The sequence below is a fragment of the Apodemus sylvaticus genome, chromosome 5 (assembly GCF_947179515.1).
Source record: "Apodemus sylvaticus chromosome 5, mApoSyl1.1, whole genome shotgun sequence".
Lineage (NCBI taxonomy): Eukaryota > Metazoa > Chordata > Mammalia > Rodentia > Muridae > Apodemus > Apodemus sylvaticus.
The window spans coordinates 68,089,443-68,161,531 of record NC_067476.1 but is presented as its reverse complement, the minus strand read 5'-3'; the positions used below and the strand labels follow the sequence as shown (position 1 = coordinate 68,161,531).

General features: G+C 35.9%; 2 protein-coding genes and 2 pseudogenes across 2 annotated transcripts; all 4 read right to left on the bottom strand.

The window, feature by feature from the left end:
* Nucleotides 1-14,001: 14,001 nt before the first annotated feature.
* On the bottom strand, nt 14,002-16,560 carry LOC127685584 (olfactory receptor 10AG1-like; annotated as a pseudogene).
* Nucleotides 16,561-23,010: 6,450 nt separating this feature from the next.
* On the bottom strand, nt 23,011-23,982 carry LOC127684809 (olfactory receptor 10AG1-like; annotated as a pseudogene).
* A 9,668-nt stretch (nt 23,983-33,650) lies between these two features.
* On the bottom strand, nt 33,651-34,607 carry LOC127685559 (olfactory receptor 10AG1-like). Its single transcript, XM_052182863.1, has one exon. It carries the CDS (start codon nt 34,605-34,607, stop codon nt 33,651-33,653), a length of 957 nt encoding a protein of 318 aa, XP_052038823.1.
* Nucleotides 34,608-56,267: 21,660 nt separating this feature from the next.
* On the bottom strand, nt 56,268-57,239 carry LOC127685558 (olfactory receptor 10AG1-like). The gene has a single exon (XM_052182862.1). The coding sequence runs from the start codon at nt 57,237-57,239 to the stop codon at nt 56,268-56,270; it is 972 nt and encodes a 323-aa protein (XP_052038822.1).
* Between the last annotated feature and the right edge of the window lie 14,850 nt (nt 57,240-72,089).

The window sequence follows — 72,089 nt, the reverse complement described above, 5'->3', positions numbered from 1 at the left end:
AAACTGATTCCCTCGGTAGTGCAAGTCCCATTATTTTATTTGGTTTTTCTTATGTTATATATAGGAGGCTACAGGTACCACAGATCAGAAATTCCTAAAATTTCTGAAAGAATGACAAAAAAAAAAAAGAAAGAAACCACAGCAAATATATTCCCTCAATGTTAAATCTATTTTTTCCAGTCAGAATAAGCAGTGACATTTTGCAGTTTTTATTTATTTATTTATTTACATATTCATTTGTGTTGGTGTTCGGGAATTCCCACACAAACCACTCAGACTCCCAGTTCAGCCATTTTTTTTTCCTGAAAATTCTTGAAATGAGTTAAAATTAAGTCAAGGGGTAAATGGCCAGCAGATGAAGTTTTAACCATTTCCACTTGGAATGTGAAACACAGAGCAACAATCAAGCAAATAAATGAAACTATGGATATAAACTGACTGGCATGAACAATCAGAACATCAAACATGACATCCTGTTTATATTAATACCAACAGGACTATCAACAGGACAAACATTAGAATTGAGGGAGTTGGGGGAGGATTGAAAACCAAGATTTCCCACCAAAAATATACAGCTATTCCACCAAAGGGATTCAGATATCCCACTCAAAATGGGTTTCAAAGATAGGCACAGTGCTGTGCATTGGGGTTCTCAGACCAGAGTCCCAGCTAAGCCCAAGTCCAAAAGTGTAGCCTGTACCCCATTCCCCAAGAGCAGAAGTCTCCTGACTCAAGAACATTGTTGTGTCCAGATACTCTTCTAGTCGAAATGTCTAGATCAAAACCAGAAGCAACAACAAATCAGGAATACAACTGCACAGGAACAGAAGAACTGACCTCCTCAGAGAGGGGGCAACTTGGTGGCATTCACTGTCAATAACTGAAAGATAAGGGTATTGAGAGAGAGTACAGTCTCAGTTAACCAGGGCTGGCTTATTGAATAAATGCACCAAAGTGAACGATCAGGGACATAGTTCAGACTGAGGAACCGAAAGCTACAACTTGGAGCCTTGTCCAGAATCTGTTTATATAGAGAAAAAACAAAAGAAAACTAAATAATCCCCTAAGCAGATACAAAGTGTGGTCATCCTTTTTTCCAAGGTTATTTAATAGTCTAGGGACCTCAAACTACCCTCTCTCTTTCTAGACTGATTCTGAGTGAAGGCCATGATTGACGAATTTCCAATAATAATAATAATAGCAGTAATAGTAGTAATAATAATAATTCTCAGAATATGATTCTATGAAATAGGATAAATGGTTAGCCTGACCATTCCCTGAGCCAAACTTTTTTCTGTGGCTAAAATCAAGCTGTTTCGTTTTTTTGTTTTTTGTTTTTTGTTTTTTGGTTTTTTTTTTTGTCAGCTATATGGGATGGCTGATATGCATGAAACAAAGGAGTAACAGCTAAACTAGCAGGCTTCATCAATTTGCCAAAACACTTTTGATTATTTTGGACTATTATGAATGCCATTTTTAGCTTTATTCTCAATATTCTAAATGTAAAATTTGAGTTAGTTTTCAGTTTAACAATGGTTTGTTCCTATAATTAACTTTTCTCTATGCTCTATATTTTATGTTTATAATTACTTGCTTAAGATTACATTCATAAATTAGTAAAAAATGAATGACTAAATATTCAAAATGTGTTCAAGTGAGTCAGGAATGTCATATATTGGTATTTAAATATTATTGCACTTTTAGATCTGGTAGGTTATACTATTTTAGTACAGCTGCCCACCAAGTATATATAAAAATTATAATATGGAAGTGATTTTATTTTAATATACAGACTATGAAAACAAATTTCATAATTTTAATGTGAAGCTTAAAGTTTTTGTCCTTAAAGAAGAAACCTACAGTGAAATAAATAATATTACACTTTTTCTGTGGTCAAGGGTCAGAAGCCTATCCTTAGTAATCTGCACAGATGGTCAGGGAATTGTACCTAAGGGTACACGATTCTATTTAGAACAATTGTGTATTATGGCAAAGCTTTGTACACCAGAGCTCATATTTCCCCTCATTTGTGCTTTCAACTAGCTCAATTCTTTAATTCTTCAGTAACATGCATTTTAGTGGGTTTTCTGCTTGCAAATGATACCAAATTCTCATTCATTTTCTTACTTTTTATATACCTCCATATGGAGAGAAACTTGTCAGGAATTTGACATTAGGCTAGGACACAGAAGTAAGCTTAGGCAGGAATCTGAATTTGGGCTTGAACAAAGAAGTAGGCCTCAGCCAAGAATTTGACTTTGGATCAGGACAGGGAAGTAGGCTTAGAAATCTTGGTTATCCTGATAAGCCCTAGAATCAGTGATTTTAGTTCCCTGTTTGTTCTTTAACTGAGAATTCACCTTATAATCTACCTGCCATTAAAAATGGTGTAAAAGCAGTTTGGGAAAAAGTAAACCTGCTTCAGCCTCAGAACTGGCTGGGGTCCTGCTATAGTGTTGTTAAATTGTCTTTATCTTTTTAATCCTCACCCCCTCCATGGCCCCTCCCTTCCCTCCACCCCATTGACTGACTGAACTGCCTTGGTCATCTCTAGAACTATAACTTCCCTTTAAACTCCTTTGTCTTATATTTCTTTCAACTCTAACTTCAGTATAAAATTTCCCAACATTTACAAACCTTTGCAAGTATTTCAATAAAAACAAATCAAAACACCCCTACATTCAAAAGTTATCACAAACTCTACTCAACCTACATTTATCTACTACTTATCCCTCTACCTACTCATTTATCAACCAGTTCACCTCTGTTAGTGATAGATACATCTTCCCTGACTGTGTATGACAATTGGGCAGCTGTGGAACTTAAAAATATCAGCAAAACCTCATCGTCTTATTCTCAATGTGTTAACAAATTTTCAAGTTCAGTGTTAATGTAGTGATAGAACTTAACATTACATTTAAAAGTTAGAATTAACTTTATAAAAATTTAATATGAAAGTGTCTAGGAAGATGGCTCAGCAGTTGAGAGCACTGACTACTCTTTGATATGACTTGAGTGGTATTGCTAATACCCACAAGGTGGTTCACAACCATCTATACATCTGATAGAGGGCTAATATCCAATATATACAAAGAACTCAAGAAGTTAGACCCCAGGGAAGCAAATAATCCTATTAAAAATGGGGTACAGATCTAAACAAAGAATTTTCACCTGAAGAAATTTGGATGGCCGAGAGGCACCTTAAGAAGTGCTCAACATCATTAGTCATTAGGGAAATGCAAATCAAAACAACCCTGAGATTTCACCTTACAACAGTCAGAATGGCTAAGGTCAAAAACTCAGGAGACAGCAGGTGTTGGCCAGGATGTGGAGAAAGAGGAACACTCCTCCACTGCTGGTGGGGCTATAAGATGGTACAACCACTTTTGAAATCAGTCTGGCGGTTCCTCAGAAAACTGGACATGACACTTCCAGAGGACCCTGCTATACCTCTCCTGGCCATATACCCAAAGGATTCCCCGGCATGCAATAAAGACACATGCTCCATTATGTTCATAGCAGCCTTATTTATAATAGCCAGAAGCTGGAAAGAACCCAGATGCCCCTCAAAGGAGGAATGGATACAGAAAATGTGGTATATTTACACAATGGAATACTACTTAGCAATTAGAAACAATGAATTCACAAAATTTTTAGGCAAGTGGTTTGATCTGGAAAATATCATCCTAAGTAAGGTAAACCTGTCACAAAAGAATATACATGGAATGTAATCTCTGATAAGTGGATATTAATTAGCCCAGAATCCCTGAATATCCAAGGCACAAATCGCATAACAAATGATTCCCATTAAGAAGTATGGAGAAGGTCCTGATCCTGGAAAGGATTGATCTAGCATTGGAGGGGAATATAAGGACAGAAAAAAAAAAAGGAGGGAGCTGATTGGAGAAGAGATGGAGAGAAAAAGGTTTATGGGACATAAGGGGAGGGGGGTCCAGGAAAGGGGAAATCATTTGGAATGTAAACAAAGAATATAGAAAATAAAAATATTTTAAAAAAAAGTCAGACAGTATTAAAAACAAAAGAATCTGATGCCCTCTTCTGGTATGCAAGTCTACATGCAGCAGAGCAGAAATACATAAATAATCAAAATAAAATAAATGAAAAATTAATAAAAATAATAGTTAAAAACTTTAGCATGGAAATGTAAACATACTTTAAGTGAAACTCTAACTGTACAGATAATTTTAGTAAAAGGGAACAGACCTAAACTGTTATTTCAAGATCATTTAAAGTAATCCACAAAGTTCTTGCGTCTTTATTGCAGTACACAAGGGATTTAAACACGTTTCCTTACCTATTTAACTCAGTCTAGAGCTATGCAATGGCAAAACCCTTCAGCCAGATTGTTTTCCTGAACAATATATTAAGTGGACTACACCTGCTTATTAGATATTCTGCTGAAAAAGTTCCATTGTCACAATATAAAAATAGTTCTGTACAAGGCAGTCCCTTTGATTTGCTTTTACTGTGTTTAATTTTGTGACAGGGAAGCAGAGCATTCCTTTACTGTTAACTTCATTGGATGGCATTTCAACCATTTCAATAAAACTGTATGTTTCCAATATAACTATGATATGTTTTATAAAACTAGATAAAAAACAATATAAGGTGTTTCCCTTTTTCTACTTCTACACATATGTTTCTGTTTGTTTTCTGTTTTAATGGGATTATCACTGTCATCAGGAAGAGAAAATCATCAATATATGTTTTATTCATATGTACAATTATCAAATAATTAATAATAATAAATAATAAATATTTTCAATAAGAAAAGCCATTCATTTTATTCATATATATTTCATTTTCTATTTTCAACTATAGGGTAAGTGGGAAAGATTGTAAATTTGCATATCTATCCAGAACATACTTATGGCATACTTTTATATACATATATACCCAGAAATCATTACTCAAAACTACATCAAAATAAATTACTAATTGATTTATGATAGTACCCAGAGATGATAATGTTTTTAGTGATTTTGATAATGTCTTCTGAGCAAGGCAGTGGTGGAGCATGCATGTAATCCCAGCACTTTGGAAGGCAGAGGCAGGCGGATTTCTGAGTTCAAGGCCAGTCTGGTCTACAGAGTGAGTTCCAGGACAGCCAGAGCTACACAGAGAAACCCTGTCTCGAAAAACCAAATCCAAAAAAACCAAAAAACAAACAAACAAACAAAAGATAATGTCTTCTACACCATTACCTTTCATACTTAGATGGCACTTTCGACATGGCTGCTTCTGTCTACAAACCAACCTTATCTTCATTGTTAAAACTTAAAGGTGCATACCATCAGTGTGTGTGTATTCTGTCCTGATCATATCTTTGGATGTGATCCCTTGCCAGAGCTGCCATGTTGCTAAGTCAAAATCCCTCTACACTTGGGTCCACTTGCCTAGAAAATCATTTTCAGGCCCTTATTTCTGAGGTAATGTCTATCTTCTTCTGCAGAAAGATGCAGAATCTATAGAATTTTGATAGCCTGTGTCTTTCTCTTGAGAAATTGAGTCTAACAATATGGTGAGATTTTAGTGACCATTATTAATGGAATTAACAATTCCTGGTACTTTGTTGTTGATGATGATGGTAAGGTGTGTGTGTTTGTGTGTGTGTGTGTGTATTCATTCTTTGTGTTTTGCTAGTGTGAGATTATATACTTCCTGAGTTTTCCTTGATGTAGTTAACTTCCTTGAGATGGACTATTTCTCCTAGTGCTTTCTATAAGGCTAGATTTACAATAAATATAGTTGCAATTTGACTCTGTCTTGATAATATCTATGGTAATTGAATGTTTTGCTGAGTATAGTAATCAGGATTGGCATCCTTGACCTCATCTAATCTGCAACACATATGTTCAGTCCCATCAGTATCTTTGAGTCTTCATTAAAAAGGTGTGAGTAATTCGAATAAGTCTACCTGTATATGTTCCTTGGTCCATTTACATACAGTCTTTATTATGCTATTTTGAGTCTGTATGTTTAGAGCTTTGATTACTAGGTGTCATGGATGCATCTTTTCCAGTTCAAATTCTGTAAGCTTCTTGTAAATTGTTCTTTTTTTTTAAACAATTATTCTTTAGTTTTCTTTTTACAGTCCAGTCATTATCCCTCTCTAGTTCTGCCCTCTGAAAATTTCTCACCCCATTCTCCTCCCTCACCTTCAAGAGGATATCTCCTTCACCACTCCACCAGACCTCCCCACTCCTTGAGGCCTCAAGTCTCCACAGCGTTAGGCACATCTTCTCTCATTCAAGTCATATAGGTCCAGGTTAGCTGAGACTGATGATCTTCTAATGGGTTGTCCTCCTCAGCTTTTTCCAGTTGTTTCCTAATTCAACCACAGGGGTCCCAGGAGTAAGTATATACATCTGACTCTTTCAGTTGCTTGTTGGGCCTCATGGAGGACAGCCTTGCTAGATTCCTATCTATAGCATACCATAGCATCAGTAATAGTGTCAGGCCTTCGAACCTCCCCTTAAATTGGATCCAAATTTGGCCCAGTCACTGAACCTCCTTTCCCTCAGTCTATTCTCCAGTTTTATTCCTGCAGTTCTTTTAGACAGGAACAATTGTAGGTCAAATTTTTGACTGTGAGATGGCAACCCCATCCCTACACTTGATACCCTGTCCTTCTACTGGAGGTGGATTCTACAAGTTCCCTCTCTCCACTGTTGGGCATTTCATCTAAAGTTCTACCCTTTGAGTCTTTGCTTCTCTTACCTCCCATCCAGGTCTCTGTTATATCTTAGAGAGTCCCCCTACCTCCCACCTCCCGAAGTTGCCTGTTTCCATTCTTTCTGCTGACTTTCATGGCTTCACTCCTGTTTCAACCCCCAATACCTGATCATATTCACCACTTTCCCTCCCCTTCCTCTCTCCAACACAGGTTCCTACCTCCCTCTTTCCCCTGTGATTGCTTTCTTTTCCATTCCAAGTGGGAATGAGACATTCTCACTTGGGCCCTTCAGTTGTTAACCTTCTTCAGTTCTGTGGATTGTATTCTGGACATTCTGTACGTTTTTTTTTTTTTTTTTTTTTTGGCTAATATTCATTTATTAGTGAGGACATACCATGCATGTCCTTTTGGGTCTGAGATACCTCACCCAGGTTGATATTTTCTATTTACATTCATTTACCTGCAAAACTTATAATGCCCTTGTACTTAATACCTGAATAGCATTCCATTGTTTAAATGAACCACATTTCTATATCCATTCTTCTGTTGTGGGACATCAGGGTTCTTTACAGCTTCTCGCTATGACAAATAAGACCCCTGTGAACAAAGTGAGGTGTGTGCCACTTTGGCTTATTGGGTAATCTTTTGATTATGTGCCTAAGAGGGGTATACCCATATCTTTAGGTAGATCAATTTCTACTTTTCTGAGGAACCTCCAGATTGGTTTTCAGAGTGATTGTACCAGTTTGGAATCCCACCAGCAATAGAGAAGTTCTCCGTTCTCTCCATATTCTAGACAACATGTGTTGCCATCTGTGCTGGCTGGTTTTGTGTGTCAGCTTGACACAGGCTTGAGTAATCACAGAGAAAGGAGCTTCAGTTGGGGAAGTGCCTCCATGAGATCCAGCTGTGGGCCATTTTCTCAATTAGTGATCAAGGGGGTAGGGCCCCTTGTGGGTGGTGCCATCTCTGGCCTGGTAGTCTTGGGTTCTATAAAATAGTAGGCTAAGCAAGCCAGGGGAAGCAAGTCAGTAAGGAACATTCCTTCTGCTTCCTGACCGGCTTCAGTTCCAGTCCTAACTCCCTTTAGTGATGAACAGCAGCATGGAAGTGTAAGCTTTCCTTCCCAACTTGTTTCTTGATCATGATGTTTGTGCAGGAATAGAAACCCTGAATAAGACTTCATCTAAGATTTTGATTTTAGCCATTTTGAATGGTATAAGGTAGGATTTCAAGGTCATTTTCACTTGCATTTAACTGATCACTAAGGACTTTGAACATTTCTTTAAGTGCTTCTCTGCCATTTGAGATGCCTCTATTAGAAGCCTTTTTTTTTTTTGGTTGTATTGTTTAGAATTTTGGAGGTTAGCTTCTTGAGTTCTTCATATATTTTGGATATTAGCCCTCTATCTGATGTGAGGTTAATGAAGATTTTTTTCCCAATGTGTAGGCTGTGGATTTGTCCTATTGACTGTGTCCTTTGCCTTGCAGAAACTTTTCAGTTTTATGAGGTCCCATTTATCAATTCTTCATCTTATAGCCTGAGCCATTGAAGTTCTGTTTAAGATATTTCCCCCAGTGCAAATGACTTATATGCTCTTGCTCACTTCCTCTTCTATTAGAATTTGTGTATCTGGTTTATGTTGAGGTCCCTGATCCACTTGGACTTGAGCTTTGTGCAAGGTAACAAATATGGATCTATTTTCTTTTTCTACATACTTTCTGCCAGTTATACCAGCACCTTTTATTTGTCCCTTCCCCCACAGCATTGAGCTAGCTGGCAGCCCCCACTCTTCCACTGGTGTTATCTCTGGCCCTTGTTCCTTGGAAACAATAAGGAGCTTTCACCTTGATGACCAAGACTGCCTCAGGGCAGTCTCACCTGGAGGCCAGCAGAGACCTGCCAGACTGGAAGCAGGGGACCCACTGAGAATTAGAGCCAAGGAGTTCTTGGCCTGCTCCTTGATGTTGGGGGGCAGGGTTGTTTCCTAAAGACTATGTGTCTTGGCAAAATAATATTAAAGTCAGTCTTGACTGGCAACTGTCGCCTCGACTCAATTTCTCTTTCACCCCCTTCCAGTTTACCCCCAGAATTCTCTTCCAGGTATTCTGGTTGGCATGTGGCCGTGGGCCGCTACATTTATTGAAGATGCTTTCTTTCCTATTTTTTTTAAGATTAATTTATTTATTATATGTAAGCACACTGTAGCTGTTTTCAGACATACCAGAGGAGGGCATTCAATCTCCTTACACATGGTTGTGAGTCAACATGTGGTTGCTGGGATTTGAACTCAGGATCTCTGTAAGATCACTCAGTGCTAGCCTTGTGGGAGTAATCCCAGCATTCTGGGAGGCAGAGGCGGGCAGATTTCTGAGTTTGAGGCCAGCCTGGTCTACCAAGTGAGTTCTAGGACAGCAAGGGCTATACAGAGAAAGCTGTCTCAAAAAAAAAAAAAAAAAAAAAAAAAAAAAAAAAAAAAAAAAAAACAACAAATCAAAAAAAAAAAAGAGCACTGAGTGCTCTTAATCACTGTGCCATCTCTCCAGCCCAAAGATGCTTTCTTTTGTTCATTGTATATTTTTGGCTTCTCTGTCAAAGATCAAATGTCTCTAAGTGTATGTGTTTATTTCTGGGTCTTCAATTAACCTGTCTGTCTCTGTACCAATAGCATGAAGGTTTTATAGTTTCCCTTCTTACATTGGAGTTTTCTACTTATTATCCTTTGTAGGGCTGGATTTATGGAAAGATATTGTGTAAATTTGGTTTTGTCATGGAATATCTTGGTTTTTCCATCTATGGTGATTGAGAGTTTTGCTGGGTATAGTAGTCTTGGCTGACCTTTGACATGTGATAAGAGACATGCAGATGCTGAGAGTCTTCATGAGATCTGCCCAGGATCTTCTAGCTCTCATGGTCTCTGTTGAGAAGTCTGGTGCAATTCTGATAGGTCTTCCTTTATATGTTACTTGGCCTTTTTCTCTTACTGTCTTTAATATACTTTCTTTGTTTAGTACATTTGGGGTTATGATTATTATGTGACTGGAAGTATTTCTGTTCTGGTGCAGTCTGTTTGCAGTTCTGTAGGTTTCTTGTATATTCATGGGCATCTCTCTCTTTAGGTTAGGGAAATTTTCTTCCATAATTTTTTTTAAAGATATTTGATGGCCCTTTAAATTGTAAATCTTCAGTCTCATCTATACCTATAATCCTTAGGTTTGGTCTTCTCATTGTCCTGGGTTTCCTGGATATTTTTGGGTTATAAGCTTTTTGCCTTTTGCATTTTCTTTGACTGTTGATTCAATGGTTTCTATGGTATCTTTGGCATCTGAGATTCTTTCTTCTCTCTCTTGTACTCTGTTGCTGATATTTGCATCTATGGCACCTGACTTCTTCCCAAGATTTTCTGTCTCCAAAGTTGTCTCAATTTGAGATTTATTAGTTGACTCTACTTCTATTTTTAGATCCTGGATGGTTTTGCTCAGTTCGATTACTTGTTTATGTTTTCCGGTAATTCTTTAAGTGATTTTTGTGTTTACTCTTTATTGGCCTCTATCTCTTGACCTATATTCTCCTGATTTTCTTTATTTGATTTTTGTGTTTCCATTGTAAGGGCTTCTTACTTATTCATGTTCCCCTGGATTTCTTTAAGAGATTTATTTATGTCCTTTTTGTGTTCCTCTAGCAACATCATGACCAGTGATTTTAAATCCAGATCTTGTTTTTCTGGTGTGTTGGTATATGCAGGACTTGCTGTTGTTGGAGAATTGGGTTCAGATGCTGCCATATTGCCTTGATTTCTGTTAGAATGTTCCTATGTTTGCCTTTTGCTATCTGGTTATCTCTGGCATTAGTTGGTCTTGTTGTCACTGGCTGGTGCTTGAACCTCCTGTAAGCCTGTAAGGCTATTTCTGCATGGCTAGATGACTGAGTTTCCCCTGGCACAGATTGCTGATGTGCTACCCTCCTCTTAGTTGCCCTTGGAGCCCTGATGTGTCTTGACCCAAACAATGCTATACTCTGGTTGTCTCTGTGAACCTGTGCTGCCAGTCTGCTCCATCAGGGAGCGAAGATGGCAGATGCTGCTGCGGGGACTTTTTCCAATTGCTAATCAATCTGCAGGTCAAAAGACCCCTGACAGGGTTGGCACACAGATGGCCTGCAGAGCTGGTCAGGCCCTGGGTACAGGCAAACACCTGACAGGCTGAAACCCAAGGATGTTAGCCTCGGGCTATGTCTGCTTACCTGGTGCTATCTGTTAGATCTATCTTGTGTCAGGGGACTATTATTTTTTACATGTTTGTGTCATGCATGTGGAAGTCAGATTTTAATTTTTTTAGAGGTGATTTTCTTTCACATTTATACAGTTTCTAGGAACTCAAGTCATGAAGCTTGCACAGAATGTATTTTTATCTGCTGGGTCATAACCATACTGGTTATTTTTTAAGTTATTATATTAGGGTTCTCTAGAGTCCCAGAACTTATAGAATATATCTATATATTAAGGGAATTTATTTTAATGATCTACAGTCTGTAGTCCAACTAACACAGCACTGGGAAACTTTGAATGGGAAGCCAAATAATCTAGTTGCTGCTCAGTTCATGGGCCTAGTTGTTTCATCTGGTCTTCTGTATAAGCTGACATGCAGAAAAATTAGGTTCCAACAAATGTGCTGACAAGTAATTGCAAGCACTCAAAGAACAGTGAGTCTTGCTTTTTCCGATGTCCTTATACAGACCTCCAGCAGAAAGCTTGGCTAAATTAAAGGTGTGTACTACCATACCTGGATCTTGAAGTTGCTTTGTCTCAGGCTGACACTGAATTCAGAGATCTCCTTGTCTCATTCTACTGGGATTAAAGGCATGTACTACATTGTCTGGGCCTAAGCTTTTCCTGATGGCTAATCCTCAAGATCTCTGTATCAACACACAGGTCAGAAACCTGTGTCTTCCAGCCTCAAAATCTGGATCAAAGGTGTGTTCTTCATTTCTGGATTGTAGTTCATTCCAAATATAGTCAAATTGGCAACCAGGCATAGTCATCTCAGTTATTATATGTGTATGCACATATGTTTGTGTGTGGTTATTTAAATATGAGTATCACAGTTAACAAAGGCAACAAGATCTTCCTGTGTATGTAATTAGAGGCAATTGTCAGCTATAGTACACAGTGGTCTATCTTAATCTCATGTGTCTAGAAGAATAATAAATGTTCTTAGTTGTTAGACTGTCTCTCCACAACAACAACAGCCACTGCTGGCCTGTCTTTTATCTTTTAGATGGTAGTCATTTCAAGTGGTAAAAAGCAACAGCACAATGTATTATAATATAGTTTTCTTTAATGACTAAAGTGATTAACAGTTTTCATGCATTTGTAAGACATCTTAATGTCATAAGCATATCTTCACATGACCTTCTCACAATTTTATTAGTTATTTGTAGTCTTAGTATTGAATTGTTGAGAGCTCTTTATCTTTAAAATGGGCTTTCAGCAGATGTAGGTTTGAAGTCAAAGCTGTTGGATAGCATTGTACATTGTTTGATCAAATTTCTGAGAGAATCATGTTGAAAGTACATGTCTCCCCAAGCAAAAGTATAGATGTCATCAGAGAAGGACTTTTTTCTGGAGGCTATCATGCACAATTATTTTATATCCTTGTTATATTTGTTGCTGCTTTCAGAGTACCATGTGACTTTACTGTTTTTTCAAAGAATTGTATTTATTATATGAGATTACTGCTTAATCAGTTTGCTCAATCAAAAATGATAACATAAATCCTATGTCTCATTTTCTATTCTCTTATCTAATTGTCTCTTAACAGTCTATACCTCCTTTATTCCTACTTTAAATGTTCTGATAATTACTTAGGATGCTTGAATTATGTTTTATTCATCAGTACAAGTATCCAATTTCACAAGTAACTATTTTACTCACATATTCTATGAAAAGGACTTGAGGTTTAAGGAACTTGAATGGGTTTATAAAATATTCTTGAGTGGCAGTCTGAATAATTTCAATGTGCTTCACTTTCTTTGTTTCAAACTGTCATAAATAGTTTGCAGATGATGTATACAGCACTGTATTTCAGATAAAATCAGTCATTTGTTAGTCAAATTATGTTTTGCTAATATTAATATATAGGTTCCAGAAGCTCAAACCTGTCAGGGCCACATGTGCCACAGGATAGTTATAAATGTGGTCTAAAAAGTCATAACATTAAGAATATGTGTGTTTGTGTGTGTGTTTGAATGTGTTGAATGAGTGTATGTGATACATCTCACATGTGCTGTACAAATGTGTACCTATAGAAGTGCATGTCTGTGCTCTCATAGACGCCATAGGAGAACTTGAGGTAACCTTCTGTATAGACCTCCACACTAAATTTTTAGGATAGTAGTCTTAACTTAATTGGATCTAGTCTAGACACAAACAAGGTTAAGCAACCCTCCTATAGTAATGAGACTACAGATGATTCTCTTATGCATATTTTAACATAGGTGATGGGTATTAAAACTAAGGTTATATAATTGCAAAGAAAGCTGTTTTACCGATTGAAAATTTTCATTAACTGCCATTTAAACTCTTTTATTTTTATGTACTTAATTATAAGATTCTGTAGTATGAACTTTGTAGAAAACATGTCTGTTGAAATGTCAGAAAGTTGGACACAATTGTTAGAAATTATATGTAATAAATCAAGATTTATCAAGATTTTCTGCACTGACAAAAAGCAGACAGGAGCACAAAAGCAGCTTTTTATCATATTGTTATAGCTACATGATATACAAACTAATTGTAGGTTTAAATATTTTTTCATTTTTATTTATACTGTGACATATATACTGTGACACATATTTGATACAGATATCAGGACTCAGAGAAACAATATATCAATGTTAATTATTTTATCATCTGATTTAGCAATTCTCTCAAAACACATTGATATTAAAGTACATTCCTTATGTATGTATATTGATAAATGAGAGAACATTGGGATGATTATTTGTTAAGCTTTAGATAAATAATATATCATGTTTCAAAATTTTGAATTCTGTTCAAAGTTTTCCCATAAAAACTGTTATTTACATCATATATAATTTACATTAAATGGGCTTTTTTATTATATTTTATTGAATACAGACAGATTAATATGTGCATTTAAAACAACAAATTTCAGGCTATTATTCAAAATAAAATAGTTCTTGAGAAACAAAAAAGGATTATATTTCAAAAACTGAATAAAAATTGACCTACTTAGGAACTGTATAAGAAGCAATTCAATCATTTGTTCCAGAGCTCCAAGCACTATTTCATAGGTAACAATTTTCTCAGTGCAGCAATCACCTCCTTGTTCCTTAGAGTGTATATCAGTGGATTAAACATGGGAGTCACAATTGTGTTGAACACAGAGAACAGTTTGTCAGTTCTTGGAGAATGAGTGGACTTTGGCCTCAAGTAGGTAACAGTTGCTGATCCAAAAAACAGAAATACCACAAGTAAGTGGGAAGAACAAGTTGAGAAGGTTTTGCCCGTCCTGTGGCAGTTGGCAACCTCAAGATAGTGGCAATCATTTTTCTGTAAGAGGCAAGTATCAGCATAAAAGGGAAAACTATAAAGAGCATAGCCACTAGGTAGACAGACAGCTCATGCATTGAAGTGTCCCCACAGGCCAGCTTGAGAATGGGCTGTAGGTCACAGAAGAAGTGCTCTATTTGGTTAGAACTGCAGAAATGTAGAGAGAATATCTGACAGGTTTGTCCTATCTGGACTGGGATGCCTCCAAGCCAGGAGCCTGCTGCCAGCTGAGTGCACTTTGTTGGGTTCATGACCAGAGGATAGGGCAGAGGGTTGCAGATGGCCACATAGCGGTCATAGGACATCACAGCCAACAGGAAACATTCAGTAGCTCACAACATAAGGAAGAAACACATCTGTGTGGCACAGCTGAGGACAGAAATGTTTCTGTCTTGAGTAGCAATGTTGAACAGAATCCTAGGAAGAGTGACTGATACATAACAGATTTCCAGAGTAGAAAAATTTGCCAGGAAAAAATACCTGGGCTTCTGCAGTGCGGGATTAATTCTAGTTATCACAATTATGAAGCTGTTTACAATCAAGATAATCAAGTAAATTATGGAGAACATCCCAAACAGAAACCCTTGAAGGTTGGGAAGATCTGAAAATCCCAGGAGGAGAAAGTCCATCATAGTGGAAGTATTTTCCTCATTCCAGAATAAAATAAATTTCATCTCTAGGAATGATTCAAGCAAAAGTGAAAAATATTTGCTTTTACCTGTATTTCTCTTCTCATGTATAATGTAGTGATAACACTTGTTTAAAATTTTCAGTGCTTAAAAAAAATTATGCCTTGTATATGCTCCAAATGTTTAAAACGGAAAGATTAATTTTTGCTAAAGCATACAAAACAATCATACATACTATTTTTTTTTTTTGGTTTTTGGTTTTTGGTTTTTGGTTTTTGGTTTTCGGTTTTTGGTTTTTTCAAGACAGGGTTTCTCTGTGTAGCCCTGGCTGTCCTGGACGTCACTCTGTAGACCAGGTCTCGAACTCAGAAATCTGCCTGCCTCTGCCTCCTGAGTGTTGGAATTAAAGGTGTGCTGCACCACTGCCCGGCCTTTCTTAAAGTTTTATTTATTTATTTATTTAGTTATTTATTTATTTAGTTATTTATTTATTTATTATATGTGTGTACACTGTAGCTCTTTTCAGACCCACCAGAAGAGGGCGTCAGATCTCATTACAGCTTCTTGCTCTGGCCCCTCTCGGAGGAGGTTTTATTTATTTAGTGTAAGTACACTGTAGCTGTCTTCAGATACACCAGAAGAGGGCATCAGATCTCATCACAGATTGTTGTAAGCCACCATGTGGTTCCTGGGATTTGAACTCAGGACTTCCAAAAGAGCAGTCAGTGCTCTTAACCGCTGAGCCATCTCTCCAGCCCCATACATATTTTCTAATTCACTAAGAGTTTTGTATTTTGTGGGTTATGGTCAAAGCCATAGTATATTAATTTTCTTCTCTCAATCCAAATTTACATATCCTACTTTAATAATTAAACTTTCTTTCAGACTGAATGTTTCTACTTTAGTTTGTACTTTCAGATCATTAATTAAACACTATCAAATCATCCTTGTTAAGAGGGGTCTCATTAGCATCTCTGGCCAAGAAATGGTTTATTCCTTGCATACTTCTATTATAGAAAACCAGCTTTTCCACAGCTCATCCTGAATGAATTCCAAGTATTTGCATTATCCCAGTTAACTTTCTTCTATACATTTATGTGGGGACAAAAATGATTAATAGGTGTGTTTCTTTTCATTATATTCTATCAGTTTCTGAATTTATAACTATTAAATTTTCTATCATTATAAAATTTGTTATGAATTGTCTGAAAATGGATAAAGCTTAACAGTTTTTTAAAAGGTTATCAATACATTCACCTTTTATCTTGAAATTAATATTTCAATTTTCCCAAAATTTTGCTTGTCTATTTCCCTATATTTATACTCTGTACTCCCATAAATGTATTTAACTTCATTTTATAGCACATGTATTTTTTTCTTCATAATGTGTGTGACTCTGAAGTCACTGTTGAGTATGTAAGAATTATACATTTCAACTTTTAAAATATTTCCATTATAATATTCTTTTCAATATTTCTTGACCAATTGCCACAGTTTCACTTATCTATAGACAAAGGGAGAAACTGGCAAACAAGAGGATTCAGACCACTAATCATGATTTTAGCAATGTTCATGTTTTTTTGTTGTTGTTGCTTTGTTTTTTGTTTTTGTTGTTGTTGTTGGGTTTTTTTTTGTTTGTTTGTTTTTGGTTTTTTGGTTTTTTGAGACAGGGTTTCTGACTAACCTGGAACTCACTCTGTAGACCAGACTGGCCTCAACTCAGAAATCCACCTGCCTTTGCCTCCCAAGTGCTGGGATTACAGGCTTGTGCCACCACTGCCTGGCCATGGTTTGTTTGCAAGAGTCCACAATCAAAACAATGATGCCAGGTGTTTAAATGAATATTGATCTTGCACAAACTTTCATTTCCCAATATTTTTATAATGCTCAAATGTTTAAAAGTATTTCTTTCCTATTTTCAAACTTTCATATTGATATTAAAGTACTATACAAAATAGGTACTATTTCAATAAAACTATAAATTACTTTCATGAAAAGATATAGACTCCAGAATGTAAAAATACTATAATTGAATATATAAAGTAAATAGAAAATTCCAGATAAAACCTAAAATTACTAAACTATTTGTATACTACAAGTTTAATTCTTTATATACATTACAAATGTTTAAACTTCTTTTTAACCTCCTTAATTAAATCTTGGACTTATCACAAAGTCAAAACTAGAAAAGAAAAAAAATGTTCTTTTAACTTATTTCATGTTATATTCTTAAGCAGTATGCATGTTGTATTTCATTGGATAAATATTACTCTCAAAGATTCCCATTCCAGAAGGCAGAAAAGTTAAAATGTTAAATCTCTTATGTAATACATTTTTAAATCTAGTCACATTTCCAAAATGCCTAAAGGGGATGAAGAATGAGCAAGTGTTTTATTTTTTCACTATCTGAACAACATGTGGTCTTTTATTTTTGTTCTGTTTTTTTTTTTTAGATGGGAATATTTCAATTTTTATTTGTAACATCATCGAAAATTTTATTTACATTTTAGCAATTGATCATTTAGAGCTGCATGTTAAAAAGTTGTTGAAACTATAGTGATCTGTCCTAATGACACTTAGTTTTCCTGTGATGCTTCCTTGAAGCACTGGTCTGACACACACTTGGCAAGGATTCTGCTTCTTGAGCTTCTGTGCCTATAATACTTAGTGCCTCTAAAATATTGTCCCTTATAGCTATTGTTTCTGACTGTTGTAAACCTTTGAAAAACACAATCAATACATTAAAAAAGAGAGCCACCAGTACCTTTGGAAATAAGCACTTTTGTTTTATTTGAGTACTTCATGCTTATTTATTTGACACATTCAACAGAATGATATTTTGCCTACAGTTACTTTAATCTTAACTAATGTATTTAACATGGAAGTGTACACAGGGCTTATTCTTCTCTGATAAAATTTATGAACAGAGGAGATAAAGGTTGAAAGTCATTTGAAGTTCCATGAATTTAAAAAAGGTTTTTTGCTCTACTATGTTCATAGCAGCCCTATTTATAATTGCCAGATGCTGGAAAGAACCCAGGTATCCCTCAACAGAAGAGTGGATGCAAAAAAATGTGGTATATCTACACAATGGAGTACTATTCAGCCATTAGAAACAATGAATTCATGAAATTCTTAGGCAAATGGATGGAGCTAGAGAACATCATACTAAGTGAGGTAACCCAGACTCAAAAGGTGAATCATGGTATGCACTCACTAATAAGTGGTTATTAACCTAGAAAACTGGAATACCCAAAACATAATCCACACATCAAATGAGATACAAGAAGAAAGGAGGAGTGGCCCCTGGTTCTGGAAAGACTCAGTGATACAGTATTCGGCAAAACCAGAACGGGAAGTAGGAAGGGGTGGGAGGGAGGAGAGGGGAAGAGAAGGGACTATCGGGGAGTGGGGGGGGGCTAGAAAAGGGGAAATCATTTGAAATGTAAATAAATTATATCGAATAAAAAAAAACAGAAAAAAAAGGTTTTTCTTTGAGCAAAAATCACTATTTTTGTAATAGTGATATGTGTAATATTTTGTAATATTTTGTGTATATGTGTAAATTAACATATACACATATACTAATAATTGTATAATATTTTTATATTCACTTACAGATTTAACAATTAACTACCAGGAACATCTTTGACTATAATAGGAGGCTGACATATTTTAATGATACTCATTATGTACCATGTTAAAATGTAGATTCTTTAAGAGCTATGAACTCCAACCTATATAAAACAAACAAGTTCATATATAACTGAAAAGAAGGCTTGTTAGATAAATAATACTTTTAAATGAATAAAATATGCTAGCATTGTGATACAAATTAACACATAATATTTTGTCCATATTCCTATTATTGTTCTTTATTGTATTTGATTATCCTAAAACATATTTAATAGTTTATTTTTTTCTCTAAAGCTTAAAATATCAGAACTTTAAAAAGAAATTTTGAACAATGTTTGTAATTAATAAAAATTATTTACAATATTTTTTCACTTATTTTAATATTTTCTCTCTAATGCTGATATTTAAAAAGAAGATTAAAGCTATGCATACATTAGTTATTTGGAAAATGTAGTTTGAATTTATCTGTGTAGTCCTGAAATCATAATCCTTAACTTTATTATTCAGCTTATATTAACAATAATGTTTTTTTTTAAGCTGTTGATAGATACTTCAATTAGTTGAAAGAAGCCAATAAGTATTTAGTGTGCTGTCAGAACACTCAGTGATGTTTAAGTAGGAAATGGTTTCTACTCTGGGAATAAGTTCTATCCCCATGCTACATTGTACTGGAAGAAACTTCATGTTTCCTCCCACTTAAGAATTTAATCATGTAAAATAGAAACCAAGGTAAATTCCTTGGGTTTTGCAAAAATTGTTTTATTTTTTAAGGTTGTGATTATTAAGAAAAGGGTTATTTTTTTGTCTTTTTTATTCAATATATTTTTATTTACATTTCAAATAATTTCCCCTTTTCTAGCCCCCCACTCCCCGAAAGTCCCATAAACCCCCTTCTCTTCCCCTGTTCTCCCACCCACCCCTTCCCACTTCCCTGTTCTGGTTTTGCCCTATACTGCTTCACTGAGTCTTTCCAGAACAAGGGACAACTCTTCCGTTCTTCTTGTACCTCTTTTGATGTGTGGATTATGTTTTGGGTATTCCAGTTTTCTAGGTTAGTATCCACTTATTAGTGAGTGCATACCATGATTCACCTTTTGAGTCTGGGTTACCTCACTTAGTATGATGTTCTCCAGCTCCATCCATTTGCCTAAGAATTTCATGAATTCATTGTTTCTAATGGCTGAATAGTACTCCACTGTGTAAATATACCACATTTTTCATCCACTCTTCTGTTGAGGGATACCTGGGTTCTTTCCAGCTTCTGGCAATTATAAATAGGGCTGCTATGAACACAAATGGGACCTCATAAAATTACAGTTTCTGTAAGGTAAAGGACACCATCAAAAGGACAAATCGGCAACCAACAATTTGGGAAAAGATCTTCACCAACCCTTCATCAAATTGAAGGCTAATATCCAATATAAATAAAGAACTCAAGAAGTTAGACTCCAGAAAACCAAATAACCCTATTAAAAAATGTAGTACAGAGTTAAACAAAGAATTTTCACCTGAAGAACTTTGGATGGCAGAGAAGCATCTTAAAAAATGCTCAACTTCATTAGTCATTAGGGAAATGCAAATCAAAACAACCCTGAGATTTCACCTTACACCAGTCAAAATGGCTAAGATTAAAAATTCAGTAGACAGCAGATGTTGGCGAGGATGTGGAGAAAGAGGAACACAGTCCTCCACTGCTGGTGGGGTTGCAATTTGGTACAACCACTCTGGAAATCAGTCTGGCAGTTCCTCAGAAAAATGGGCACCTCACTTCCAGAAGATCCTGCTATACCACTCCTGGGTATATACCCAGAGGATTCCCCAGCATGTAATAAGGATACATGCTCCACTATGTTCATAGCAGCCCTATTTATAATTGCCAGAAGAAAAGGGTTATTTATTTATTTTATGCATATGAGTATACAGTAGTTGTCTTCAGACATACCAGAAGAGGGCATCAGATCTCATTACAGATGATTGTAAGCCACGATGTGGTTGCTGGGAATTGTACTCAGTACCTCTGCAAGAACAGCCAGTGCTCTTAACTTCTGAGCCATACCTCCAGCCCAATATTTTCTTAGCATGTGTTGATCTTGGTAAGTGTTGAGACCTGCTCCTTTAAACATAACTGTAGCCATTTTGTATTCAGTCTCCATTTTTCTCAGAAGTACATTTAAGTTAAGCTTCTCAGACTCTACTTCCCAGAAATAATTATCCATAGCTGACACTAAAAGAAAATTACTAATAAGTGAAATAGCTACAGTTGGATCACCCTGTCATCTCAATTTTCTGAAATTTCCCTGTTTACCACCTGTCCATCATCCTTCTTACCTCACTCAGGGTCAATCAGCAAAGGTTAGCTATTAATAATACATTATCTAGTTAGCCAAAAAGATATTATACAACTTCACAGTGTACCTTTACACTTTTAACCATGATTTTTCCTATAGAAAGTCTCCTCTGAGGACAGACTGGTGTCACAATTAGGTTTTCTTTTGTGATGCTGGGCAATCAGTATTACTGTGTGCATTCAATAAGCCATTTGTGTTTAACTGAGATTGTTGTACTAATGGTGCGTAGCAAGTCCCAGACCCCAACAGTAAGATTCTCAACACTACAAATGCACACAAGAAAACCTTGGGCTATATTTATGAATTGAGTTGTTTGGAGAGCCATTTTTAAACAAAACAATGCACATACCTGCATGTTTTTGTTGATATTTTCCTCTAATATCTATTGCCCACACTTTCGATTTGTTTTCTGTTGATGTCATAGTGACAATGATCCAAAGCAACTTGCAGGAGGAAAAGTTTTGGAATGTTTTGTTTTGTTTTGTTTTGCTTGTTTTGTTTTTGTTCTGTTTGTCTTTTCTTTTTGTTTTTGTTTTTTTATGTGTGTGTGTCTGTCTCTCTGTGTATTTCTTTCTTTCTTTTTTGTTTTCTGGGTGACAGTATTAGTTCACCTAATACTCTGTCAATAAAGAAAGTTAGTATGGAGGTTTAAGCAGGAATCTAGAGAGAGGAAGTACTGCCCAAGGGTTTACTCCATCTGTCTTGATCAACTACTTATGTAAAGCCCAAGTCTGCCTGTCTAGGGATAACACTACTCATAGGCTGTGGGCCTCCTATAGCAAGCGGAAATTAAGAAAACATCTCATTGACATGCCCAAAGTCCAGTCCAAGACTCTGGAAAGAATTCCTTGATGAAAGTTGCAACTTTCCATGTGACTTTAGTTTCTGAGTAGTTTACAAAAACTAACCAGTTTATCCATATTCTAAAACAGAAACAAAGCAAACCAAACAAAATCACTAACTTAAAAGCTGGTAAAAGATAATTACTTTGTGATAGTATATCAGAATATCTGCTCAAATGTTCAGCACATCATTCCCAGTATGCATTATCCCTGCTGCCGGAAGTTTGGGATTAGAACTCTCAGTTCAGGGCTGGAGAGATTCTCAGCAGTTAAGAGCACTGACTGCTCTTCCAGAGGTCCTGAGTTCAAATCTCAGCAGCAACATGGTGGCTTACAACCATCTGTAATGGGATCTGGTACCAACTTCTGGTGTGTGTGAAGACAGATAAAGTGTGTTTACGTATAATAAATAAATCTTAAAAAAAGAACTGTCAGTTCTTCTGGTAGCCACCCTTTGCTTTGCAACTACAGACTCCAACAACCCCTGGTAGTAAATCAAATTGAATGTTTTTTCATTTATAAAATTATGCACTTTGGAAGGAGAATATTACACAAAAATATATGTATTAAAATGGAATAGCTGTTTATTTGATAGTGAATACATAACATTGCCTTAGCATATACAAATTAAATCTTATTTGGAAATCATTACTGTTATAAAATCAGATATCTTATAATTAAATAGAGTTCTATAATGTTAATACAATAAAATACAAAGTGATATATATCCATACAGTTAAATATTCATTATCATATGATGTGCTTCTTACTTGGAAATAGCTATGAAAATTACAAAAGTATACAAAAGCATAAAACATATTATATAACAATACAACTAGAAAACACAATGAGCAGAAAGCTGCTTTAGCCTAATATGACTGATGGAAATTTCAAGATTATGAGACAATTATACACTAGGAAAAGATTATTAGCATAAAAGGAACCAAGGCAAATAAACAGAACCAAAAATATTATCCAAATATTCACAAAAATGTTCACACAACAATGATTAGCATTAGATAGGATATCACAGGAGAAGTGTCTGATTAGATAGGAATTATAAAAAGAAAAAAGGAAAAAGAAAACATTTTCAATTCTGCCCTATGTAAATGAAAAATCTGCTGAACTCAGAGAACACCATTACCTGGAAGCATAGACTAGATGCTAGTTAAATGAGATTAGCAAATAGGTCTACAGATGACCACTTACAAGTAGATAAGAAGTAGCATTCCATAACAGGCAAGAGAATAGTGCCCCTGTGTCACATGAAGTTTATAGATAACTTTAGACTTTAGGGCACACATGCTGACATTGTTTTTTACATAACAGTTTTCTCAGGGCACCAATCACATCGTTGTTTCTGAAGCTGTATATCAGGGGGTTGAACATAGGAGTCACAATGGTGTAGAATAGAGAGAAGACTTTGTCAGTTCCTGGAGAATGGGTTGACTTTGGCCTTGAGTATGTAATAGAAGCTGATCCAAAAAACAGAAACACCACAAGCAAATGGGAAGAACATGTTGAGAAGGCTTTTGTCTGTCCTGTAGCTGTTGGCAACCTCAGGATGGTGGCAATAATTTTGGTATATGAGGCAAGAATCAACATAAAAGGGACTGCAGCAAACAGGAAGGCCACTAAATAGACAGACAGCTCATTAACTGAAGTGTCTCCACAGGCCAGCTTGAGAATGGGTGGTATGTCACAGAAGAAGTGGTTGATTTGGTTAGAATTGCAAAAATGTAGAGAGAATATCTGACAAGTTTGTCCTATCTGGACTGGAATACCTCCAAGCCAGGAGCCTGCTGCCAGCTGAGTCCACTTTGTTGGATTCATGACCAGAGGATAGTGCAGAGGATTGCAGATGGCCACATAGCGGTCATAGGACATCACCGCCAGAAGAAACACTCAGTGGCTCCCAGCATAAGAAAGAAGTATGTTTGCATGGCACAGCTGAGGACAGAAATGTGTCTATCTTGAGTAGCAATGTTGAACAGAATCCTAGGAAGAGTGACTGATACATAACAGATTTCCAGAGTAGAAAAATTTGCTAAGAAAAAAATACATGGGCTTCTGTAGTGCAGGATCAATTCTAGTTATCACAGTAATGAAGCTATTTCCAATTAGGATAATCAAGTAAATTATGAGCAACATTCCAAATAGAAAACCCTGGAGATTGGGAATTTCATAAAATCCCAGAAGGATAAATTGGGTAACTGTGGAGGCATTGAGCTTTGCCCTGAGCTGTGTGTGTTCCATGCTTTGAGTTGACTCAGTCAGAATTGCTAGTCACGTTACTGCATTTGGTTTTCTTATCTTACATATAAGCTACAGGTACCTCTCTTCAGAACTTTTTAACATTTCTAAAAGAATAAAAACAAATACAAGTATTTTCGTTATGTTCTCAAATGTTGTCAAGGGTATTTCATGCCAGTCAGAGTATGCTGTGAAAAGTTTTATTTTCTTTAAATCATTATGTTCAAGGATCAGAAGCTATGTCCCCTTTCTCATCTGCACACATGGTGAAGGAGATATACCTAAGGGTGACATCTCTCTATCCTGAAAATACATCCATTGTAGCAAAATCTGGGCCATCAGAGCTCTCTCCATGCCCCTCTAAGCTCTCCATATGCCTCCTTATTGTGCTTACTCATCTACTTCACTTGTTCCATTCTTCATTGTATGGATTTTTGTTGGGTTTTATGATAAGGAATACTGGCAAGTTCTCACTCATTTTTCTTATGCTTTATATAACTCTATAATTATAACTTCCATTTTAATCTCCTTTACCCCATAGTTTTTCCTTTTTAATAATGATTATAAAACTTCCCAAAATTTAGAAACTTTCAAAAGTATTTCATAAATAACAAACAAAAACACATCTTTATCCAAGAATTATCAAATAATCTACTCATTTTACCCATTTTCTTCCATGTGTATATCTTCAACCTACACATTTACCTCTGTTCTGTAGTAGATACATTTTCTTTAGTTGAGTAACATTTCAATAATATGTTGAATTTACAATGACCATCTGCTCTATGAGAAAAACCTGACTGTCTTATACTCAATATTCAAAGTAATTAAGTTCAGTGATATTCACTTAAGGAGTAATCAGCAACGTCACCTCAAAGAAGAGTTTGGCTTTCAACCAAGTTTTGACAGTGTTATGTGTTGTTGGTGTTCAAAAATTTAGTGTCAAAACATAGATGAAAATTGGGTATGTGGAGGGTTTGAGACTAACTTGGATATTCTAAAAATATTTGATAAGAATAGGAATGGTAAGTAAAAAATTATTTTCTCCCTGTACTATTTCATATATAAAAATAGTGGTAAAGTAGTAATAGAGCTTGATTCTAATTCTAAAATTTACATATCCCTTAATAAAAGTTTAATATGAAAATGTGAAATTACTATAACAGAAACTCAAAAGTTACAAATACTTTTAATATAAATGGCAGATCTATAGTGTCATCTCAAGTTCATAAAACATTCCAAAAGTTTCTCCTTTCTTGATTACACTACATAATGTATTTAAACATGTTTCTTCACCTATTTGACTCAGTGTAGAAATAAATTCCCAGGTATTGACAAATGCTTCAACAAGTTCATTTTCCTTAAGAACAGGGGGTATTATGTAGACTGCATCTGCTTGTTTAATGATGTGCTAAAAGGATAAATAATATAAAATATGCCTTTTAACTTGGTTTTACTATATTTAGTTAAGGAGTAGGACAGCAGTGACATTCTATATTGTGGTCTCAATTGCTTTGCATTTAAAACAAATTTCAATGTATGTATGTTTCTAAATAGAACTATGATATCTTTTTTCAAAGCACTTAGATAAAAATGATATTAGTAGATGTTTTGCTTTCTGAACTTCTACAGAAATCTTTTTCTGTCTCAATGGGAAGTATCAACATTCAGAAGAGAAAGTCATAATATATGTTGTATTTAAAATATGATTTTTTAAAATAACTAATAAATGGTATAAATAAATAAAAATTACAAAAAAGCCATCCATTTTACTCACATTTATTTAGTTTTCCCTTTTAAACTACAGGTTTGTCATGAACAATTGTAAATTTACATGTTATAGAAAACAATCTTCTGCCTTTCATTGTTGTAAACTGTTTAGCATCTAAATCCCTGGCCTTGTGCATGCTAGGCAAGTGTTCCATCAATGTATTACACAATCACTTTCTGCATAGTAAGCATCTTTTCCCATGAAGAATTATCAAATATTTTAGTATTTCTCCTGATTTTCTTTTGGAAAACTTTATAACAATTAATTTTTATAAAAAAATTATTAATTGTTACTAAGAAATAGATATAACAAAAATATATGTGGAAATTATATAAATATAATTTCATAAATGAAATAAAAATAAATTGAAAACCTCTTTTCTGCTGCAGTAAAATGTAGTCATTTTGGCTATTTATGGTTATTTATTTATGGTTATTTAAATCACATATACTATGAAACAAAGAAGTTCTTGAATGTCAATACTACAATATCAAATACTGTAATATCCAAATATATATAATGCATACAGAAAGCCTGCAGAGAAAATACATAAAATAAAATCAAAGTAGGAAATTAAATGTAGATTTGAATATATAAATGTCCTGATTGGAAAAAAAATAAACTCCAGTGGAAAATATGCTAATATGTCCCTAATACTTTTAAAATCTTTTATCAGAGATGTTAATTTTTCATATTTTTCTATTGCCTCTTCTATTTTATCAGAAATATGTTCCATGTAAATCTTCAATTTGCTTCCCTTTTCAATAAAAAAATATGCTTTTCAAAAATAAAAGAGATGTTAATTTTTTACAATCATGAGCCCTTTTGATAATTATAAGCAATAGGCACATTTCAGTGATGTTCATTCAACATTTTGATCACTTATTTTCATAGTTAGATTTTTATGAGATATTAAATGTAGATCTTATATTTGTAAAATATTAAATAGATAAGATAAAATTATTATTCTCAATATAATTAATAATGAAAATTCAATTATTAATTGACTGGTGGTAGCACATAAAATGTAAGCTTTTTTAATGAACTTAAGAATGCATTCTGCTCCATTACATTTAATACTTAACAGGATTTCATATTTTGTTCTCAACTAACCTAATAAAATTATCCTACAGCTAACATAAAACACCACAGGGAAATACAAATTTGATATATATCCAAAGTCAAATTATGTTAAACATGATCCTTACCTACCTTTATAAACTGGCAGAATATAGATGACAGGTAAGTGGGAATTTCTAAGCCTAAGTATTAAGATTTACTTAGTTTTACGAATTTACAGGTTCGTCACATTATAACATATTTCACAGTGTGCTGTTTAAGTAGGATACTGTCTCTGCTCTGGGAATAAATTCTTTCCCAAGTCACTTTTTTAACTAAAGGGAATATGTTTCTTCATGAATCAAGAAGCTGAACAAAGCAAAATAAAAGAAAACAACAAAGAAGATGTACTTGAGTACGCTACTGCATTTTATAGTCTAAATAGGTTTTTTTTCTATTTTGTGATTATGAGATGATAAGAATCGTTGCAACACTGGGATCTCGGATATGGCAAGCTGAGGCAAAAGAATTGTTAGCTTGAAGCCCCCTAGGGCTTCATAGTAAGACTTTGCCTCTAAGCAAACCTAAATGAATAAAAAAGATGAGAGAATGACTTCACTTTTTAAAAACTAATTAGATTTAAAACATCAGAAATTGGTAACCATTTCATTTAATTTTATGCATTTATTTGGAAGGCTGAGCTTTTATTTTTATTTTTTTATGCAGGCTGGATGGATGGGAATATAGATGTGTCAGGTTTCAGAACTGTTTTAACTTGCTTTTTGTTGCCTCCCAGACTTTGAGATAAGTGTCAAGCACCAATGCACCTCACTGAACCCATATCGTGTTGCATGCCTTCAGTCTCAGCCCTGGGGAGGCAGAGAGAGGCAGATTTCTGAGTTTGAGGCCAGCCTGGTCTACCGAGTGAATTCCAGGACAGCCAGGGCTATACAGAGAAACTCTGTCTCAAAAAACGAAACCAAACAAAACCAAAAAAAAATAAAAAAAAATTCAGGCTTATAATACAGTCTACTAGATAACACTAAATGTACAATAGATCCTTGTGTCATTGGAAAAGAATGAAATTGTTAATATGTGCACTTGTTCTAAATCCTCAGGATTTAGACATCCACCTTATTATTCCAAAAGTTCTAGGAGGAAAAGAAAGGAAAGGCTCACCTTTCTTTTTTTGTGCGGGAAAACTGGTGACATTATGCAGAATTCCCAGGAATAAATATTCATCTAAAACGTTGATACATAATGGCAGTAGTGAACATTAGAATAACAACTGTCATTTCTACCTTTACTATATATAGACATCTAAGACTTCTAATTTATTAATCAGCAATTGTACTTATCCTTCCCAACCCAGTATTCCCTTTACTTTCAGCTTTTGCTTTTTTCTCAAGGGACTCTTTATTTTTTTAATTGAAAAAGCAGGTAAAAAATTCATGATAAAATTGAAGATTTACATGAAAAATATCTCTGTTAGTTTATATCTTCTTATTGGGGAATTGAGTCCATTGATGTTAAGAGATATTAAGGAATAGTGATTGTTGCTTCCTGTTATTTTTGTTTGTGTGGTTACCTTCTTTCGGGTTTATTGGAAGAAGATTATTCTTTTGCTTTTTCTAGGGTGAAGTTTCCCTCCTTATGTTGGCGTTTTCCACCTACTCTCCTTTGTAGAGTAAGATTTGTGGAAAGATATTATATAAATATGCTTTTATCATGGAATATCTTGGTTTCTCCATCTACGGTGATTGAGAGTTTTGTTGGGTATAGTAGTCTGGGTTGGCATTTGTGTTCTCTTAGGGTCTGTAAGAGATCTGGCCAGGATCTGCTAATTTTCATCATTTCTGGGGAGACTTCTGGTGTAATTCTGATAGGTCTGCCTTTATAAGTTACTTGCCCTTTTTCCCTTGCTGCTTTTAATATTCTTTCTTTGATTAGTGCATTTGTTGTTTTGATTATTATGTACCGGGGGGGGGGGATTTCTGTTGTGGTCCAGTCTATTTGGAGTTCTGTAGGCTTCTTGTATGTTCATTGGCTTCTCTTTCTTTAGATTAGGGAATTTTCTTCTATAATTTTGCTGAAGATATTTACTGGCCCTTTAAGTTGTAAATCTTCATTCTCTTCTACCTATAATCCTTAGGTTTGGTCTTCTCATTGTGTCCTGGATTTCCTGGATGTTTTGGGTTATAAGTTTTTTTGCATTTAGCATTTTCTCTGACTGTTGAGTCAATGTTTTCTATGGTATCTTTAGCACGTGTGATTCTTTCTTCTATCTCTTGTATTCTGCTGTTGATGCTTGCATCTGTGACTCCTGATTGCTTTCTAAGGTTTTCTACCTCCAGAGTTGTCTCCCTTTGTGATTTCTTTATTGTTTCTAGTTCCATTTTTAGATCTTAGATGGTTTTGTTCAAATCCTTCACCTGTTTGCTTGTGTTTTTCTGTAATTTTTTAAGGGATTTTTGTGTTTTCTCTTTGAGTGTTTCTACCAGTTGACCCATGTTCTCCTGTGTTTCTTTAAAGGAGTTATTTATGTCCTTCTTGAAGTCCTGTATCAGCATCCTGAGATGCAATTTTAAATCCAACTCTTGCTTTTCTGGTGTGTTGGGTTTTCCAGGACATATTGTAGTAGGAGAACTGAGTTCTGTTATTGCCAAGTAGTTTTGAATTCTATTGGTAGGGTTCTTGCACTTGCCTTTTGCCATCCTGTTATCTCTGGTGTTAGTTCGTCTTGCTGTGTTTGGCTGGAGCTTGTCCCTCCTATGGGCCTGTAAGCCTCTGTCTGTACTCCTGGGAGATCAACTGTCTTCTGGCAGGGTCTGTGCACAGAAGGGTCCCTTATGTAAATGGCACCTGGAAGGCTCCTGTCCTATTGGCTCCACTGATTATATGCCCTGTGCACTCCTAGCTGTTCCCCTCCAGAGAGTTATTGGAGAGAAGCTGGAGATCTTGCCTTTGTACTCAGAAGTGGAGGCACTGCTGGGAGATCACTCTCTCTTTGTTGGCTGTGCACAGAAAGCTGTGGCTCCATCTGCCTTCCTGGTGCAAATGTGATGGGAAGACTCCTGCCCCAGCTGCTCCACTGATCACATGCCTGTGTTATCCTAGCAGTTCCCCTCTAGAGAGATCTCACCTCCATGCTCAGAAGTGGAGGCACTGCTGGGAGATGACTCTTTCTTGGCAACCTTGCACGGAAGGTTGTGGAGCTTCCTGGCTCCCTGGTACAAAGGGTGGACAGAAGTCTCCTGTTCCCAAGGGCCTCTTAAGACAGACCATAAAGGGCCCTCCAGAAGTGTCAGCCCAGTTTTCTGAGGAACCGCCAGACTGATTTCCAGAGTGGTTGTACTAGCTTGCAATCCCACCAGCAGTGGAGGAGTGTTCCTCTTTCTCCACATCCTTGCCAGTATTTGCTGTCTCCTGAGTTTTTAATCTTAGCCATTCTGACTGGTGTGAGGTGAAATCTCAGGGTTGCTTTGATTTGCATTTTCCTAATGATTAATGATGTTGAACATATGTTAGGGTGCTTCTCAGCCATTTGAAATTCTTCAGGTGAAAATTCTTTGTTTAGCTCCGTACCCCATTTTTTTTTTTTTTTTTTTTTTTTTTTTTTTTGGTTTGGATTTGTTTTTTCAAGACAAAGTTTCTCTGCATAGGCCTGGCTATCCTGGAACTCACTCTGTAGACCAGTCTGGCCTCAAACAAAGAAATGTGCATGCCTCTGACTCCCAGAGTGCTGGGATTACAGGCGTGCACCACCACCACCCGGTCTCTGTACCCCATTTTTTAATAGGGTTATTTGGCTCTCTGGAGTCTAACTTCTTGAGTCCATTATATATATTAGATATTAGCCCACTGTTGGATGTAAGGTTGGTGAAGATCTTTTCCCAATTTGTTGTTTGCCATTTTGTCCAATTGACAGTGTCCTTTGCCTTACAGAAACTTTGTAATTTTATGAGGTCCCAATTGTCAATTCTTGATCTTAGGGCATAAGCTACTGCTGTTCTGTTCACGAACTTTTCCCCTGTGCCCATGTCCTCAAGGGTCTTCCCCCTGTTATACCATTACTGGGCATATACCCAGAGGATTCCCCAGCATGCCATAAGGACACATGCTCCACTATGTTCATAGCAGCCTTATTTATAATAGCCAGAAGCTGGAAAGAACCCAGATATCCCTCAATGGAGGAATGGATACAGAAAATGTGGTATATTTACACAATGGAATACTACTCAGCAATTAAAAACAATGAATTCATGAAATTTTTAGGCAAATGGTTGGAACTGGAAAATATCATCCCAAGTGAGGTAACTCAATCACAAAAGAATGCACATGGAATGCAGTCACTGATAAGTGGATATTAGCCCAGAAGCACTGAATACTCAAGACACAATTAACATATCAAATGATTCCCAAGAAGAAGGAAGGAGAGGGCCCTGGTCCTGGATAGGCTTGATGCAGCATTGTAGGGGAGTACCAGGACAGAGAAATGGGAGGAGATGATTGGGCAATGGGTGGAAGGAAGAGGGCTTATGGGACTTATGGGGAGGGGGGAACTGTTAAATGGAAAATCATTTGGAATGTAAACAAAGAATGTAGAAAAATTTATATAATAAACAGTATTAAACTTAAAAAAGATAGATCATAAAGTTATATACCTAATTTCTGTAGATTCATAACTGCTCCAATTCAAATACATGTTTGTGTCAAAATATGGTGGAGAAGAACACTAGAACAATACACAATAATCTATAAGGTTAATGCAGATGAAAATTTTTAGAAAAGAGAAATGGAATATGTACTTTAGACACATGAGCCATCATGTTGTTTGAAGTAACTCAAATAACAGTTTTAATATTTTTACTTTAGTGATTAATTAATATTTTATAGGATACTAAATAATTATTATTTGTAGAGGAATTTTAATGCAGCAACAGGAAGCTACTGTGGTGAGGGACTATATACTTTTAATCTCTCTGTCTAGAATACAGCTAAACTCATAGAGAACTATTAAGGTAAGGTTAGTTAGTAGAAGGAAGCAGTCATGTTTCAAAGTAGTGTTTAATTGAAGAACAGACAAAGTCGTGAATCAGAGATATATTTGACAGAATGAGTCAGAAATACAATATGCCCAACCCTGATGAGGCCAACCTATGAAACAAAAGCTAATAAAGAGAAATGAAGGCAGAGAGACTCAGTCAGTTGAGTTCTCTGTAATGGAGTTCAGTTCAGTCAGTTGATAGTCAGTCCTGAAATTGTACAAGTAAGTTTATATGAACTGAACAACTTGCACATATGTATACGTATTTGATATATATGAATTAGAATAATAGGCATATATAGGAATGGTTGGAGGGAGGAAAGCAGCAAGTGCTTAGAAGGGAACATGATCTAAATGTATTCTAATTTCAAATAAAAATATTTAAAATGATTGTTACTGATATCTCCATTTACAATGAATGTAGATTTACTAATTGCTTTAAAGCTTTTTCAAAGATTTATTTATTTATTATACATAAGTACACTGTACCTGTCTTTAGATACACCAGAAGATGTGCTGGTTCTCATTACGGATGGTGGTGAGCCACTATGTGGTTGCTGGGATTTTAACTCAGGACCTCTGGAAGAGTAGTCAGTGCTCTTAACTGCTGAGCCATCTCACCAGCCCCATATTAATTGCTTTTATTTAAACCATATGTAATAATGGACAGAAGAAACAAACTCATGTAGCCATTTTAATATCTGACAAATAGAGTTCAAACCAAAATTAATCTGAAATTATATACTATATAATATATGTTAATCAAAGAGAAATGCACACAAATATCTTTTAACTCTAACCATCCATGCAAGAATAACGGGTCACCCTGATTTACTACATTCACTACAGGTACAATTACATAATGACCATATTACAGCAAGAGTAGTGATCTCAATACTCCACATTTGCCAAGATGCAGATCACCCAGACCAAACTTAAACAGGGAAATGCTGGAAACAAGTGATATCATAAACCAAGTATACTTAAATAATAATTATAGAACATTTACCTAAACACCAAAGAAAAAACTTCCTCACAGCACACCATGACATCATGGGGCTTTTTCTGAAACAGTGTGTATGTGTATCTCTCTGTTTCTCTGTTTCTCCATTTCTCTGTCTCTCTGTCTCTCCCTGTCTCTATATCTCTTTTTCTCTCTCCCCCTCTCCTTCTCCCTCCTTCCCTCCCTCCCTCAACCTCTCTCTCTCTCTCTCTCTCTCTCTCTCTCTCTCTCTCTCTCTCTCTCTCTCTCTCTCTCTCTCTCTCTCTCTGTGGTTGTGTGTGTGTGTTTGTGAATTTGTGAGAACATGTATCCTCTAGCATATGTCTGGAAATCAGAGGACTAATTGAAAGGGTTTGTCATAATGTTTTGGGGGATAAGATACAAATCAACAGATTTGACAGCAAGAGTCTTTATACATGAAATAATCTTAGAGACACAAGAGATCCAATTGAAACTAATTTTACTATGTAATTAAAATCAATCATTCTAACTAAATGTGGAAATGAAATATATATGATTTTCAGTAGTATATCAGAATGTGTTACAATAGTCAACTGTATCAACTATTTTGTTTTGAGAATGATGTTTCACAATAAATAATGTTACATAAAATTGAAGTATTTTTAATTTGCTAATATATATTACTTAACATTACTAAGAGAGATATGTCTCTCAACATCACATATAAATTTTATTTTCTTGTAATTACATATAGAAACAGGTAAGATGCATAATTAGAGATATTTCTGCAAACTTCGACAATAAAAGGTATATCTCTAATATAAGTCATATTATATTTTCACAAATTGTTTGCATAGGAATTTTTTCAGTGCTATTGTGACATCCTTATTTCTTAGAGTATATACCACGGGATTAAACATAGGAGTCACAACAGTATAGAAAAGAGAAAGCACTTTATCTGTCTCACCTGAATGACTAGTATTGGACCTGAAATATGTAATCATAGCTGATCCAAAAAATAACAACACAACTGTAAGATGAGAAGAACAAGTCGAGAAGGCTTTGGCTCGACTTTTGGCTGATGACAGCTTCAGGACTGTAGAGATGATTTTACTATAGGAAAATACTATTAACAGGAATGGAAGTGAGACAAATAAGAGAGCACCTAGGAAAACCATCATCTCATTGATAAAGATATTCCCACAGGCCAGGTGAAGAATTGGGGGAATGTCACAGAAGAAGTGGTTGATTTGGTGGGAACCACAAAATGACAAAGAAAAGATCTGTGATGTCTGCCCTATCTGTACTGGGATTCCACTAATCCAGGAGCCAATCACCAATTGAGAACACACCTTTTGGTTCATAACTAGAGGATAGTGCAGGGGGTTACAGATGGCAACATAACGGTCATAGGCCATCACAGCCAGTAAGAAGCACTCTGTGGCCCCTAGGATAAGAGTACAGCACATTTGTGTAGCACAGGCAATGAAAGAGATGGTCCTTTTCTGTGTCCCAAGGTTGAAGACCATTCTGGGAAGAGTAATTGATACATAACATATCTCTAAAAAGGAAAAGTTACCAAGAAAAAAGTACATAGGGGTCTGAAGGGCAGAGTCTATCTTTGTGATTAGTACAATGGTGCCGTTACCTAATAGGATGAAGGAATACATGGCAATCAACAGTCCAAAGAGAAACCACTGAAGATCAGGAACATCTGAAAATCCAAGAAGAACAAATTCCTTCAGATTGGTTAGATTTCCTTCTTGTGGTTTCTGTTGATGGTTCATCTGTGAAGCAGATTCAGTCAACATGGGTTTTTACTTTCTGTTTAGTGTAAGAGGCTTTTATTCTAATATGCATTCAACCTGATTAATTTTAAGTATCTGATAAATTTTGTCTACTAAAAACATACTGCTGATTACAAATTTTACTGCTGGTGATATTAGCCCAAGTGTATCATTGCTGTATAGGTTTTCTAAAATGCTTTCTAAAATTAGTGTTAACCTGCCTCAGTCTACAGATCAGGGAATACTCTAAACTATGTTCCACACAGCAGAAACCTTGTAACCATTAGAAACCACTTCTGATACACATACCAACAGAATCTTTAAATATCTCTGATATCATTTGTTATTATTAGTTATTATCCTGATAATATTTTCATTGGGCTTGGAGAGTTGGATCAGCAGTTAAAAACACTGACTATTTTTATAAAAGATAGAGGTTTTTATTATCAGCATCCACATGACAACTTACAACTTGTCTGTAACTCCAATTCAGACTGATTTGGGAATATATATTTGCTTGACAATTCTTGTACACATCAAAGAGAATTTAACAAAAGTTTAAAAACATCACTTTTTACTTAAAATATTTATGGTATCATGAAAACTATATCATTGATATTTTCTAAACTTAAAATTGAAAACATTTATTGAAAATATAAAATATAATTGTCCTCACTGTAATCCACGAGTTATTTCCATATAATAACCATTGGCCAAAAAATAGTTTTCATCAACATAATCTCACTGGGCATACAAAGCACTCAAACACAGAAACTATGCCCAGGAAAATAGGGCTAACACAAATTCAACCGCATTTTGAAAGGTTCTTTGTCCCATAAAGTTTGTCAGGGCATTATTTTTTCACATTGAAAGTGTTTTGCATATTCATGATGATTTCTGAATTTTGAAAGGTTCTTTGTCCCATAAAGTTTGTCAGGGCATTATTTTTTCACATTGAAAGTGTTTTGCATATTCATGATGATTTCTAGTTTTATGGTTTTAGGGAAATTTTTTTAAACATTTTTATGCATCAGTTTATTTATTCTATTATGATAAAATGGAAGATTTACATGGAAAATATTTCTGATAAAATGACAAATATATAGAAAACATGTTAAAATTGACAATTTTCATGGAAAATTAAAGAGTAAAGTGGTAGATATAAAATATTGCTAAATTAATTGATAATTGAAGAAAAAACATTTTATGATAAAATTAAGGATTTATGTGGAAAATATTTCTGATAAAATTGAAAAAATATATAGAAAAACACGTTAAATTGAGTATTTCATGGAAAATTTTACAGATAAATGTCAGGAGCCATAATGGGACAAGCTAATAGACTAGCAGGTGATCATCCTGAAATGCCTGTTTCGGATTATTATAATCTGCGACAGTTGAGCCCCCATTCAGCAAGACTGTGGGGAACTAATTTTAGGAAGGATTCCTGCTCTTTATAAGCTTTTCTTGTTATTATTATACATTTATAATAATCAATAAGTAACAGCACACCCCTTTGGAGCAGATCTCTACAGATCCACGAAGTCTTATAGTGATGCTATGTAGACAAATCGATGACTTTAGTTTTAATGATGATCCTATAGGAATTCCTAAAATCATATTTATGATTATTAAGCTCTTTTATAACAGGACTGCTACTAGGTCCTTTTCTATAGTCAAACTGTAATGAGAACTCTGCCAGTCTCCCAAGTGTCACAAGTTAATTTCTCTTAGATGCCAACCAGATTTTCTCGTACTCAGAGCCCATTCCAAGAGGTTATAAAACAATTAACCAAAGGTCATAAAAAGGGAACTAATGATTTATTATAGGTGCTAGGATAGAAGATAAAATATTGACTGTGTTTATCTATACAAAATTTCACTTATAACTTAGATATGGTTTTAAACTTTCTATGAACCTGTAGAGAAGACAAGTGATAGATGTTACTCTCTAGATAATTACTCCTAATGGATATGCACATAAACATTCTCTGTTGTAAACTTCTATTTCAATTTATGCTTTGATTTTTGTGTGAACTTGTGATGAACATTGTAACATGTGATCATGCATTCTGAAAGATGTATAAGTACTGAAGACAAGAGAGAAAGGGCACTACTACTACTACTACTACTACCACTACTACTACTACTTTTCTCTCTCTTCTCTCATGCGTGTCTTTTTTCTCCTCCTTCTCTCTCCTGCTCTCTCTCTCTCTCTCATTTTTTACCTTTCTCCAATTAGAAGAACTTTTCCCTTTCCCCACTTAGGATCCTTCTGCTTTTCCTCTTAGAAGCTTTATATAGGAAACTTTTTACAACTTAGTAATAAACTCATTAACCACTTCTTTAAGTGTCATTTTTTTTTCTCCCTGCAAAGACTTCTGACTAGCAAGCTGAAAGTTAGAACCCAGCAGTTCCTGCTGAGATAGAACAAAGACCAGACTGCTTAATCCTCTGCTGTTAGGCTACAGGTGTTAATCACCTAAGCCAGCAGTCTTTTACCCTCAGAAAGAGCAAGAAAGTTTCTAGGACATTTTAGAAGTTATCATCAAAAAACCCAGGATAGCTAAAACTATTCTCAGCAACAAAAGAAAATCTGGGGGAATCAGTATCCCTGACCTCAAGCAATACTACAGAGCAATAGTGTTAAAAACTGCATGGTATTGGTACAGTGACAGGCAGGAGGATCAATGGAACAGGATTGAAGATCCAGAAATGAACCCACACACCTATGGCCACTTGATCCTCGACAAAGAGGCTCAAAACATCCAATGGAAAAAAGATAGCCTTTTCAACAAATGGTGCTGGTTCAACTGGAGGTCAGCATGCAGAAGAATGCGAATTGATCCATCCTTGTCTCCTTGTACTAAGCTCAAATCCAAATGGACCAAGGACCTCCACATAAAGCCAGACACTCTGAAGCTAATAGAAAAGAAACTGGGGAAGACCCTTGAGGACATCTGTACAGGGAGAAAGTTTCTGAACAGAACACCAATAGCGAATGCTCTAAGAGCAAGAATTGACAAATGGGACCTCATAAAATTACAAAGTTTCTGTAAGGCAAAGGACACCATCAAGAGGACAAATCGGCAACCAACAAATTGGGAAAAGATGTTCACCAATCCTACATCAGATAGAGGGCTAATATCCAATATATATAAAGAACTCAAGAAGTTAGACTCCAGAAAACCAAACAACCCTATTAAAAAATGGGGTACAGAGTTAAACAAAGAATTCTCACCTGAAGAACTTCGGATGGCAGAGAAGCATCTTAAAAAATGCTCAACTTCATTAGTCATTAGGTAAATGCAAATCAAAACAACCCTAAGATTTCATCTTACACCAGTTAGAATGGCTAAGATTAAAAATTCAGGAGACAGCAGGTGTTGGAGAGGGTGTGGAGAAAGAGGAACACTCCTCCACTGCTGGTGGGGTTGCAAATTAGTACAACCACACTGGAAAGCAGTCTGGCGGTTCCTCCGAAAACTGGGCACCTCACTTCCAGAAGATCCTGCTATACCACTCCTGGGCATATACCCAGAAGACTCCCCACCATGTAATAAGGATACATGCTCTACTATGTTCATAGCAGCCCTATTTATAATTGCCAGATGCTGGAAAGAACCCAGGTATCCCTCAACAGAAGAGTGGTTGCAAAAAATGTGGTATATCTACACAATGGAGTACTATTCAGCCATTAGAAACAATGAATTCATGAAATTCTTAGGCAAATGGATGGAGCTAGAGAATATCATACTAAGTGAGGTAACCCAGACTCAAAAGGTGAATCATGGTATGCACTCACTAATAAGTGGATATTAACCTAGAAAACTGGAATACCCAAAACATAATCCACACATCAAATGAGGTACAAGAAGAAAGGAGGAGTGGCACCTGGTTCTGGAAAGACTCAGTGAAACAGTATTCAGCAAAACCAGAACGGGGAAGTGGGAAGGGGTGGGTGGGAGGACAGGGGAAGAGAAGGGGGCTTACGGGACTTTCGGGGAGTGGGGGGGCTAGAAAAGGGAAATCATTTGAAATGTAAATAAATTATATCGAATAAAAAAATTAAAAAAAAAAAGAAGTTATCATCAGCATTTTAGTACAGTTAAAAAGCTCTGAGACTCTCAGATTTCAAAGCTATCATCACCAGAGTCCTACTCCGTGCCTCCACAACTACCTTCCCCAGGCCGGGAGGCTCCAGGCCTTTGGCAGATAAAATTGTAAACATAAAAAACATTTTTAATTAATTGAAAGTTGAATTAAAAACATTATGTGATAAAATTAGAGATTTACATGAAAAATATTTCTGATAAAACAGAAGAAATATATAAAAAACATATTAACATTGAAGATTACCATGGAAAATAACACAGATTAAATGGTCGATATAAAAAATTACTAAATTAATTGAAAGAGGAATTATAATCATTTTCTGATAAAATTGAAGGTTTACATGAAAAATATTTCTGTTAGTCTTTGTCTTATCATTGGAGAAATGAGTCCATTGATGTTAAGAGATATTAAGGAACATTGATTGGTGCTTCCTGCTATTTTTGATGTTATCTTTGTTTGTGTGGTTACCTTCTTTTGGGTTTGTTGGAAAAAGATTATTCTCTTGCTTTTTCTAGGGTGTAGTTTCCCTCCCTGTGTTGGCATTTTCCATTTATTATCCTTTTCAGGGTTGCATTTGTGGAAAGATATTGTGTAAATTTGGTTTTATCATGAAATATCTTGGTTTCTCCATCTATAGTGACTGAAAGTTTTGCTAGGTATAGTAGTCTGGGCTGGCATTTGTGTTCTCTTAGGGTCTGTCTGTATGAGATCTGCCCAGGATCTTCTAGCTTACATCCTTTCTGGTGAGAAGTTGGATGTAATTCTGATAGGTCTACCTTTATAAGTTACTTGACTTTTTTAATTTGGGAGATTTCTCTAAGTATATGTATCTCTATGAAAGATGATTGTGCTTTTCTTTGGATATTTTTCTTCTGTTTCTTTGTTTTGGCTTCATCTGGTCTGTTTGCTTATATTAATATTTTTTTAGATACTTGTTGCTTTCTAGAGAGAAAGAAAGGAGTACGGATATATGTGAGATTTCTGTGAGGGGCAACAGCAGTTAGAATATATAGCATTATCAAAAAGTAATTTCAATTAAAAAAGAAAAATGGAGGACCTTTGCCTTACAGAAACTTTGTAGTTTTATGAGGTCCCATTTGTCAATTCTTGATCTTAGAGCATAAGCTATTGGTGTTCTGTTGAAGAAATTTTCCCCTGTGCCCATGTCCTTAAGGATCTTCCCCAGTTTCTTTTCTACTAGTGTCAGAGGTTCTTGATCCACTTGGACTTGAACTTAGTACAAGAATATAAGAATGGATTAATTTGCATTCTTTTGCATACTGACCTCCAATTGAACCAGCATCATTTGTTGAAAAGGCTATCTTTTTTCCACTGGATGTTTTCAGCTCCTTTATCAAAGATCAAGTGGCCATAATTCTGTGGGTTCATTTCCAGATCTTCAATTCTATTCCATTGATCTTCTTGCCTGTCACTCTATCAATACCATGCAGTTTTTAACACTGTTGCTCTGTAGTATTGCTTGAGGTCCAGGACACTGATTCCCCCAGAAGTTCTTTTACTGTTTAGAATAGTTTTAGCTATCCTGGGTTTTTTGTTATTCCAGATGAATTTGAGAATTGCTCTTTCTAAGTCTATGAAGAATTGAGTTGGGATTTTGATGGGGATTGCATTGAATCTGTATATTGCTTTTGGCAAGATGGCCATTTTTTACTATATTAATCCTGCAAATCCAAGAGCAAGGAAGATTTTTCCATCTTCTGAGGTCTTCTTCAATTTCTTTCTTCAAAGACTTGAAGTTCCTGTCATAGAGACCTTTCACTTGTTTGGTTAGAGTCACACCAAGATACTTTATATCGTTTGTGGCTATTGTGAAGGGTGTCATTTCTATAATTTCTTTCTCAGCCTGTTTATCCTTTGAGAATAGGAAGGCTACTGATTTGCTTGAGTTAATTTTATAACCAGTCACTTTGCTGAAGTTGTTTATCAGCTGTAGAAGTACTCTGGTGGAGATTTTTGGGTCACTTAACTATATTACCATATCATCTGCAAATAGTGATAGTTGACTACTTCCTTTCCAATTTGTATCCCTTTGACTGCCTTGTGTTGTCGAATTGCTCTAGTTAGAACTTCAAGTAATATATTGAATAAATATGGAGAGAGAAGGCAACCTTGTCTAGTCCCTGGACAAAACGGCAACCAACAAATTGGGAAAAGAACTTTACTAACACTACATCTGAGAGGGCTTATCTATGATATACAAAGAACTCAAGAAGGTAGACTCCAGAGAGCCAAATATCCCCCTTAAAAATGGGGTACAGAGCTAAAGAAAGAATTTTCATCTGAGGAATATTGAATGGCTGAGAAGCACCTAAAGAAATGTTAGGAATACTTTTATGCCTACAATTATTACATCTATATAAATTTATCCATGACAATCTTCAAATCTAACATGTTTAAAATTTTTAACACCTAAAATTTTCTACAATTTTATCAGAAATATTTTCCCCGTAAATCTTCAATTTTATCATAAAATGTTTCTATTTCATATTTCAATTAATTTAGCAACATTTTACATGTCTACCAATTTACTCTTTAATTTTCCATGAAAATTGTCAATTTCAACATGTTTTTCTATGTATCTCTTCTATTTTATCTGAAATACTTTACATGTAAATCTTTAATTTTATCATAAGTGTTTTTACTTCACTTTTCAATAAAAAATAAATAAAAAAGAAAAATGATAAAAATTGTAAGACTGTGTATACCAAGGCATAGTGTATTTCAAACATGCATGCTATTATTTATTTGTTTCTTCAAAGATTTTATTATAATTTTATGATTAAAATTTTCTGTTTTTTTTTTTTTTTTAGTTTGAGAACTACAACATATTATACTTATTTTTTCCAAGGATTCCTAGTTTTATGTTTAAAATTTTCAATGTTTTTCTCATACTTTATTTGAGAACTACAACATATTTATTTCAAGGTTTCATTTTGTTTTATAACTTAAAATTTGCAGATATTTCCCTAGTTTTCAGTTCATAATTATAAGCAATTTAAAAATGACAGAAAAAAATGAAAAACATGGCTAAAATATGTATCTTTCTGAATTATATTAGGCAGGGATTTTAGGACATTTCATTTATTTAAATCAGATTAGGAATCCATTTCTTATCTGAATGTGAATAGGAGGCCAATGGAGGAAAAGCAGGGCATTGGGTAGAGGGCAAGGGGCAGACTCACTTAAACTCTGAGGACTCTGTGAACCATCACAACTTATTACTTAACCTGTAACCAAAAATTTAGTTAAGCATTTTATCTTTACTTTTTAAAAAAATTTTTTATGGTAGAAAAATTTGAAAATATAGTAATTTTGAATAGAGCTTTATGGTTGTTCCTTATAGTAAATTTTCTTCATTAGTCTATAGTTTTATTCCAACGTCTTCATAAATGCAAAGAGGAGAGAGAATACGGCAGATGGTGGGATGGGGGTTTTGTGGATGGGTAACCAGGAAGTGAGATGTCATTTGAGATATAAATGAATGGAATGATTAATAAAACAAAATAACATAAAATAAAACAAAAGGAAATAAAATAAAAAATCTTTGATCATTTTTGTTTGTGAGAGCTAAATAAAGCAATACTAAAATATCATTTAGTTACTCAAAGTGATTCTTGTCATGTGTTTCCACTTACCTAAACTTCTAGATATTTTGTATCACTGGGTTTTTATCTTCCAGCAATGTATCACATTACATATTAAAATTTTATCTAATGACTTTATTGATTTGTTTTATTGAAAATAGTTTTCCTTCAAACATTTTATTCTGACTTAGGACTTTAGTATGTTCAGAGAAAGTATTTTTATATAAAGACAAAGAGTTCCTATCCATGGTGAAGAATTAATTGGTACCTTTTTAATCCTGAAGAGGATGCTTTGTAAGATATTTCATTCGAGATGATCTCTGACTTTTCATGTGTACCTTTTGCCTTTCATCTCTTCAACACCATGCTTTGGACCTTGTCCAGAAAAAAAAAGTGTAGTAGCAGAATTAACAATATAGGACAAAGTCCTGCTAAAATGCTATATAGTTGAAATATTTTTAATTTTCTTCTACTGTGTAGCATGCATTGCAATGTAGCATAATTTATGAAGCTAATGACTTAATAATTCTAAAATTACTTAAGATTATTGTGTGAATCATACATTTTAATACAGACAACCAAACCAAACCAAAACATGTTGGAGATAGTCAGGGCACACAGGTTTTTTAAATGTTATCTATATTTGTTTTCAAATATGACTTTTGATTCTTTTACATTTTGAAATTGACTTAGTCCAAATGATTTAATCAAAAATTAGTCTAGAAGATATTCTACGAATCTCTCCCTTTGCTTGACATTTATTTTGGAAGTGATTGTCATTTCCCTATAATGATAAAATCTTAAACAAGACCATAAAGCCTTTCAGAAGGTGAAATACCCAGGGATATGTTTTTACATTTTTTTCTTTCTTTTACCTCTCCTTAATGTGGCTCAAATATTAGGATTACACCTGAGAACCTTTTGGTGAAATTATCTTTATGGTTAACTATGGTGTTTATCATAGAAATCTTTTGGGGGCATGGTTTAAACTTTTAATAATAAATTGTGCCAGTAGAAGCTTTCAAAGACACTGATATATCAATAAATAATAGTCAAACTGAGTTTCTGAAGAAGAACCTACCACACAAAACTATGTCAGAGCACTGTAAATAACAAAGTCTTACTACAAAATAGTGAGAATACTGTAAGTCACACAAAAAAAGCACAGCAGACTTCAGAATATGCCATTCATACAAATGTAAAGCAGGTCAAGGGAATGTTTCTTAGACATAGATAAATTTGTTAGTGTTTCTGCCTAGATATATACTAAGTAACGGATACACTGTGCTAAGAACCTCAAATATGTGGCATAGTATAATGAAAATGTATCACACAAATCTTAAGTAATCTGTAAGACAAGGCTATGACTATTTTCTTACTTTATTTTGATTTTTCTTCAATTAATGATCCACTGCTTCATTTGTTCCTAATTATTATGATTTGAAATAATGTGGCTCTGGTTAAAGAAAAATTTTCACTTTCCAAAGAAAAATTTTCACTTTCAAGCAGAAGATGATAAGATGGAAATAAAAAACAATAAAATCATTTAACTTCATGTTTTTAAGTCTCACTGATTAATATAGTATATTCCTATAATATATTTCCTGACTTTTTAAACTACAGTTTAAAGTTGTGTAATTCAAAATCTATTTACTAAAATGACATTCAGACCACCGATATATCTCTACTCCAGAGGAAAAGAAGCTATAAACAGTATAAATTGCTCAGTGTGCTCTACTCAAGTAGCATTCTTATTTGTAGTAAATGCTTAATTTCTCATTGGTTTACAATAATAAAAATGATGCCACATTATTTCTATTTTAAGCCTCTCTTTTCAAAATAAATCCAAAGACTTAAAAGAATTTCTAACAGTATTCTAAGTCATCCAAAGGTCAGAAGTTCCATTTTCAGAGTGTATTTTGCTATGCATAAGGAGTATAAATGCTTTAATGAATTTAAATTACTACATTGAACTTAAAATAATTTTTATTATTTTAAAACATTCTTGTTACTAAAATCTTTCTTTTAAAAATAATTATTCTTTTAATTATTCAGTTTTTTAAGTCTATCCTATTGGTTGTTTAGTTCTTAGCCTCCTATTAAAATATAATTAAACTGAACAAAGGAATTTGCCACTTCTTTATGTATCATTGAAATTGGCTATTTTAAAGTTTTCTCTAAAATTACACTTAATAAAATTATCAGTATGGTTTTCTCTATTTTGAGGTATTTCAACATCTTTGCTTACTATAACAAACACAATATAAATGATATTTATGTAATTAAACATTTGTTAATCTTTAAATTAGTTTATTTCCTACAATAGATAGAATATTAAATGTAGAATTACAAAGTATGGAATGACTTGATATTAATCTACAATGATATCAGTATAAAATAACTCATATTTACCTTTCTTACAAAATTAATTTTGACTATTCGTTACCATATTTTAGACATTTTATTTATTTTAAGTGGAACTATTTGTATCATCAAAGGTTTGTAATCTTCTGTTAAGCAATTTTGTTTCCAAAGACTATAAAGTAAATGTAGCTCTGTTCTCCACTAGCTATCTGTATATAGATATAAATTTCTACATCAAGGAATGTCTTTTATATTTACCTATTTGCCTATTTTAATTTTCCCAGATTGTATTTACTCAACCTTGACCAATAAGTTGGCCCCAGTGGAATTGAAAACACAGTGTGGTTTATTTCCTAAACACTGACAGTTTACTGAGTAACACTAGGAGAGATAGTCGAAAACTGACACCTTGACATTAATTATCTATTTTGGCAAATTAACAACTGTGATATTCTCTGTTATGAAGGCACTAAGTTTTGTCTTGGTTAACAGTACACTGACTCTGTAAGCATGTATTTTATTTCTTTCTCCAGTCAGTATACTATAATGGATTCTGTGTCTTGTATTCACAGGAAGTCTGTGCTATGGTTTTTAAAAACAACAACAAACTTTGTTTAGGGGACATGAAAATGCAGACTAAGTCCAGATGCAATAATAAGTCAATGAAGAAAAAGACTGTAGATCCAAGCTTCTGAGTTTCCTGAGAATGACAATCACTTCTAACCTTTTAGGTGGCTTAAGAATCTCCCTCAATGAATAGAGGAAACAATATAGTCAACGTATATTGCAAGAAAAATAATTAAATAAAAATTAAAATTAATTTATAAAAGGATTTCGCTGGGGAAAAATTATTATGACTCTAATATAATACTGATTAATATTATTCATTAACTACTGACTTTAATAATTCTGATGATTATCAGAAAATGATTCCTGATAATACCTCTTATGTCTTAGTACTGAGAGCAAACAATATTTGGTAAAGTTCATTAGAAGTGGAGAAGACATGAAAAAAACATGGAAAGGGTGAGAGGAGCAAGCAGTGAGGCCTCATGTGGGACCAGGGGAGGCATTGCTCCGGGTGAGAGTGAGACGCCAACCAAGAATAAACTCCTTTAGATGCACATCCAAACCTTAGCTAGGTGAAGGCTGAGATGAAAGCTTAGGTAAGGACCTAACCCTTCAAAATAATGGACAGAGACCTTCTGATGATAGAAAAGGGAATATCCCAAAAGCCACACAAATATAAATGAAAATTATATGAAACACAGTAAGACAAATTCATAACATATTGGAATTTTAAACAAAATAATTCAGAAAACTGAATAATTTTAAGGAAAGAAATTAGATGTCATTAATAATTCAAATTGCGGTAAACTTCATCTTAAATTATGTATAGTAGTCTTTAAAATGTAGAATTAAATTACCTAATATTTTATTTTTTAAATGTTTACTAATCTAGCTATACCTAAATTTTATAAAACAAAAAAAAACTTAAACTATATTATAAAATAAAATAATTATGCATAAAAAAACAAGTTTCACATTATGCAAAACACTGTTAATAAATATAAAAACACTTAAATTCACATCTCAAATAAAGAACTACTTCCCCTTAGCAATAGATCTTTTATTTTTAATTTTTTATTAGATATATTCCTTATTTACATTTCTGTAAATAGATCTTTACATATAAAAGCAAAGTCTAAAATGAAACTAACATTTTTTTTTTAAACACAGAAAGGAAGGGGAAGAAATCCTGTAAGTGTTGGGACAGATACCTAACAGTATTAATTATATAAATCAGAAAATTTAAGGACTTATCAATAACCTAAAACTTCTCATATTATTTCTATAAATGTCACATGAGGATACAAAGCTATTATGATTGAACCTAACTGAGTCAGTGATGAATCTGTACATAAATGAGAGTCTTCTCAATATCAAGAGAGTTTTTCTCTAATTTTATAAAGTGAGACATCATATAGTTGGCTGTCTATGACAATTTTTTTTTTATTATTCGATATAATTTATTTACATTTCAAATGATTTCCCCTTTTCTAGCCCGCCCACTCCCCGAAAGTCCCGCAAGCCCCCTTCTCTTCCCCTGTCCTCCCACCCACCCCTTCCCACTTCCCCGTTCTGGTTTTGCTGAATACTGTTTCACTGAGTCTTTCCAGAACCAGGGGCCACTCCTCCTTTCTTCTTGGACCTCATTTGATGTGTGGATTATGTTTTGGGTATTCCAGTTTTCTAGGTTAATATCCACTTATTAGTGAGTGCATACCATGATTCACCTTTTGAGTCTGGGTTACCTCACTTAGTATGATATTCTCTAGCTCCATCCATTTGCCTAAGAATTTCATGAATTCATTGTTTCTAATGGCTGAATAGTACTCCATTGTGTAGATATACCACATTTTTTGCATCCACTCTTCTGTTGAGGGATACCTGGGTTCTTTCCAGCATCTGGCAATTACAAATAGGGCTGCTATGAACATAGTAGAACATGTATCCTTATTACATGGTGGGGAGTCTTCTGGGTATATGCCCAGGAGTGGTATAGCAGGATCTTCTGGAAGTAAGGTGCCCAGTTTTCGGAGGAACCGCCAGACTGATTTCCAGAGTGGTTGTACCAATTTGCAACCCCACCAGCAGTGGAGGAGTATTCCTCTTTCTCCACACCCTCTCCAACACCTGCTGTCTCCTGAATTTTTAATCTTAGCATGAGGATACAAAGCTATTATGATTGAACCTAACTGAGTCAGTGATGAATCTGTACATAAATGAGAGTCTTCTCAATATCAAGAGAGTTTTTCTCTAATTTTATAAAGTGAGACATCATATAGTTGGCTGTCTATGACAATTTTTTAAATATATTTTATCTTGCCGTCTCTTATAAACCATCAGAGTAGCATGCCCTTCAATAGAAAACAGTTTTTTGAAAATTCTAGTTTTTTAGTATTATTTGCTTGGAGCCATTTTTATTAAAGTTGTTATTACATCTTTTAAAAAGTAATTTCCCAACACATTAGTTTACTTAGCTTCAATGCGCAATAGTAGATGGCAACAAAATAATCAACTGCATTTTTTTTCTATACTAAGAGCAAGGATTTATATTTCTACTATCTATATTATATCTATATATTTATATTTATACTATGTATTTAGCTGTTTATACAATCCTAGACATTTGTCTTTTAAACTGTAAATATGCACACAATGGGATTGTAGAGCTTCATAATGTTTAGTTTGTTTTCCTGTAGAAAGTTTATTCATCTTATACTTTTATGTTACTTTTAATTTTTACAGATCAACCATTGTCGCTCTGCCAGTTGCCCCTCGCACAGTTTGTCATCCCATTCATTGCTCCTCCCCAAGTCTCCAAGAGGATGTTCCCACATGCCCTGCTAGGCCTCCCCACTCTGAGGGAGCGCCAGCCTCTCATTTTTTAATTGGTTATTTATTTGCATTTCAGATGTTATCCACCTCCCAGTCTCTTCTCTACAAACCACCTATCCCATCCCCCTCCTGCAAGCTACTATGAGGGTGCTTCCCCATCCATCGACCCACTCCTGCCTCACTGCCCAAGCATTACCCTATGCTGGGGCATCTAGCATCCACAGGACCAAGGGCCTCCCTTCCCATTGATGCCAGATAAGGTACATATGCATCTGGAGTCATGTGTATTCTTTGGTTAGTGGTTTAGTTCCTTGGTGCTCTTAGGGGTTTTGGTGGTTGATATCGTTGTTCATCCTATGGAGTTGCAAACCCCTTCAGCTCCTTCAGTCCCGGCCTTAATTCCTCCATTGGTGTCCCTATGCTCAGTCAGATGTTTGGTTGCAGGCATCCACATCTGTATTGTTCAGGCTCTGGCAGAGCCTCTCCGGAGACAGCTACATCAGACTCCTGTCAACAAGCACTTCTTGGCATCGGCAGCAGTATCTGGGTTTGGTGTCTGCATATGGGATGGATCCCTAGGTGTGGCGGTCTCTGGATGGCCTTGACTTCAGCCTCTGCTCTACTCCTTGTCCCTGTATTTCCTTTACACAGGAGCAATTCTGCGTTCAAATTTTTGAGACGAGTAGGTGGTTCCATCCCTCAACCAGGGGCCAGGCCTAACCTCTGGATATGGTCTCTACAGGTTATCTCTCCCCTTTGTTGGATATTTCAGCTAGTTATCCTTCTTGGGTCTTGAAAGCCTCTTGCTTTCCTGAAATCTAGGATTTTCTGATGGCTAACCCCAGTTCCCCATCCCCCATTGTCATATACTTCTGTTCAATTTCCTGACCCTCTGTACATCTCACCTGTTTCCTCCCACATTTGATTCTGCCCCCCTTTCCCCCTCCCCCTCCTCCTTTCCTTCTAATTCCCTCTACCCTCTACCTCCTGTGATTATTTTATCCCCCCTTCTAAGTAGGACTAAAGCATCCACATTTTGGTATTCCTTTTTCTTGAGCTTCATGTGGTCTGTGAATTGTATCTTATGTGTTCTGATCTTTTGGGCTAATATCCACTTATTAGTGAGTGCATACCATGTATGTTCTTTTGTGACTGGGTTACCTCACTCAGGATGATATTTTTCTAGTTCCATCCATTTCCCTGTGAATTTCATGAAGTCGTTGTTTTTAGTAGCTAAGAAGTACTCCATTATATACCATATTTTCTGTATTCATTCTTCCTTTGTAGGTCATCTAGGTTGTTTCCAGCTTTTGACTATTAAAAATAAAGCCTCTATGCACATAGTGGAGCATGTATCCCATACTCTGTGGTGTGGTGGGGCATCTTTAGTGTATATGGTACCCAGTGGTATAGCTGGGACTTTTGTTAGATCTTTTTTCCAACTTTCTGAGGAAACTCCAGATTGATTTCAAGTGTGGTTGTACCAGATTCATCTTGTATTTTACTTGTTTATTCATCTGGTAATCTAGTGTTCCTTTTGTGGAATTATAATTGTTTTATAAATTCTAAATAAATGCCTTCAATGGCTACTTGAATCATACTAGGATGAACATTTTACTGTTTGCCACTCATAGGAGTAGTTTTATAAATTGTTTTTTAATAGCCTAACAGAGCTACTTTAGATGAGGCTATTTGCTAAAGTGGTGCCTCATTTCCCATGCTAGTACTGCATGGGAAATCCAATGTTTCCTATTTTATATGGATGTACTCTAGTCAGTCTATTAATATTGATTCATTCAATTTAAATGTTTTTGGAAAACATAGTTTGATGATAATTTTTCTCTCTTAAGTCCTCTCCTCTTTACCTCCCCATTACCCAACTTTCTGTTCTCTCTCTATTTCCCTGTCTTTGTCTTTCATTCCTCTCTATCTCAAAAAACAAACAAGTAAATGTCAAAATAAACAAATAAATGTATAATAAAGCCCTCCCCCCAAAAAACTGACCACAGGGTAAAAAAGTAATTCTTCTACTTCTGGGTACCAGGCCTTCCCTGGAGTGTGACACTCCTTTGTAGAAAATTGATATTTCCTTTTCTAACACACATCAATTGCAAAATCTTTCAAGACATAAAAGTTAAATTTGACCAAAACAAAAGAGAGTACTGTAGAGAGCCTTATTGAGGTGCCATGCCACCTGGCAGGAACTTGACATCAACCAATGTGAAGTTCCTCTCCTAGCCATTGAGTGGAAACTCCTGTGTCAGCCATAATCCCCTTCACCTAGGGTGGAGTGCTCATACAAAGGTGAAGCCTATTCTTCAAAGACCAGCAGTTTCCTGAAAAACACTAGTCATCGTGGAGCAACTGAACTGATTCTGCTGAGAAGCTTCAGACTTTTCCCTCTCCCTATATATATTGGGAGTTCTTCACTAACCTTGAATAGCAGGTGTTATCTTGGTCTCCAGCTTTTTGCCACTTTCCCATACATCCCCAGCTTCCCTTCCAGGTAACCCGTTCAATGTAACTGTGGGCAGTTACAGAGTACACTCACTGAAGAAAACCAAAGCCAATATAAAACTGGAAATGAAAAACTTAGGCTGTCAATCAAAAAAACTCAGACACAATTAGATAACATAAGGAATGCATATAGATTATACTACATGGAAGTGAAAATTCCATTTTACTGAGGCAAGGTCAAAAGTATAAGCAGATTGTAGAAAACATCAAGCCTGTTACTACTTTTACTTTTTTCATTCTTCTAGCTCCAAATATGTCTTATTGGGTTTGTTTTATTTATTTTTCTTTTACTCATTTATTACACCTACATTTATCTCTTAAACATTAGTGAATAATGTTTAATTAATGTTTTTCTGTCAAGTTCTTTTCTTTTCTTTCTTTCTTTCTTTCTTTTTTTTTATTTTATTTATTTATTTTTTTGGACTTTTGGCTTTTTGTTTTTTCGAGACAGGGTTTCTCTGTATATCCCTGACTGTCCTGGAACTCACTCTGTAGATCAGGCTGGCCACGAACTAAGAAATCCTCCTGCCTCTGCTTCCCAGAATGCTGAGATTACAGGCATGTACCACCACCACCCAGCTTATTTTCTAACTCTCAATGTCTAAATTTTTCATTGGACTGAGCACAGGGTCCCCAATTGAAAAGAGACTGGAGGGACCCAGAATGGAAGAAGCTGGAAGGTTTTGCAACCCTTTAGGAAGAATAATAATATCAACCAATCAGACTCCTCTAGAGCTCCCAGAGACTACACTACCAGCCAAAGTGTATACATAGAGGGAGTCATAGCTCCAGCAGCATATGTAGCAGAGGATAGTATTGTCTGGCATCAATAGAAGTCCTTGTTCCTGTGAAGGCTGAATTCCTCAATGTAGGTAGATGCCAGGGTGGTGAGGTGGGAGTTAGTGGATGGGAGGGAGAACATCCTTATAGAAGCAGGGGGAGGAGAAATGGGAGAGGGGTGTTCCAGAGGGGATTCCCAGGAGAGGGGATAACATTTGAAATGTAAATACATAAAATATCCAATAAAGAAAGGAATATCCCCGGACAAAGAGTGGAACAGAGAAGGAAAAGCCATCTAGGAACTGCCCCATCTATGGATCCAACCCATCTTCAGACACCAATCCCAGACAATATTCTAATGCCAAGAAGTGCTTGCTGACAGGAGCCTGGTGTAGCTATCCCCTGAGAGGCTCTACCAGAGCATGAACAGTATAGATGTGGATGCTTGCAGCCAACTCTCTGACTGAGCATGGAGCAACAATGGAAGAGTTAGGTAAAAACTTAAGGAGCTGAAGGGTATTCCAACCCCATAGGAAGAACAACAGTATTAACTAACCAGAACCCCAGAGCTCCCAGGGACTAAAGCACCAACCAAAGAGTACACATGGAAGGACCCATGGCTCCAGCTGACTTTGTAACAGAAGACTGCATTATTTGGCATCAGTGGGAGGGGAGGCCCTTGGTCCTGTGGAGGTTTGATGCCCCAGCCTAAGGGAAGGTTAGGGAGGTGAGGCAGGAGTGGGTAGATGGAGGAGCACCCTCATAGAGGCAGGAGTGATGGCGGATTGGATAGAGGGCTTGTGAAGGGGAATCCAGGAATGGAGACACCATTTGAATATAAGTAAAATAGCCAATAAAAAAAAGAATATCCCTTGGATGTTTTATGCATAACACTCTTAAATCCACATATCCTTTTTCTTTTTAAAGATTTATTTATTTTACGTGTGTTAGTATACAGTGGCAGAAGAGGGCATCAGATCCCATTACAGATGGTTGTGAGTCACCATGTGGTTACTGGGAATTGAACTCATGACCTCTAGAAGAGCACTCAGTGCTCTTAACCACTGAGCCATCTCCCCATCCCCCAACATATTCTTTTAAATTATGATAATGACTTTGCTTTATTAGAACCTGGTAATTATTTTATATGACACACTGAAGCATGTACTTGTTAAAATTTCCTTATCTCCTGAGCAGGTTTCACCTCTCAGTTTCACTGATAATACCCAATATCAAAGATTTAAACTAAATTTAAAAACACTTACAAAATTTTAAGTGTTCTCTTTTTAATTATTACATTTATGCTTTACTCTTTTTCATTTAATATCATTTCTAAGAACTTATTTATTTTTTAAGATTTATTTATTTGTTTGTTTATTTATTTATTTGTAGTTTTTCAAGACAATCTTCTGCCAAGTTCCCTGAGCACTGAAAAGAATTTAGCAGAGACATCTATTTGGAGTGTTAAGTTTGTTATCTGCACATTGTCCAGTTGTGGACCTCTATGCTAGCTCCCATAAACTGCAAGCAGAAGTTCACTGGGGGAAGACTGAGCAAGGTACAGATCATGTCATTAGGATTGATTTTATTTTTAAGTTCCTTTAGCAGAATAAATGCTGTTTAACTGTTCTCTAGGTCCATAGGGTTATTGTGAAGCATGAGTTCTAACTCATGGAGTGAGGTTAAATCCAACCCGAGAGTGCTTTTTACTTCTACATTTTTGTCATTTGTGCATCTTGCACACAGGTCTCTGCTGTAGATAACAGGTTTTGTAGCTGGGTTGATGCTTTCATTTCTCTTCAGGTAGAGTGCCTCCTAGTACTATCCACATGAGCCAGAATGGTGAAACTTTTGTTTACCTATTAATTCAATGTCATTGAGTTCCATGACATAGTTTCTTTAGTAATAGGGCCTTGCCATCAATCGTAGAGAATAAGGTATAGCCTTGTCAATAACCCGAGATAAACATTTAAGTAGTTTCAGTCAATTGTGTTTCATCTTGTGAAAACTCTGTTTCCTTCCAATATCCATTTTAATTGTGGTATTGGTATTCTGGATTTAGAGGGTTTGTTTTAGTTATTTATAAATTTCATATACTTACCTCTATTGGGTGTGTATATGGTAATAATTTCTTCCAATTTTGTAGTCTACTACTTCTGAATGCTTGTGTCCTTTGCCATTCTGAAGCTTCTTGGCTTCACGAGATCCCAATTATTTGATGTTGTTCTTAGTGTCTGCACTATCAGTGTCCTGTTCAAAAAACCTTTTCCTGTGTCAGTTAGTTGGTCAAGTCTATCCCCTTTTTTTCTATCAGTTTCAGGGTATCTCTTCTTTTTTCAGGGGAGTTTTTTGGAAGGTATGGAATATTTCAATTGCCACCTAGAATTCATACCTAACACTGTTTTCAACTGGGAGAACAAAGATATGTGGGTGTCATAGTTAGAGAAAAGAATGAGTTTTGGTTATTTTAATTCCAGAGTTTGCTGTCATTAGAAGAAAAACATGAATCATAACACAAATACTAGAAAAAAAGAAAAAGTATGGAGAAATTGACCAACCTTTGCTTTATATATTATGGTGTCATTTCCAATTGTTGTTAGTATTGCAACAGACAAAACAATTCTCACTAAATGTAACAATATTTGAAAATGCCACAAAAATCAGAGAAGAATAAGTGTTATTTATGTATCTTTTGGTTATTTGATGGTCTCTGATAATAATAAAAATAATCATTTACCCTGTATTCCTGCTTTTTAAATACTTTATTGTAAACTGTATTAACTACAGCTGTTAAGTTAATATATAAACATTCTTATCATTAAATTCTAGCATTTCAAATTATATTTATACGGGTCACTAATGTTAAAGTTAATATATAATAAAATTCTAAGAATATTAAAACAACAGCCCTCATCTTTTCATTTACTTACAATTACATGGATCTCAATAGATTCTTTCACCTTGACTTCTTTTTAAAGTCTATATTTCCCATATTTATATACACAGCTTTCAGGTAGTATTGTTTCCATTTTTAAATTGTCTGATCAAATGTCTATGATTACATATTTTAAATGTTTTCCTGTACTATTTTTGCATTTCTTATTTACAGATTCAATGTATTTGTACATATGCATATTTAAACCTGAGTAGAACCCAGAAGTCATGCTTACTTTCTGAGATATGTTCTTCTACTGAAACTTGTTGGCAATAATGTAGTCAAACTACTGTGCTAATAAGACTAAAAACCTTCAAGTCTCCAGCTCCTCTGCATTAAGATCACAAGCTTGTTCCAGTCTATCAGAATTTATAGGTGTTTTCCATGACTCAACCAGAAATTCTCATGCTTGAACAGTAAACCTTTTGCTGACTGAATCATCTCAAATCTAGGTCATAACATTTTGCTGTTTTTCTGTATTGTTTTATATATTTTGATTTTATTTCTGAGATTTTAATATAATTTCAACATTTCTCCCTTCTCCTTTCTCTTTCCAAACCGTTCCATAAAACCCTTTTTATCCGCCTCAAATTCATGGCCTTTTTTGACACTAATTGTTATTATATTTGTATACACACACACACACACACACACACACACACACACATATATATATATATATATATATATATATATATATATATCAATAACCTGTCCAGTCTTCATAATGTTACTTGTGCATATATTTTTAGAGCTGTCTTCTTGACACTCAACACACCCTGGAAAACACCACCTCTCTCTTTTTCTGCTGTCAGTTTTTTCTACAGTTCTTTGTGTAGTGTTAATGTCTCAAGAAGTTTTTCCTATCCACTGTGGTATGTCCATTGGTGTCATTTTTGTTCCATTCATGTTTAGGCAATTACATTTCTGAAACTCTATAGATATAGTTGCTGATGTTTCTAGGATAAAGAAACTCAGAAAAAATTTCCTGATTTTCTGGCTCTTACAATCTTTTAAACTACCTATTACTCAATAGTCCCTGAGCCACATATCTTTAGGCCTTTTGTAGATATATCCATTGGGGTTGGGCTTAATAAATCTTATTTTGATGAGTTGTGGTCTTCTGTAATGATCTCCTGTAGCAAAGATATTTTTCCTTGCTGAAGGTTGAAGACTACACTTATTTGCAGGCATATAGACAAATATTTATAGATTATTGTTAGGGATTATGAAGGTTCAGTAATTAGTAGCTCTAGATTTTCTCCTGATAGCTATGATTGGAGAAAATGACCCACTCACCTGAAATCTATCAATAACACAAAACTCATTAGTGAGAATCAGTGTTTTTTGAGCTCTTCTTCCACCCATGACTGACCTTTACACTACCACTACATTAGCTATTTTTAAACCTTTCAGTTGACTGTTTTTTTATGATTTATTTATTATTATATATAGCTGTCACTCCAGAAGATGGCATCAGATTTTATTACAGATGGTTGTGAGCCACCATGTGGTTGCTGGGATTTGAACTCAGGACCTTTGGAAGAGCAGTTGATGCTCTTAATCCCTGAGGCACCTCTCTAGCCCCAGATGATTAATCTTAATCACAGAGTGAAAGCAACAAGCATATATTAAATCAAAGTAAATCCGCTGAACATGACAATAGCCTCTGATTATAGGACACAATTAGTTGTCATGAAGTTCTTTAGGCATTCTGGACATAGTATTTAGCAAAAGGAAAAGCTTTATAACAGACATAGACAGCTGATTTAAGATATAATCTGGAAATATGGAAGCCCGGTATTAAAGTGTGAAATTAATGTTGCATGACAAAATGTGGATGGTAACCATAATTTTAATGAGCTTTTAAAGAACATCAGAACAAATTTTTTTTCTTTTTGTCTAAAGGATGAACAAATATATACCTTTCAAGCATTTTCCTCACACTAGTATCTTACTGAGTAATTTTCTCAGAGCCACCATGATGTCCTTGTTCCTCAGAGTGTATATAATAGGATTCAGAGTTGGTATCAAAATGGTGTAAAAAAGAGACAACAGTTTTCCAGTTATTTCTGATTGATTTGGCTTGGGCTGTAAGTATGTGATGCCAGCTGTTCCATAGAATAAGACTACAACTATGAGGTGAGAGGAGCAGGTGGAGAAAGCTTTGGTCCTTCCTTTGGCTGATGAGAGTTTCAGAATGCTGCAGATAATTTTACAATAGGAGAAAATGATCAGCATAAAGGGAACCATGACAAATACCATTGCAACTATGTAGACTGCTATTTCATTCACAAATGTGTCACCACAAGCAAGTTTGAGGACTGGTGGGATGTCACAGATGAAGTGATTAATTCTGTTAGAGCCACAAAAGGGCAGAGAGAAAATCTGGTATGTTTGTCCAATTACAACTGGTATGACACTGATCCAGCAGGCTGCCACTAACTGTGTACAGATCCTGTGGTTCATGACGAGAGAATAGTGTAGAGGGTTACAAATGGCCACATAACGGTCATAGGCCATTGCTGTTAGGAGGAGGCACTCTGTGCCTCCAAGCATAAGGATAAAACACATTTGAGTGGCACAGGCAAGTACAGAGATATTTCCATTTTGAGTACACAGGTCCACAAGCATTCTTGGAATTGTGACTGTTACATAACATATTTCCACAAAAGAAAAGTTGCTAAGGAAAAAATACATAGGGGTCTGCAGAGCAGGATCAGTTCTTGTTATTAGCACTATAGTACTGTTGCACATCAGAATAGTCAAATACATGATCAAAAATATCCCAAAGAGAATCCATTGAAGATTGGGGACATCAGAGAAACCCAGTAGGATAAACTCTATCAGAAAAGAGGCATTTGATTTTTCTGGTTTGATTTTCTGTTCATCTACAGACAATAAATAAAACATGGTTAATTAATTTATACCTACTATTAAAATTGACATTTACTGAACTTGAATGAAGACCATGAATATGTGTACACACACACGCACACACACACACACACATAACTGAAAAATTATCATTACTACTTAAGGTGTCTCAATGAGACTTGAAAGTGTTGTAGATAACAGGTAAATAATACAGTTCAATTAAATCCAAGTAATAAGATCTGTTGTATTTTATCAGATTTGGATACAATGACAAAGATATTGAGTAGTGGCCATTACCATTTCAAATATATTTACTAATTTATGCTCCTTGTTGGGAGGATTGTCAGCTCAAGCAACTAACATATATCACATCTAGAAAATAAGATTCACATTTGGAGTGAAAGAGAAATCTTAAATTGTGTACATCAAGGAAAGATAGGGACAGAAATTTGAACAGACAGTTGACAAAATAATAAATCTAGACTCCCCCTCCATATATATGCATTTTATATTATAATATGATTCCCCAAGAATTAGCAACTTTGGTTTTATTTGTTTCTCTGTTCTAAGTCAATGTTTTATTGTTTCATTATTAATATTACATTTAGGTTTTATTTCATTCCTGTTGAATTAGATTATTGTTTCATCAATTTTATTGTTTTGCAAAATTAACTTTCCCCTTTAACTACTCGGAAGTATATTGTAAATATTTAAAATCATTAATTTTAATAAAGAAATAAGTATCATTTATAGTATTTTAATATTTTTCAAATTTTCTTTGCGGAGATTTCCTTTAACATAGAGAACTCATTTTCAAGTATAACTAGCCTGCTCTACCAAGTAAGTTTCAGGGCAGCCAGGGCTATACAGAGAAACCCTGTCTCACAAAAACAAAAATAAACAAAAAACAAACAAAAAACATAATCAAGTATAATTACTTTTCTCTATTTTTACTTTATAATGTTTTCATTTTTACTGTAGAGCTTTTTAGAAATATAGTTACAGATTGTTGAGGGTCTTCAACTGTTCAAATATAAAAAGGAGTCTTAAAAGCAAAAATAAACAAACAGAAATGTTCGTGCTTCTTCATACTACATTCATCAAATGAAAGAAGTTAGCACTGTTTTCAGGTCTTCTTACCTTTTTCTTCATGCATATTTTCTGAGTTTGCAAAACTAACTGTTCTTTGTTGTTTCATAAATTTCAAGTGCTGATACCTTCCAGACGAATAAACTGATGCTTTCAATTAAGATAATGGTAAACTAGTGTTCAAACATTATCAATTTGATATTTTATTAGTACTAGTTATAAAATGTATCTCATCTTAATTTCAAATGTAAGTTTTATTTCTTAAAACATCTACTATTGTTTAATGTTATAAGTAATAAAGGTAAATGTTTATGATTAAGTCCTATATTTAAGTAAAGTACACATATTTTCATATTTTCTTAATTTATAACTACCCTCAAGTAAAGTATAAACAACATTGTTGCATCTTACCTTTGTATCTTTGCATGAAGACACTAATTAAATAGGTGATTATTAATTTATAGCTTCTTAGTCTTATTTTTCAATAAGACACACGGCTTCACCAAGATTTATTTTGTTGGCTTTGAACACCAACTCCTCTTAAATAAGAATATTGATGTTTGCCCTAGGGATCAGCTTCCCCTGCGTAACAATTTACCTGCAATAACCCTCCTGTTTGGCCGTGATTCTTGTTCAGTTTTCAAAACTTTCTTCTTTGTATGGACAAGTCTCTTACTTCCTTACTTGTCATTAATCAAGCTGATTCATAGAGTTTTTCTGTGTGTGTGTGTGTGTGTGTGTGTGTGTGTATGACAGAGAGAGCAAGAGGCAGACAGAGAGAGAAAGAGAGAGAGAGAGAGAGAGAGAGAGAGAGAGAGAGAGAGCATGGAGCCTATGTACTCACATATGTGTGTGAATGTTATTGTTCATATGTCTGTGAGTGTTACAGTATGTTCTTGAAAATACTAGAACTCTTACTATATAGATTTTTAGAGACACCCACATAGAGGCCAGAGAATTCCACCATCTTGTTTGTATTGTGTGTCAACTCATTTTTTTAATTATTTGAAAATGCCTTATATGTATATAAATGATTTTGGTGATATCAACCCCTCATTCTCCCTCTTCCAACTCTTTCTATCCCCTACCCTAGAAGACAACTCTACTCAGCTCTATGTCCTCCTATGGGATCCATTTTTTTTTTTTTTTTGGTTTTTTGGATTTGTTTTTTTTTTTTTTTTTTTTTCAAGACAGGGTTTCATTTGTATAGCCCTGACTGTCCTGGAACTCACTCTGTAGACCAGGCTGGCCTCAAACTCAGAATATGGGATCCATTCTTAAATCTGTTATTTGTTTGAAGTTCTAAGATAAAGTGTATAAGAAAAAAATCAGAGCCTCCAAACAGCCTATTCTGAGTTTATTTTATTATTTATTATTAATAATTTTAGCAGTTACATTTATAATCCAGATTTATTTGAATATGTATAATTATAAGCAACAAATCCTTCAAGCCCATTCAGATTTGTAAACAACAAAGTTAATATTCATTTGATCCTCCTGTGTGTTATCTGATTTCATATTCAAGTCTAGATGAGCTTCTTTCACTTGTAAACTTCCATACATTAGTCCCTTTAACAATTTTGAAATTTTTGAAAAAGTGTGTTGACATGTTTCAATTAGAGCCAACAGCAAAGACAATACCACAAATGAAAAAAAAAATAAGTTTAGAAGAGAAGATACTTTTACCAATTCTAACTGTAAGAACTGATATCTTTGACAGAGTATACTTAATATTAATATCATATAATTAGCTGTGAAAACAAGAGAAAGATGTTTCTATAATTATAAAATGACAACCAAATCCTATTGTTTGCATTATCTTCCAACTGAACTCCTTTAATTAAAACTGAACCATGTTTATAATAAAGCTATAATACAAGAAATATTTAAATGTTTTAAAAGAAAACTATTCTCCACCACAATTGTAAAGAGCTTGTAACACAAAATAACTGTTTTCAGGACAGTAAGTTTTGAAACCTATAAAAACAATCTAATAGTGTTCAGTATTTTATGACAAAAAGAGAAAATGATGTTTCTATCTCTCTCTTTTTTGGGGGATGGGTGGGTTTGAGACAGGGTTTCTCTGTGTAGCCCTGGCTGTCCTGGAACTCTGTAGACCAGGCTGACCTCTAACTCAGAAATCCACCTGTCTTTGCCTCCCAAGTGCTGGGATTAAAGGTGTGTGCCAGCCAGGATGATATTCTTAACTTCCATCCATTTTTCTGAAAATGTCATGATGTCTTTGATTTTAATAGCTGTATGGTTTTCCATTGTGTAAATAAACCACATTTTCTTCATCCATTCTTCTGTTGAGGGACACTTAGGTTGTTTCCAGTTTCTGGCTATTGCAAATAGAGTGTCTCTGAATGTTTACAGCAACTATTCCTATGATACAGTAGGGCATTTTGGGAGTATTTGCCCAGGAGTGGTACAACTGGGTCTTGCTGCAGTCCAAACCTAAAACATTTATTTAAATGATGAGCAGTGTGCCCAGTCATGAAAAGGGAAACTACAGTGGTCATGATATCATAGGTGTGAACAACATATATACTGCACCATTCATGACATTGTAGGTGTGTGAAAGGACTACACCATTCATGATCCTGTAGGTGTGTAACACTCAGCAAGTACTTGTTCTGAGCTCTCAGTTTGGCATTACATGCATCCTTTCATTAATTAGCCTGAATATAATAATTTGTCGCAGCTAAGCAAATATTTTAATAAGCCATGAAAGACAAGATATCATAGGAAATCTGTACTTTCAGCTATTTGGGGAAAGTGTACTTTCCATAAATTAAACTGGAGTTCCTCTTGAAATCTCCTTCCCTTAAAAATATGGCATAACAATGTATGTTCTTGTTCATCATTGTCTTTTCAGGCTTATAATTATATGATGTGACTACTACCGCTTTGAGTAATTTTATTTAGCAATTAATGATTTTAACAATATGAAAAACAGTTTCAAGACAAGTAAATATGTAAAGAATTTGAACCTCTTTGTAAGAGGGGTAAGGGCTGTACTTTAAGAAGAGTCCTCGAGCCAGGTGGTGGTGGTGCACACCTTTAATCCCAGCACTTGGGAGGCAGAGGCAGGCGGATTTCTGAGTTCAAGGCCAGCCTGGTCTACAGAGTGAGTTCCAGGACAGCCAGGGCTGTACAGGGAAACCCTGTCTTAAAAAAAAAAAAAAACCAAAAAAAAAAAAAAAAAGAAAAGTCCTACCTGAGGACCCTGGTACACCACTCCTGGGCATATACCCAGAAGATGCTGCAACATGTAATAAGGACACATGCTATGTTCATAGCAGCCTTATTTATAATAACCAGAAGCTGAAGGAACCCTGATGTCCTTCGACATAGGAATAGATACACAATGAAGTAAGACTCATTAAAAACTATGAATTCATGAAATTCTTATGCAAATGGATGGACATAGAAAATATCATTCTGAGTGAGGAAATCCAATTACAAAAGAATACACATGGTATACACTCACTGATAAGCTCCAAATACCCAAGATACAATTCACAGACCACATAAAGATTAAGAAGAAGGAAGATCAAAGTGTCCGCGCTTTGGTTCTTTAAAAGGGGAACAAAATATTCAAGGGAGCAAATATGGAGATAAGGTACAGAGCAGATAGCGAAGGAAAGGCCATCCAGAGACTGTCCCAGCTGGGGATTCATCCCCGATAAAGTCTATTAGAATTCTCTGCTAAAACCATCTGGCTCTGAACTTTTTGCTTTTGTTTTTGTTTTTGTTTTTGTTTTGCGAGACAGGGTTTCTCTGTATAGCCCTGGCTCCTGGCTGTCCTGGAAATCACTCTGTAGACCAGGCTGGCCTCGAACTCGGAAATCCGATTGCCTCTGCCTCCCAGAGTGCTGGGATTACAGGCGTGTACCACCACTGCCCAGCAGCTCTGAACTTTTTTGGTTGTGTGATTTTAATGACTGTTTTTATTTCCTTTAGGAATAAATTGCTAAAATTGTTTACCTGACCTAGATTTAACTTTAGTAAGTGGAATCTATCAAGAAAATCATCCATTTTGTTTAAATTTTTCAAGTTTGTGTCTTACAGGCTTTTGATGTAATGATTCTTTGAATTTTCCCAGAATCATGTGTTGTGTCTCTCTTTTTGTTTCTGATTTTCTTAATTTTAATATTTTCTCTGAGTGTTTTAATTGATTTGGTTAAGGGGTTGTCTATCTTGTTGATTTTCTCAGAGAACCAGCTCTTGGTTTCATTCATTATTTTTGGTATCTTTGTTTCTATGCAATTGATTTCAGCCCTGCGCTTCGCTATTTCATTCCATCTACTCTTTTCATATGAGTTTGCTGCTTTTTGTCCTAGAACCTTCAAGTGGGCTCTTATGTTATGAGTTTGAGATGTCATCAAATTCTTTATGAAGGAGGCACTTAGTACTATGAACTTTCTTACTTTCTTCTTTTTTCAAATTAGAATGCAAATTTTAATGTAACTTACTCAATTATGTTTTTAGATAACTATTTTTTTACACTCCATATTTTATACCCCCAATCCCTGTCTACCTGTAATTGCCCACAGTTACATGGAAGGGGTTACCTGGAAGGGAAGCTGGGGATGTATGGAAAGGCAGCAAAAAAGAGATGGAGATCAAGATAACACCTGCTATTCAAGGTCTCAAAGTTTAATGAAGAACTCCCAATATATATATATATAGGCAGGGGGAAAAGTCTGGAAGCTTCTCAGCAGAATCAGTTCAGTTGCTTCACAAGTGGCTACTATTTTACAGGAAACTGCAGGTCCTTGAAGAACAATAGGCTTCACCTTTGTCTGAGCACTCCACCCTAGGTGGAAGGGATTATGGCTGACACAGGAGTTCCCACTCAAAGTCTGAGAGAGAAACTTCACATTGGTCGATGTCAAGTTCCTGCCAGGTGCCGTGGAACCTCAATTATGCTTTCTACATCTACCCTCTGACTGTTCCACATCAAATACCTACTCCACACCCCATTGTCTCCACGTGGATGTCCCTACCCCTACCCTATCTGACTTCTAAACTCCCTGGGGCCTCCAGTCTCTTGAGAGTTAGGTGCATCATTTCTAAATAAACACAGACCCAGAAGCCCTCTACTGTTGGGGCCTCATATCAGCTGGTATATGCTGTCTGTTTAGCGGTCCACTGTTTAGGAAATCTCTGGGGTTCAGATTAATTGAGACTGCTGGTTCTCCTATAGGATTGCCCTTCTCCTCAGCTTCTTTCAGCCTTCCCTAATTCAACAACAGGGGTCAGCTGCTTCTGTCCTTTGGTTGGGTGAAAATATCTGCATCTGACTCAGCTGATTGTTGGAGTCTGACATACTGCAGTCATGCGAGATCCCTTTTTATGAGTTCTTCTCAGTAATGGTGTCAGGCCTTGGGACCTCCCCTTGAGCTGGATCCCACTTTGGGCCTATCAGTGGGCCTATCAATGGACCTTCTTTTCTTCAGGCTTCTCTCCATTTCCATCCCTGTACTTCTTTCAGATAATGGGTCAGAGTTGTGATTGTGGAATGCAGCCCTCTCCCTCTTTGATGCTTAGTCTTCCTGCTAGAGGTGGGCTCTATAAGTTCCCTCTCCCTACTGTAGGGCATTTCATCTAAGGTCCCTCCCTTTAAGTCCTGAGAGTGAGGACACCTCAGTTCTACTTGGGAGGGAGAACAAAGCAATCACGATTGGGGAGGGAGGGAAAGACCTGGGAGGTAATTTGGATAGGGTGGGGAAGGGAATTGGGGGACGAGAGGGGAACCTGATCTGGCAGTGGGTGAGGGAAAAGGACTGAAGCCCTGACGGCCAGCAGAAAGAATGGAAACAGGCAACCTCAGGAGGTAGGAGGTTGGGTGGATCCCCCAGAATGTAGCAGAGATGTGGGAGGTAAGGGACTCTCAGGACTCTCTCTTTTTAGCACAACTTTCATTGTATATCATAAATTTATGTATGTGGCATCTTCATATTCATTGAATTCTCAAACACCCTTAATTTCTTTCGTTTCTTCTCTGATCCTATGATCATTGAGTAGAAATTTGTTCAGTTTCCATGTCTGTAGGCTTTCTGTTTTTTTTCTGTTGTTTAATCCATGATATTGATAGTTTGATATGATACACTGCGTTATTTTTATCTATTGAGGCTTGCTTTGTAACTGCCTCTATGATCATCTCTGAGCTGCTGAGAACAAGATGCAATTTTTTTGTGTTTTTAGGTACTATGTTCTATAAATATGTTAAGTCCACTTGATTCATAGAATCTTTATTTTTATTTTTTCAATTGGATGTTTTATTTATTTACATTTTAAATGTTAGCCTCTTTCCCAATTTCTCCTCTGTAAATCCCCTATTCATTCCCGCTTACCCTGTTTCTATGGTGGGTCACTCCTACCCACCCACTCATTCCTACCTTGGCATTCCTCTGCACTTGGGCATCAAGCCTTCACAGGACCAAGGGCCTTCCCTCCATTGATGCCAGATAAGGCTCCTTGAGCTCCTTCAGTCCTTCCTCTGACTCCTCCACTGGGATCCCTGTGCTAAGCCCCATGGTTGACTGTGAGCATCTGCATCTCTACTGGGCAGGATCTGGCGGTACCTCTCAGTAGACAGCTATATCAAGCTCCTGTCAGCAAACACTTCTTGGCATCCTCAATAGTGTCTGGATTTCATGTCTGCATGTGGGATGGATCCCCACCCTGGTGGAGCAGTATCTGTATGGCCTTTCTTTCAGTCTCTGTTCCACTCTTTGTCCCTGTATTTCCTTTAGACAGGAGCGATTCTGGGTTAAAATTTTGGAGGTGGGTGGTGGTCCCAATCTCTCAACCAGGGAGACTTGCCTATCCTCTGAATATTATCGCAACATGTTCTCCCTCCTGTTTGTTGGGTATTTCAGCTAATGTCATCCCCGTTGTGTCCTGGGAGGCTCTTGCTTTCCTGGCATCTGGGACTTTCTGGTTGCTACCCACAGTTACTGATCTCCCATTGCTACACACCATTGTTCAATTTCCTTCATCTCCTCCCATAAGTGATTCTTCTGCTCTCCTCCCCCTTCTCTTCCTCCCAAGTCCCTCACCCTCTACTTCCCTTGGTATTTTGTTCCCCCTTCTAAGTAGGCTAGGAGCATCCACTCTTTAGTTTTTCTTCCTCTTGAGCTTCATGTGGTCTGTGAGTTGTATCATGGGTATTCCATGATGCTTGCCTACTATCTACTTATCAGTGAGTACATACCATGTGTGTTCCTTTGTGACTAAGTTACCTCACTCAGGATGATATTTTCTAGAGTCATCTAACAATAAGTTGCATTCCCTGAATAAGATATATTAAGGAATAGTGATTGTTGCTTCCTGTTATTTTTGGGGTTAGAGGTAGAATTACACGTTTTTGGTGGCTATCTTCTTTTGGGTTTGTTGAAAGAAGATTATGGTCTTGCTTTTTCTAGGATGTAGTTTCCCTCTTTGTGGTGGCATTTTCCATCTATTATCCTTTGTAGAGCTGGATTTGTTGAAATACATCATGTAAATTTGGTTTTGACGTAGAATATCTTCGTTTCTCCATCTATGGTCATGGAGAGTTTTGTTGGGTATAGTAGCCTGGGCTGGCATCTGTTTCTCTTAGGGTCTATATGACACGTGCTCAGGATCTTCTAGCATTCATAGTCTCTGGTGAGAAATCTGGTGTAATTCTGATAGGTCTGCCTTTATATTTTACTAGACCTTTTCCCCTTACTGCTTTTAATATTCTTTCTTTGTTTTAGCGCATTTGATGTCTTGATTATTATGTGATAGGAGGGATTCCTTATCTGGACCAATCTATTTGGAGTTCTGTAGGCTTCTTGCATGTTTATGGGCATCACTTTATTTAGGTTAGGGAAGTTTTCATCTATAATTTTGTTGAAGATATTTACTGGCCCTAAAGTTGGGAATCTGCTGTCTTTTATACATAAGCCTTAGGTTTGGCTTTCTCATTGTGTCCTGGATTTTCTGGGTGTTTTGGGTTAGAAGCATTTTGTATTTTGTGTTTGCTTGACTGTTGTGTCAATGTCTTCTATGGTATCTTCTATACCTGAGATTCGTTCTTCTATCTCTTGTATTCTGTTAGTAATGCTAGCACGTATGACTCCTGATCTCTTTCTTAGGTTTTCTAGTTCCAGAGCTGTCTCCCTTTGTGATTACTTTATTGTTTCTATTTCAATATTTAGATCCTGGATGGGTTTGTTCCTTCACCTGTTGGTTTGTGTTTTCTCATATAGAATTATTTATTTCCTATGTTTTATTTGGTATATGAAACTCCTTGGGTTAGAATTTTCTTCTGCTATTTTCAATAGAAAATAGATTTGTGAATAGATATTACTTAAATTTGGTATTGCTTTGGTATATCTTTTCTCAATCTATGGTACTTGTGAGCTTTGCAGATTATAGTACATTTGAGGTTACTTAGAGGTTTCACAAATTCAGACCCTTCTAGCTTTTAAAGTCTCTGTTGAGAAGACAGTTATAATTCTGTTAGGTCTGTCTTTATGTTACTTGGCCTTTTGTTCCTTGAAAATTTTAATATTCTTTGTTTGTTCTGTAGATTTAGTATTTCGATTATTATGTGGTTGAAGGATTGTTTTTTTCTGGTCCAATCTAATTGTTGTTCTGCAAGCTTCTTGTATGTTTATAGTCACCTCTATGTTTTAGGTTGGCAAATTTTTCTTCTATAATTTTATTGAAAATATTTTCTGTTTCTTGGAGCTTGAACTCTTCACCTTCTTTTTAGTTTATTATTCTTTTTAAAAAAGATTTATTTTAATTATATGAATACACTGAACTGTCTTCAGACACACGATAAGAGGGCATAAGACCCTATTATCGATAGCTGTGAGCCACCATGTGGTTGCTCAGAACTTCTGAAAGAGCAGTCAGTCCTCTTTTTTTGTTTTTATTCGATATATTTTTTATTTACATTTCAAATGATTTCCCCTTTTCTGGCCCCCCACTCCCTGAAACTACTGAATCACCTCTCCAGTCTCTCAACCTATTATTCTTAGGATAGGTCTTTTCACAGTATTCCAGATTTCCTGGACATTCTGTGTCAGGAATTGTGTTAATTTCTTCTTTTATCTTTGAAGTCTGAGTTTTTCTCTTCCATCTCTCCTATTTTGTTGGTGATGCTTGCATCTGTTGTTCCAGTTCTCTTCCCCAGGTTTTGCATCTTCAGGCTTACTTCAGTTTGTGTTTTCTTTATTTCTTCTATTTCTCTTTTCTGGCTGGAAACATTTTTATTCATTTTTTTCACCTTTTTAATTGTACTTTCCTGTATTTCTTTAAGGGATTTGTTAGTTTCCTCTTTAATGGTCTACCTATTTTATTTTTATTGTATTTCCCTGTATTTCCTTGAAGGATATATTCATTTCATTTTTAAAGGCCTCTGTCATTATTATAAGATTGAATTTAAGATCATTTTCTTGTGCTTCGACAGTATAAGGATGTCCAGGCTTACTGTAGTAGCATACCTGTGCTTGGAGGGTGCCAAATCGCCCTGGTATTTGCTGATTGTGTTCTTGCACTGGCCTTCAGTTATTTGATTGTCTCTAGATGTTCTTGTTTTAGTAGGAATTGGGAAGGTGGGCCTAACCTGAATATTCTTGGGGAAGCAATGTACTGATGTGTATCAGGAATGGCAGGGCAGCCTCTATATAAATGCTGAGGGCCATGCTACCACAGAAGCATCTCCTGTGAGATGACCATATTGAGAACTGACTATGATGCCAGCATTCCTGCAGGAAGACCTAACTGAGGACTGTCTGAGAGACCAAGTTTATTATTATTTATATTATTATTTGCTAGTGCAAATAATGCCAGCAGATCAGGAACTGCTGTTTAGAATAGATACTTTTGGGAGACCAAGGGGGGTGTGGGCAGTGCTCAGATGAGCTTGCTGCAGCACTTCTCACTGCTCTGGAGTCTGTGTCTTTGACTTTGTGTCAACTCACCCATAAACCCCTAGGTCAGGTAGTGTAGAGGAGAGAGCTGTCCAGGGCACAGGCAACAGTGGTGGGCAACTTTGGCTGGACAATAGAACTCAGGGGGTCTGTGCAAGTTTCCCAGCTGCAGGATGTTCCCTTGTGGACCTGGCAGGCAGGGGAAAGGATCTAGCCTATATATTCTTTGTGCTCTAGGCCTAGTAAAGTTGAGCAGAGAGGTGGCAAGACAATACCCCCTTGTCCTTGATTTTATTGTCATTTTTTGTTTTTGTTTTTTTAAGTAGTTTTTTTTTTTACAGTTCCTTCACTTGATATTTTATGTTTTCCTGTAATTCTTTAAGGGATTTTTGTTTTTCCTCTTTAAAGGCTTCTGCCTGTTGACCCATGCTCTCCTGTATTTCTTTAAGGGAATTATTTAAGTCCTTCTTAAAGCCCCCTATCAGCATCATGAGATACAATTCGAAATCCACTTCTTTCTTTTCCAGTGTGTTGGGATATCCAGGACTTGCTGTGGTGGGAGAGCTGGGTTCTGATGTTGTAAAGTAGCCTTGGTTTCTGATGGAAGGGTTCTTGTACCATCTGGTTATCTCTGGTGCTAGTTGGTCTTGCTGTCTCTGGCTGGAGCTTGTACCTGTTGTGGGCCTATAAGCCTGTATCTGTACGCCTGGGAGACCAACTCTCTTCTGGCATGATCTGTGCCAGAAAGCTATGGAACTTCCTGGCTCCCTGGTGCAAATGGCAACCTAAAGACTTCTGACCCAGCTGTACCACTGATAGTATGCCCTGTGTACTCCCAGCTATTCCCCTCCAAAGAGGAGATGTAGAGCTCACCTCTACAGAAGTGAAAACTCTACTGGGAGATCACTCTCTCCTGGCAGGCTGTACACAGAAGGCTCTGGAACTGCTTTGCTCCCTAGTGTAAATAGCAGCCTGAAGACTTCTGACCCAGCTGCTCCACTGATCATATGCCCCATGTTCTCCTAGCTGTTCCCCTCAAGGGAGAAGGTGGAGATCTCACCACTGTGCTCAGAAGTGAAATCTCTGCTGGGAGATCACTCTCTCCTGGCAGGTAGTGCACTGAAGGCTCTGGAGCTGCTGGGCTCCCCAGTGTGGGAGATCTTATGCCTACTTTTCCTTACTGAGAAAACAGATGTTTTCTGATATGGTCTAACTATTTTACATTATCACAATTACCCATATACCTGTGGCATTAATTTAGAAATAGTTGGAACTTCCTGGAATTTAGTTTTCAGCTTCTATCATTGGTGACCTCAGATTTTTCATTGTTGCCTTCATTCTCAAGGATTCATTGACAAGAACAACACATTTATTTATTTTTTTGATGTAATTTTTTATTTACATTTCAAATGATTTCCCCTTATCTAGCCCCCACTCCCCGAAAGTCCCGTAAGCCCCCTTCTCTCCGCCTGTCCTCCCACCCACTCCTTCCCACTTCCCCGTTCTGGTTTTGCAAATACTGCTTCACTGAGTCTTTCCAGAACAAGGGGCCACTCCTCCGTTCTTCTTGTACCTCTTTTGATGTGTGGATTATGTTTTGGGTATTCCAGTTTTCTAGGTTAGTATCCACTTATTAGTGAGTGCATACCATGATTCACCTTTTGAGTCTGGGTTACCTCACTTAGTATGATGTTCTCCAGCTCCATCCATTGGTCTAAGAATTTCATGAATCCATTGTTTCTAATGGCTGAATAGTAGTACTCTATTGTGTATATATACCACATTTTTTGCATCGACTCTTCTGTTGAGGGATACCTGGGTTCTTTCCAGCATCTGGCAATTATAAATAGGGCTGCTATGAACATAGTAGAGCATGTATCCTTATTACATGGTGGGGAATCCTCTGGGTATATGCCCAGGAGTGGTATAGCAGGATCATCTGGAAGTGAGGTGCCCAGTTTTCGGAGGAACCAACAGACTGATTTCCAGAGTGGTTGTACCAATTTGCAACCCCACCAGCAGTGGAGGAGTGTTCCTCTTTCTCCACACCCTCTCCAACACCTGCTATCTCCTGAATTTTTAATCTTAGCCATTCTGACTGGTGTAAGGTGATATCTCAAGGTTGTTTTGATTTGCATTTCCCTAATGACTAATGAAGTTGAGCATTTTTTAAGATGCTTCTCTGCCATCCGAAGTTCTTCAGGTGAGAATTCTTTGTTTAACTCTGTACCCCATTTTAATAGGGTTGTTTGGTTTTCTGGGGTCTAACTTCTTGAGTTCTTTATATACATTGGATATTAGCCCTCTATCTGATGTAGGATTGGTGAAGATCTTTTCCCAATTTGTTGGTTGCCGATTTGTCCTCTTGATGGTGTCCTTTGCCTTACAGAAACTTTGTAATTTTATGAGGTCCCATTTGTCAATTCTTGCTCTTAGAGCATATGCTATTGGTGTTCTGTTCAGAAACTTTCTCCCTGTACCGATGTCCTCAAGGGTCTTCCCCAGTTCCTTTTCTATTAGCTTCAGAGTGTCTGGCTTTATGTGGAGGTCCTTGATCCATTTGGATTTGAGCTTAGTACAAGGAGACAAGGATGGATCAATTTGCATTCTTCTGCATGCTGACCTCCAGTTGAACCAGCATCATTTGTTGAAAAGGCTATCTTTTTTCCATTGGATGTTTTCAGCCTCTTTGTCGAGGATCAAGTGGCCATAGGTGTGTGGGTTCATTTCTGGATCTTCAATCCTGTTCCATTGATCCTCCTGCCTGTCACTGTACCAATACCATGTAGTTTTTAACACTATTGCTCTGTAGTATTGCTCGAGGTCAGGGATACTGATACCCCCAGAATTTCTTTTATTGTTGAGAATAGCTTTAGCTATCTTGGGTTTGTTGTTATTCCAGATGAATTTGAGGATTGCTCTTTCTAACTCTGTGAAGAATTGAGTTGGTATTTTTATGGGTATTGCGTTGAATCTGTATATTGCTTTTGGCAAAATGGCCATTTTAACTATATTGATTCTACCGATTCATGAGCATGGGAGCTTTTCCCATTTTTTTGAGGTCTTCTTCCATTTCCTTCTTCAGAGTCTTGAAGTTCTTCTCATACAGATCTTTCACATGTTTGGTAAGAGTCACCCCAAGATACTTTATACTGTTTGTGGCTATTATGAAGGGTGTCATTTTCCTAATTTCTTTCTCAGCCTGCTTATCCTTTGATTATAGGAAGGCCACTGATTTGCTTGAGTTGATTTTATAACCTGCCACTTTGCTGAAGTTGTTTATCAGCTGTAGGAGCTCTCTAGTGGAGTTTTTTGGGTCACTTAGGTAGACTATCATGTCATCCGCAAATAAGGATAGTTTGACTTCTTCCTTTCCAATTTGTATCCCTTTGACCTCCTTATGTTGTCGAATTGCCTGAGCTAGTACTTCAAGTACAATATTGAGAGGATAAGGAGAAAGGGGGCAGCCCTGTCTGGTCCCTGATTTTAGTAGGATTGCTTCAAGTTTCTCTCCATTTAGTTTGATGCTGGCCACCGGTTGGTTGTATATTGATTTAACTATGTTTAGATATGGGCCTTGAATTCCTGTTCTTTCCAAGACTTTAAGCATGAAAGGATGCTGAATTTTGTCAAATGCTTTTTCAGCATCCAATGAAATGACCATGTGGTTTTTTTCTTTGAGTTTGTTTATGTAGTGGTTTGCATTGATGGATTCCTGTATATTGAACCAAGCCTGCATTCCCAAGATAAAACCTACTTGATCATGGTGGATGATCGTTTTGATGTGTTCTTGGATTCGGTTGGCAAGAATTTTATTGAGTATTTTTGCATCGATGTTCATAAGAGAAATTGGTCTGAAGTTCTCTTTCTTTGTTGG

Bases quoted from the DNA above. Each gene is read 5' to 3' on its own strand.
- LOC127685559 (XM_052182863.1), bottom strand. From the start codon at position 34,607: ATGAACCATCAACAGAAACCACAAGAAGGAAATCTAACCAATCTGAAG.
- LOC127685558 (XM_052182862.1), bottom strand. From the start codon at position 57,239: ATGTTTTATTTATTGTCTGTAGATGAACAGAAAATCAAACCAGAAAAA.